The sequence below is a fragment of the Pygocentrus nattereri genome, chromosome 17 (genome assembly GCF_015220715.1).
Source record: "Pygocentrus nattereri isolate fPygNat1 chromosome 17, fPygNat1.pri, whole genome shotgun sequence".
Taxonomy (NCBI): domain Eukaryota; kingdom Metazoa; phylum Chordata; class Actinopteri; order Characiformes; family Serrasalmidae; genus Pygocentrus; species Pygocentrus nattereri.
Window position 1 is genome coordinate 21,522,652 of NC_051227.1, and position 72,089 is coordinate 21,594,740.

General features: G+C 37.9%; 1 long non-coding RNA gene across 2 annotated transcripts; it reads left to right on the forward strand.

Annotated features, from left to right (window-relative positions):
• The first annotated feature begins 8,176 nt into the window (after positions 1-8,176).
• On the forward strand, positions 8,177-59,217 carry LOC119265804. 2 transcript variants are annotated; one of them, XR_005131747.1, is made up of 4 exons: positions 8,177-8,270; positions 28,451-28,645; positions 43,013-43,079; positions 53,806-59,217. It is a non-coding gene; the product is annotated as an uncharacterized LOC119265804 (long non-coding RNA). The 2 variants fall into 2 exon arrangements; XR_005131746.1 differs by lacking the exon at positions 8,177-8,270 and having other exon boundaries at positions 27,678-28,645.
• Positions 59,218-72,089: the final 12,872 nt, after the last annotated feature.

The window sequence follows — 72,089 nt, forward strand, 5'->3', positions numbered from 1 at the left end:
TAAAACTCTGCCATGCAAAGTGAAAGCCATACATCAACAACACCCAGAAACACCGGCTTCTCTGGGCCCGAGCTCATCTGAGATGGACTGAAGCAACGTGGAAAAGTGTCCTGTGGTCTGACGAGTCCACATTTCAAATTGTTTTTGGAAATCATGGACGTCGTGTCCTCCGGGCCATAGAGGAAAAGGACTGTCCGGATTGGCACCATTAATGCTAAAAGGTACATACAGGTTTTGGAGCAACATATGCTGCCATCGAAGCAACGTCTTTTTCAGGGACGTCCCTGCTTATTTCAGCAAGACAATGCCAAGCCACATTCTGCACGTGTTACAACAGCATGGCTTCATAGTAAAAGAGTCGGGTACTAGACTGGCCTGCCTGCAGTCCAGACCTGTCTGCCATTTGAAAATATGTGGTGCATTATGAGGCGCAAAATACAACAACGGAGACCCCGGACTGTTGAGCAACTGAAGTTATACATCAAGCAAGAATGGGAAAGAATTCCACCTACAAAGCTTCAACAATTAGTGTCCACAGTTCCCAAACGCTTATTGAGTGTTGTTAAAAGGAAAGGTGATGTAACACAGTGGTAAACATGCCCCTGTCCCAACTTCTTTGGAACGTGTTACAGGCATCAAATTCAAAATGAGTGAATATTTGCAAAAAACAATAAAGTTTATCCGTTTGAACATTAAATGTCTTTGTAGTGTATTCAACTGAATATAGGTTGAAAAGGATCTGCAAATCATTGTATTCTGTTTTTATTTATGTTTTACACAACGTCCCAACTTCATTGGAATTGGGGTTGTATATAGATCAGTTATTTCTCAGGACTATATGGGTATATAGGAGATGATTACATAATTAGCATATGTAAAAGTACATACACCAGTTATTTCCCTGAGATATATGGTTAAATATGATAGAACTATATATCTGGCCTATTTAGAATTACATACACCAATCATTACTCAGGATCGTAAGGTTCTATAGGACAGAACTATATAACTGACCTATGTGAAAGTACATAGACATATTTTTGCAGGAATATACATTTGTATAAGACAGAACTATATGTAGCCAATGTGAATGTGTGTAGACAATCTAGTTTGCAAGACCATACAGTTATGTAGAACATAATTATATAACTGAGCTATGTACATAGATCAGTTATTTCTTAGGGCTGTATGGTTTTATAGGACAATGTCTTATAACTGGCTCATATAAAAGAACAAAGGCTAGTTATTTTTCAGGACTATACGGTTATATAGGACAGAACTATATGATTAATCTATGTAAAGTATATAGGCCACTTATTTCTTGGGTCAGTATGGTTATGTAGGACAGAACTGTATTACTAACCTATATAAAAAGAATAAAAAGCATTTATTTTGCAGGACTATGTTTATAGAGGACATTATTATATAACTAATCCATGTAAAAGTACATAGACCAGTTATATTTTGTGTGGTCCTCTGTAAAGTATACAAACCTGTTATTTCTCAAGGCTGTATGGTATAATCTATGAAGTGGTTTTGCTACAAATACTATACTTTCCTACTGGACGGTAATGAAATCAGTAACTCAGAATTCAGGTTAACCTTGTGAAAAAAGTTTATTTTATATGTTTATTTATTTTTCAGTCAGATTTTACAGCTTGACTCGTTACTTTACTGCTATTCAACTGTACTGTTTCTATTGCCTTTTGTATTTTGTTTTATAGTTTTAAGAAGACTAAAAGCAGATTTTCTTCACAGTCTGGCACTTTGAGAAATGCTTTGGTCTCCTTTCGTCTTTTTCCAAAGCCTGTCTCTGTTACTGATAACACAATGAAAACTTTGTGTGTGAATGTTTTGAGCTTGCTCACTGATCATTTTCTGTCTGATCAGTATGCCTGTGGCTTTCATAACAGTTCATTCAGTTCATTCACGCATATTCATTGCAGGGATGGAACTACTGAAATACTGCTGCAGAAACGGTCAGGTCTGAGACGGCAAATGTCAATGAATGACCACACTAAATCACCAGTGCAGTTACTAATACAAAAATAATCCTGCTTCATTAGCCCATGCACTACCATGTAAACTAAAGTGAACAGTTTTGTTGGCTTGTGCTCTGAAAAAAATGTCAGTTTTTCATGAGGGCCTCAAAGGGTGGAGCTAGAAGTTGTCCCACAGGCACTAATCATCTGTGCAGTGTTGGCTGTGGTCCAAATGGAGATCTAATGGAGCCTATTCTGGGCCCCAAGCACTGTGGCCCCCTTCCCTTGGGTCTGATTAGTCTCCTGAATAATTCTAGAAAAGGGCATAGCGAAGACAAGCTCAATGCTGCTAGAAATTCAAGAGCATTACAGCAGTATACCAAAAGGGTCTGTGTGGTCCGGTGCTCAAATTTCAACCTTCATCAACTGCTGAAACAAAATGGTTTTATCGAATACTGATTTTTTTGCACTGGTAACTTGACTTCTTGGTAACGACACTCAAATGCAGGAAAGTAATACCTCTGTTTTACAACCCCAATTCCAATGAAGTTGGGATGTTGTGTAAAACATAAATAAAAACAGAATACGATGATTTAAACTCCTTTTCAACCTATATTCAATTGAATACACTACAAAGACAAGATATTTAATGTTCATACTTTATTGTTTTTTGCAAATATTCACTCATTTTGAATTTGATGCCTGCAACACGTTCCAAAGAAGTTGGGACAGGGGCATGTTTACCACTGTTGTAACACGTGCAGAATGTGGCTTGGCATTGTCTTGCTGAAATAAGCAGGGATGTCCCTGAAAAAGACGCTGCTTGGATGGCAGCATATGTTGCTCCAAAACCTGTATGTACCTTTCAGCATTAATGGTGCCTTCACAGATGTGCAAGTTACCCATGCCATGGGCAATAACACACCCCCATACCATCAGAGATGCTGGCTTTTGAACTTTGTGTTGATAACAATCCAGACAGTCCTTTTCCTCTTTGGCCTGCAGGACACGACGTCCATGATTTCCAGAAACAATTTGAAATGTGGACTCGTCAGACCACAGGACACTTTTCCACTTTGTGTCAGTCCATCTCAGATGAGCTCAGGCCCAGAGAAGCCGGCGGCGTTTCTGGGTGTTGTTGATATCTGGCTTTCGCTTTGCATGGCAGAGTTTTAACTTGCACTTGTAGATGGAGCGATGAACTGTGTTCACTGACAATGGTTTTCTGAAGTGTTCCTGAGCCCATGTGGTTAATATCAGTTACAGAATTATGTCGATTTTTAATGCAGTGCCGCCTGAGGGATCGAAGGTCATGGGCATTCAATGTTGGTTTTCTGCCTTGCCGCTTACTTGCAGAGATTTCTCCAGATTCTCTGAATCTTTTGATGATGTTATGGACTGTAGATGATGAAATCCCTAAATTCTTTGCAGTTGCACATGGAGAAATGTTGTTCTTAAACTTCTGGACTATGTGCTCTCACAGGTGTTAACAAAGTGGTGAACCTCGCCCATCCTTGCTTGTGAACGACATGAGCCTTTCAGGGATGCTCCCTTTATACCCAATCATGACACTCACCTGTTTCCACAGGTGAACAGTTTAATTGGAATGTTCCAAACAGGTGTTTTTTGAGCATTCCTCAGCTTTCTCAGTCTTTTGTTGCCCCTGTCCCAACTTCTTTGGAACGTGTTGCAGGCATCAAATTCAAAATGAGTGAATATTTGCAAAAAACAATAAAGTTTATCTGTTTGAACATTGAATATCTTGTCTTTGTTGTGTATTCAATTGAATATAGGTTTAAAAGGATTTGCAAATTATCATATTCTGTTTTTATTTATGTTTTACATAACGTCCCAACTTCATTGGAATTGGGGTTGTACTTTTACATAGGTCCAATACAAAATTTTGTCCTAAATGACTGTATAGTCCTGAGAAATCTCGGGTTTATATGTCTTTACATATACATTTTTACATAATCCCAACTTCATTGGAATTGGGGTTGTAGTATAGCTGGGGGCTTATATTTTGTATAACAAGTCACTTTGTACGTCTTTCAGTGTGTGATGCTTATTCTGACGTCCACTGTGGTAAATGTGGATGATAGAAATCCTACGTTCGTAAGAAGATTTTGCAGCTGGCTGTCTCACTGAGCTTTGCTTTAAAGAATGTTCTTGTCTTGTGATTGTCTTAAGACAGCCCGTTAATAAGCAGAGGAAGCGTGTCTTGATCATATGAGCTTGAAGGTTCCACTAAAGTTGTGTTTTTGTATAAACTGTTCACTCAGTATGTGTGAAAGTAGTTTTTAAAAAATGGCTGAAAGTTCACAACTTGCCTGGAGGAGCTACATCTCATATTCCCTGTTACATTTGGCCACAGAAAGCGATCCTCATCTCTTTTGACATCCTAAACAGTCACTTAGGTCTGGCACCGAGCTGTATGATGTAAGTCAAACTCTCAGAAAAAAAAAGAGCGGAGGTTTACATCACCGACAATCGCGACAGCTGTCATCTGATTCTCATACACGCTGGGGTTTGTCTCCAGTTAATGGTGGAAGGACTGCTGGGAATCCATGGTGAGGTATACAGTTACAGTGTCCATTTCTAAACACGTTGCTGTGATTTTTGAGAGAAATTGTTTTGGGGAATAGGACTGATGGCAGGTACCTTTTCAGTTCTGTACTGTACGAATGAAGGAAAATGGTATGTTGTGAAGTGTAGCAGATACTTAAAATGAGGATTTTAACAGATATACAGTAAAGATGACTCTGCAGCTCAAGTGAAAGTGTTTCTTGCCTCACTATGTTTGTTTTCAGATAGCATACTGTAGTATTAAGAGCAGTTTCAGAAGGATTCAGTATAGGTTACTAGGAAAACAAATAGATTGATTCTAATTGAGTAGAATATTCATTCATTTATTCATTCATCTTCTAAGCCACTTATCCTCATGGATTGCAGGGGGTGCTGGAGCCTATCACAGCGGTCATTGGGCAGGAAACACCCTGGGCAGGTCACCTGTCCTACAGGGTTGACTAGAATAGACTTAGAAATTAAAGTGCCAAAAAGGATTCTTTGGGGTGGTGCCACTTTTTAGAAGAACCACTTTTCCTTCTGCAAAGGATCTTTCAGTTGATTTTTTTAAATCTGAAATACCTCCAATTAATGTAAAGGGTCTACACCAGTTCATTTTTCCCCATTTGTAAAAGCCAAAAACACTTATGAACCTTTACAGTTGATGTTTTCAAACACCACTTCTGTACATGTGATGTGTAATTGTGAAGAAAAAATTTCAAACTTTGATAAACTTCACAGAATATAAACGCTCTGTGCACTCTGTCATTGCCACAAAGGCTTTGAGTGAAGGCATGGAAGAACAAATGCTGGTGGCATGAAGAATCATGTTTGAAAAAGAGATGTGTGAGTGTGAAGAACCTTTTAAAAATTGAAACCATCCAAATAATATAACAGCTTTGTGCCAATTGAATGGTTCTTCCTAGAACCCTTACATTATTTGTAGGTTCTTTAAACTTTTAAAAGGCTTCACAGTCATATCATTTACTAAAAAACATTCTTTGAGAGGTTCTTTAGGGAACCAAAAGTGGTTGTTCTCTATGACTTATGTATGGCATTGCACAAAATGAAACCTTTTTTTTGACACCTTTTTTTAAAGAATGTAGACTTTTACATTCTATGGAGGTTCTCTAAACCTTAAAAATGTTCACATCAGCAAAACCCATTTACCAAGATGGTTCTTTAAAGATCATTGAATATTGATAGCTCTTCTAAAGAAGTGGTTCTTCTGTGATTTCTGTTCTTTCTGGCTGTTTGTATATGGATTTTTTTATGTTACTGTGGCTACACTTAAGTATTAATGTAGTTTCAAACAGACACATGCAGTGCTGTGCAGTCAGAGACTGTTCTTCATTTGTTTAATTTCCAGTCAAAACAGTCAGGAGATATTTTTGAGGAGATTAGACAGGGGAGTATCTAGCTTTTTTAGGGCCCTAAGCAGGATTTCTGGGGGGCCTTCAATTTTGCTAGCTGATGTTCTATAACATTTGATGGGGACTTGTAACAATAACTACCACAAATAAAGTTATGAAATAATTTTGGGAGAGGGAACACACCAAGAAATGAGACCCTTATACATTCTTCACCATATAAATTCAAACCTCTCCTTTCAGTTTTCCTTGACAAAAACTTTGCATCCCCCCTATACTCCCACTTTTCCATTACTGCTGTCTTTGCTGAACATTAAGGGAGTCCGGCTTCCTCGATCTCAGCAAGCTGCCCCAGAACTCCTGTCCAAGCTTCTCAGAATTTCTCCTCTGTCCACAGTTTTGGGTGTGGTCCAAACTCACAAACCTGTCTTAATAATCAAAATTTACAACCAAGTAATTGCGTGTTGCTGATGATTGAATGCTTCTTTGGGATTGTAATAACTTACCATTTGAATTAGAGATAAGATTCTCATTCAGGGGTCTGTCTCACAACAGTTTGCTTACCAAGCTAACTTTAAGCTTAGTTCAGTCTAACCCTGGTGGCAGTGGCGACAGTGTTGCTACTTTATTGGTATACATGTTTTACTTTCTACCTGTTTAGCTATGATTTCTTTTTCCTTCTTTGGCAACTCTTCCTCATGTTTCACGTAATTGGCTGTTCTTTATGAATATAAAACATTCTTCAGTATCTTCCTAAGTGTTGCCTTAAATGTGTTCTTGAGAAAGGTCCTAAGAAAGAGTCTACATCAGATTCATGGAGCATTCTTAAACTGCATAACTCTTTATGGCTTTGTGCTCTTCAGTGTGTGTAGATTCTGTTCTTGCCTAAGAACAAATCCCGAATAAGAAAATATTGATGAATGTCAGAATCTTTTTGAAAACTTCATAAGCAGGTTTTAAGAAGAAATTCATTCTTATTAACAGTTAATGAGTTGGTTAATGAGGCCCATTGTTTTCTTCTCATCTTCTCTGCTTTTTGGCTACAGATGTGTACAGTCTTTTGCAAGACATGAATAACCTGTTGCTTTTTTCCCCTAACTCAAACATCTTAGATAACATAATGGTACAATAATAACCCAGAAGTAGTTAGGAGGCTCAAAGCAGCTGCTTACAATGCTTATTAGGTTGAGCTAGTGCTTTCTTGAGGAAGAGGAAAGACAAAGGAAAATAAGTGAAGAGTTTCCAAAAGTGGAGTTTAAAAAGATCTAAAAAGATGAGTGGAAGGGACTCTTAACAACTGTGCAAGACCTGGTAGACCACAAAACCTGTTACCATCAAATAAACAGAACTTTCATCTTTGAGAGAGAGGAGCAAATTAAGCTCCACTTTTGCTTTAGATCTGAAAAAATCCAGTGTTTCTGTCCAATGTCTGAACTTAGGTCTGAAAAATATCCCTGCCCATTTCTTTGAAAAACTGTCATCACAGATATTATATTTAGTTGTTAAACCTTTTGTGTACGCTTCTCTTAAATATGTATATTTTCTTCTTAAAAAATAAATAACGTGTACTTCAAGGCTGCTTTGCCTGGAAATGAAACAAATGAAGGTCTCAGTACTGTATATTCAGAAACACAGAGAATGACGTACACACAGTTCTTACTAAACCTAAGTTGACAGTGGCTTGGAGCTTGTCTGGCTGGGCCTCCGAAAGCCTGGCCTTTGCATTCCAGCACTTGGACGAGGGGTAGCGGCTCTTATTGGAGCAGGAGGAAGTTTCTGCAGGGTGAGGATTATGCGCACTTTCCTTACGCCTCACCCCCCTCCCTCTGTCTCTTTTTCTCTCTTCTCTGCTGTGCTGCCTCCATAAACTACAACAGAGGAGCAAAGGAGTGCTGAAAAGCCTAAACCTGAAACTCAGGTGGACAGGCCTTCCACCATAGTTTTACAACCTTCGCTCTAGCCGGATCTTTTTCTTCTCTCTCTTCCCTCACTGCTGGCTCGCTCTTTCTGTTTTTTTCTCTCTCTTTTTTTTTGGCCCATATCATGTGGTAGAGGCTTAAGGAATCTCATTGGAGAAGAGGACGGGGAAGCAGTACAGCTGCACAGTGCTGAAGCCGGTGTTGAGCCTGACGGCTGCTTAAAGCGATTCCCCCTCGTGGATGAGGAGAAAGACAGTGGTGCTGGTGCGGTGGGGGTGTCTGCGCAAGTAGTTTGGGGTGGGGGGGGTTGTTAGGGGGGTTTGTTTCAATTCTGAACTTTCTTCACAGTCTACAGAACAGTTTGAAAAACTCTAAGCAGGACGAGCGAGAGTGCTTATTCTCCCTCGGCAGAGTTCAGCAGTCGCTCGGCTAAGGTAAGTGGAATCCTCTTCTCTGTTCACTCAGCTGCTTATCTTAAGTAAGGCAAGACAAAAAGGCCAGTGCATGTGTACAGGAACACACGCAGGACTAACAGATGTTCTATGAATCTTCTCCTTTGTTCTTTGGTGCTGTAATGTGGATTATTTGATTAATGAGCCCCTGCCTGGACTGTCTTTCTGCACTCTGTAAACAAACTCTCTCAAGCCTTATCTGCTGAACGGAGCCAGAGTCAGGGTGAAAAGACAGCTTTGTGCTACGGCTCCACACAAGTTAAGGTTCATGGCCTAGTATGACAGCTTAGGAGTTTGCTTCTTTTTTTTTTCGACTGAAAACACCGCTTTGTACCCATGACTTTTTTTCCTTATGCTTGATTTGTATGCGTTTAAATGTCATCAGATTATCAAGAGCTTTAGGAAAGTTTTCCTTTGATTGTGTGTGTAGTCAGTAGAAATGAATAACACTTAAAAAAACACGTTAAACCAAGCGTTGTTATACTTTCCTTAAAGCAGCGACCGCTTTAGAAAATTTGAAATGATTTATTAGTAACCTTCCAAATGTTTTCATGGTTTGATCTATAAAAATTATGGCAGTACATGTTAATAAATAATGCACATTATACATGTATAAGATATAATATGAATTGTCAGAATATCTACCTACATTGTGTCATTTGCTGCTACATATTGTTCATGAACGATTTCAGGCTTGATAAACAATAACAAAACTGTGTCTTATAAGCCTTATCAGTCAACCTTTTTTATAAAACATGTACAGTGAAGTTTTACAACAAACTGAATTAATAAAAGCTGTGGCTTCTTGTTTTTCGTGCAGTAAAAATAGTTTTTGGAATACGATAACTATAAACATTCCTGAAACTTTTCCAATAGTAACAATAAGCAAGAATTCTGTAAATCATGCCCCAACCTAGAATGCAGTTTGAAGGAAAGGAGGGAATGAAACAGGCTGGCCTGCTCTGGAGTGTTTAGCCTCGGATCCCGTGCTTTTGAATGTGAGGTCAAGTGTGGATCAGGCAAAGTTAAGTGGACTTCACTTGGGATTTGTGCAGATTAAAACTGTCATTCAAATTCTTATAATGATTATAATATTTGATTAAGTGTCATTACAGTCTAAATACATCAAACAGTTGTCTTGTGACCACGTCTGTTGCTCAAAATGGTGCTGTAGTTTATTGCAGTACACATTTAGACAGACTACTACTAATTTCTTTAAAATCGAATAGTAATAATAGTGATTAGCAAAGCAAATCACAGAAGCTGAAAGAAGAAAGGGTAAAGGGTATTTCAAAGTAAAGAGTATTTCATACTGATACTATATTGGAAAGCTACTGCTGACTTCCTTTGGCTGTCGATTGCAGTTAATATGTCAAGCCCAAAGAAAAGCATGGAAATTTGAAAGTTTGTCTAACCTCACTGGACAGTTGTTTGGGGAAATGACTTGACAAGAGCAAGCACTCTGTCAGTGTGCCTACGGTACTTCATTGATTTCCACAGGAAACATGCTCCGCGTTCTCCTATTATGTCCTTTCAGGCTGAGGGAATTTGTTTTTGTAAGCATACAAACAGAGTTACTCATTTCTATGTTATTTTATCGGTGTTACCAGTGATAACTGTAAGGAAAAGTGATACAATCTTGCCATTGTGAGGAATTGCCATCTGCTCTCTGTCCAGTTTCATTTTGACATTGCCGTTAAATCAGCTGGATGGATGTATGAAAAGTCAGAATGAAGTTTTCAGCTTATGCTGGCATGTAGTGGTGCAACTACATTGTTGAGAATATATAAATGATTAAATAATAGAGCTGTGATTAGAATATTAACTCTACAAAAACGACCTGCAGGAAGTCAATGCTGTTGTTGAGTGCACCTTTAAAAAAGAACCAATTGAATGCTCACATGGTTCTTTGCATGGTTGAGTGGTTCTTTGCCTGTTTTATATTGTTTAAAGAACCATTTCAAATCATTCTATACATCAAAAAAAGGGTTCCACTATTTTTACAAGGCAAATAATCTTTTGATACTATATAGAACCTTTTTTTCTGAGAGCCATCTTATTTCTTGTCATTGCCTGTGATTGCAACATAGTAGTATAATATTGTGAAATATATTACAGATATAATATGTATTGTAGATATATGAATACCACCTTAACTATCCTAATGCCATCGTGGTGAGTACTGAAGTGCAGAAAAAGAATCTCAAGTATTTTTCAGACCAAAAGGAGGCACCAAGAGTACAATGTCCAGTGTTAGACTAAGGAAAAAGGAACTCTGAAGAACTCTTCAGAGTTTTCACAGCCTTTCAAGACCAGTTTTTAAAAGCAATAAGAAGGGAGATAGCAAGAGAAAAGCTAATATTGCCTGTTGTTCTTGTTCATAGAGGGTTTTCAGCTGTGGGCGAAAGCCTAGTGTATAAAATAATGAGTTGTGTGCTCTCTGGTATTGATTAGTCTGACTCTGCATGAAGGCTATCAAATCCAAAAGTGTGGATTATGATATTATTGGGCTAGTTCACTATATATATATATATATATATATATATATATATATATATATATATATATATATATATATATATATAGTTCTTCTCTTTTTGGTTTAACCTCTTAAAATAACTGTTCTAGTAGTTTATAGTTGTCTGACTCTGCATGAAGGCTATGAAATCAAAAAGTGTGGTTTATGATATTAATGGGCAAGTTCACTAGTTCTTCTCTTTTTAGTTTAACCTTTTAAAATCATTATTCTAGTACTTTATAGTAGTTCTAGTAGTTTATAGATTCTTAGTTTATAGAAAGGTGTGTACTTTGAGGCCTTCACAATTTAAAGAGTTAAAATAACATTATAAACCTTAAAGGTCTGAAGCTTTACCAATTGTACAATGATAAAGCAGTCCACATATTGAAAAATTAAAATTAAACTAAAAACAAAAAAGGACAAAGTAAATATTAATGACTACAGTTAATTTACTAATCTTTCTAAGACATATTAAGACATTTCTAGCAACTATCAACCAATATTATTTTTCATGTGATCAAAATCACCGGTGTTTTTCTGTCAGAATACAACCGTCTATTATGACTTTGTTGAGTGTCAGAATAGCCTGTGTATTTGAGTCATTACTGCTAAAGTCTACAGTGATATAATGTTGTTAGGTCAGCATGAATAAGTTAGTACTTTGTATATGGTAAAAATTAGAACACTGCTCATGGCACTGGAGCCCTATTTAAGCACTGAAGGTTTACCTATTTATAATACTTACAGCTCAGTGAGACAGATGGGATGGGAGCTGAGCCCCACAGCACATAAAGAAAATAACAAAAATTCTATGTATATTGCATTACACATATTCTATGTATGTACATTTTAACAGCTTCTTAACCTCTACAAACTAATGTGGATGGCCCTCCAAAACATGTTTTAACTGATTTGGACTAACTAATTAAATACATTATTTGGCAAAGTGTTCCAAATTTCCAAAGCCAATTAAAGCGATATGAAGGGCAAATAGAAAGTAAAAGACCTGCAATCAAGTAAGGAAACTGTTGTTCCTGTTTCTCAGAAAAACAGCTGAGTAGCAACCAGATACTCAGTTGCGTGTAAAATAATGATTAATTTATAAATCAGTAAGTCATTTTCAAATAATAACGTTTTCATTTATCAAGTACTAATTTTATAATCAGTTACACTTCAAATGTAAATATTTCAATACTATACTGTAAAGAATGTCTCATCACCTCAACCTAAAAGATGCTTAATGTGGTAACAAGCAATTGAGCTGTTTTATTCAGTATAGTAATAAGTAATAAGTCATTTTTACAGTTAATTTCCATTTTTTTGTGTTTGAATTCTGCCATGTTGGTGACAACTGCTTTATGGTAGTGGATGGACATGGATGGACGGATGGATGGATATGACTGGTCACCTTGATGATGTTTGAGGTTTATCATTTTATTTTAAACCAAAAGTAAATCATCAAGAGAAGAATAAAGCCCAACACACATGTACCACTGCAGGTCTTGAGCAGTTACTTGTTAGAACCATTTGAGCTGGTGGACCATTTTAAGTGTGTGTATAAGCTATTAGCGAGAAAGGATCAATATCATACTAAGGTTCTGTGGCTTCTAACAATATCAGAACTTTTTGGGTGCCAAATAGAACTTTATACCAAAAATGAATCATCAAGAGAAGAATAGAGCCTAACAAACTACAGATCATGTACCACTACAGTTCTTTATGTTACTGGGAGTTTTTTTTTTGAGCTGTTATTTGTTTTCTTCTACTTGAATTTTCTTTAGAAAGGTACTTTTTCTTGAGTTATTATTTTACCTCAGTAACAATGATTTAAATTGAGTATTGGTTTAGGTTAAATACTCACCTTTTTCACTCATATGTGGAATAAATATAGCTTGTCATCACTGTTGGTGCAAACCCTTGTATCTCCATCTTTTTTTTTGCATAATTTGAAAACCACAGTTACCCTTTGCATTGTGTTAAAATTTCATGATGAATAGACCTAAAGGCAATGGTCCAAAATGAAAATATGAATAAACTTCCATTATGTTTTATAACTTATTGACGTTTTCCTTCTCTTGCAAAGCTACTGTTTTGGAGATGCTCCGACAGTGATGATATACAGGTGTTTTCTACTGTTTTAGTAATGTCCAGCACTCTCATGTGACCAGATCATCTGGTTTAAAGTGCCTGTAATGTGTCAGTGTACAGACTCAGTACCCGAGGTTTTGAAGCCCCAATGCGGGCTGTAAGAAGAGCCGTGCGTAATGACAACCACGCTGTCTTAAGCTGGCCCCAGCCATCAATACTGGGTTAAAAAAGAGGAAGAGAAAACACAGAGCTAGAGTTTCAGAGGAATACGTCTCCTCCAGGCCACCGCTGAAGCCCTACTGTAATCCTTGAATAGATCCTCCAAATGACAGAGCGCTGATGTCATGCTCTTCTTCTGTGTTTGGGTAGCTGGCAGCCGTGCCACCGCTGCAGAGCCAGTGCTCTCCGCTCAAGGCCAGCACTCTGCCGAACGGGGACAGATGTGCTTCTGATCTGCTGGATTTCCACTTAATTCATTTCATATTTGACATTACCACCATCCTAATCACAAATCCACACGGTTACATCAGCACAGATGGAAACCGGGCCTTTTTTTCTCTTTTCTTTTCTTCCTTTTCTCTTTTACAACGAGTATACATGTCAAGGAAACAAGTAAATATGGAGAGTCAGTTGTAACCAGTACTGACAGTGCCACCATAGAGGCCATATTTTCTTAATTTCACACTTTTTAAGGGTAACAGTGGCTTAACCCTTTAAACGCCAAAGGCATATTTATTCCCTAAGACTGACTAGATTCTAAACTCTAAACTCTACATAGTATCCAAAAAGGTTCCATGACTTGTAACAAGAGTTTAATCCTTTGGGTGCTATGTAGAACCATTTTATAGGACAGTATGCAACATGTTGGAAAAGAGCCATTTAGCCATTTAAAGAACATTTATGCTTTTAAATGGGTCTTTGAGTGTTCATGCTTCTCTATACATACTCATTGACTTCACTAAAAACCCTTGAAGAACCATTTTACGGGTATACATATACTCTTAGCAAAAAAGGTTCGATATCATGCTAAGGTTCTATGGCTTCTAACAAAAGCATAACCTTTGGGATGCTATTTGGAACCAGAACAGTTTTTTATCAATGAAAACTTTGAGACATTAAAATCATTTATGCTTTCATATGGTTCGTTGATTGTTTATGCTTCTACAGATAACCATTGACTTTACTAAAAAACCCTTGAAGAATCATTTGAAAGTTATACATATACTTTTAGCAAGAAGGTCCAGTATGGAGCTATGGTTCTGTGGCTTTTAACAACAGCAAAGCCTTTTGAGTGCCATATAGAACCAAAAAAAGTTCTTTATGAATGAAAACTTAGAGAAGAACCATTTATGCTTTCAGATGGTTTTAGAGTGTTTATGGTAGATAAACTTTGCTTTTACTAAAGAACTCTTAAAGAACCGTTTTGAGCATGTATGCTCTTACAATAATGTAAAGCTTTTTGGTGCCAAGTTAAACCATTTAAAAAATGTTTCTATAAAAATATTTACAACATAGTTTTCTATCTTAGAGAAGAACAATTTAAGTTTTCAAATGGTTCTATGAGTATTTATGGTTCTGTAGTTTTATATATAACCATATACTTTAACAAAAACCTTTGAGGAATAGTTTTAAGGGTGTATTAGTTTCATAACAGTTACCAAAAATAGTTAATAGTTGTAGTGAATAATGAGTCTTAGATCAACCATTAGACGTCACTACTATCAACTACTGGCTTGAGTTATTAGTTGTTTTACTGTGCTGTTCAAATGTAATAATATGCATAATTACATAGTAGTTACATATGAATTTAACTCACATACTAAATTACATTTATATTAAATTTACAGTCCAAATTGTAAAGTTTTCAGAAACATGGCAGACAAGAAAAGGATCCTTTTTCTTTTTGCAAAACTGTGAACGACAATAACGTTCCATCAAATTTGAATTTTAATAACCAAGAGTAAAAATTAATTATACTAAACTAACTGAAGTAGAGGCGTTTTCTGCTGTGTACCTTATAACTGCGCATAATGTTCATTATTTCAAGAACTTTACAGGAGACGTGTTTCTGTTTTTTTACAGGCAGTTCAGTTTTCAGACTAAGCTGAACACACAGATAGAGAAGACTGCTTTGTCCAGAGATGATAGCTGCAGGTTATTTTGCCGCTTTGCTCCCCACCCCATCCCCCCCATCACTGTCTGACTCAACATCCTGATCCTTATTCGACCTCTTTTCATTGGTCAGCATGCAGCTGTGACATCATTAGAAAGAGGGAAGTCCCTGTCTGTCACTCTATTGTTGTCAAACCTGATGACCCCTGCTGTCTGTGGCTGGTGTGTGTTTGGGGGCGGGGGGGGGTTTGGGGGGTGCTGGAGAAGAAGGCAGAAGCGAGGCCAAGGGAAAGTGTGTCAGGGTCACACGACACGTGTGTTTTGCCCGTCGCAATCAGCCTACTGACCTGCCCAGTCAGGAGGCAATTAGCGAATATCAGCCGAAGAGATTTCTTTGTTTCCTTTGGCCTGTATACATTCCTGTATATTGGCAAAGTGGTCACTTTTGTGTCCTTTTGACTGAGCGTTTTTGAATTGCTCCCTTGGCGGCAACTGACCTGCAGACAAATTTTTACTTGCTCAAAAGAGCCATTTAATAAAAAAAAAAATTTATTTCCCTCTAATAGACAAGTATTTTAACTGTGAGCATTTCTTTTTGTTGTAGATGCCGGACGTTGGTGGACTTGACATATATTTGAGTATTACATTTTTTAGGAATTTCAGATGGTTCTGTGGGTGTTCCTGTTTATATAGATAAACATTGCCTTTTCTACAGAACTCTTAAAGAACCATTTTAAGGGTGTACAGTTTTAAAAAAAAGTGTTCTATGAAGTACCACAAAAAGATTCTGTATCTTCTTACAATAGTGGAATGTTTTTAGGTGCAAAGTTAAACCATTTAAAAAAGTTTCTATCAAAAATGATTCATAGTTTTCCATCTTGGAGAAGAACAGTTTAACCCTACAAAGAATTATTTATGCTTTCAAATTTCTTTGAGTGTTTTTGTAGTTCTTGGTATAACTATTACTTTAACTAAAGAACCATAATTTTAGGGGAACGTAACAGGTGTATTAATTTTGTAATACTTACCAAATAATTTGTAGTTGTTACTAAATTAGTCTTATATTAACCCTTAGAAGTCATTACTATGAACTACTATTAAAATGTTATAATATATGTAATTACTAAATGATTATGTATTAATTAGCAATACATTCTAAATTACATTCACATTAGTTTTACAGTCCACATTGAAGAGCTTGAGTCTGCGCTTCTGACTGGCAGAAAATGTAAAGCATTTTCTTTCTGGCAAACTGCAGAGGAACATAACTTCTTATAAATTTTGAATCATAAAAAAAACTTTGGCAAAAACAAATGTAATATTGATTTGTTTAGAATCAGCTTTTTGGAAGGATGTTTCAGTAAGCTATAAGAGAGTTAATTATGCTAATTGAACTGAAGTAGAGGCATTCTCTGCTATGGACTTCATTTAATAACTAAGCGTAATGTTCATTCAAGTTTCTTTTAACAAATTGGCAAGATGGTCACTTTGCTGTCCTTTTAATAAGACAACTGAGCTTAAAGATGACTGAGTTTTTCGCTTGGCCATATATATATATATATAACCCCAATTCCAATGAAGTTGGAATTTATGTAAAACATAAATAAAAACAGAATATGATGATTTGCAAATCCTTTTAAACCTATATTTAATTGAATACACTACAAAGACAAGATTTAATGTTCAAACAGATAAACTTTATTGTTTTTTGCAAATATTTACTCATTTTGAATTTGATGCCTGCAACACGTTCCAAAGAAGTTGGGGCAGGGGCAACAAAAGACTGGGAAAGTTGAGGAATGCTCAAAAAACACCTGTTTGGAACATTCCACAGATGAACAGGTTAATTGGAAACAGGTGAGTGTCATGATTGGATATAAAGGGAGCATCCCTGAAAGGCTCAGTCGTTCACAAGCAAGGACCGGGCGAGGTTCACCACTTTGTGAACAACTGCATGAGCAAATAGTCCAACAGTTTAAGAACAATGTTTCTCAACATGCAACTGCAAGGAATTTAGGGATTTCATCATCTACAGTCCATAATATCATCAAAAGATTCAGAGAATCTGGAGAAATCTCTGCAAGTAAGCGGCAAGGCAGAAAAACAACATTGAATGCCCATGACCTTCGATCCCTCAGGCGGCACTGCATTAAAAACCGACATCATTCTGTAATGGATATTAACCACACGGGCTCAGGAACACTTCAGAAAACCACTGTCAGTGAACACAGTTCGTCGCTCCATCTACAAGTGCAAGTTAAAACTCTGCACATTCCACACGTGTTACAACAGCGTGGCTTCATGGTAAAAGAGTGCGGGTACTAGACTGGCCTGCCTGCAGTCCAGACCTGTTTCTCATTGAAAATGTGTGGCGCATTATGAAGCGCAAAATGCGACAACGGAGACCCCGGACTGTTGAACAACTGAAGTTGTACATCAAGCAAGAATGGGATAGAATTCCACCTACAAAGCTTCAACAATTAGTGTCCTCAGTTCCCAAACGCTTATTGAGTGTTGTTAAAAGGAAAGATGATGTAACACAGTGGTAAACATGCCCCTGTCCCAACTTCTTTGGAACGTGTTGCAGGCATCAAATTCAAAATGAGTGAATATTTGCAAAAAACAATAAAGTTTATCCGTTTGAACATTAAATATCTTGTCTTTGTAGTGTATTCAACTGAATATAGGTTGAAAAGGATTTGCAAAGCATCATATTCTGTTTTTATTTATGGTTTACACAACGTCCCAAATTCATTGGAATTGGGGTCATATTTACATATATATATATATATATATATATATATATATATATATATATATATATATATATATATATATACACAACGATATTCACACCCATCCAAATCATTGAATTCAGGTTTTCCAGTCACTTCCTTTTACACAGGTTTATAAAAACCAAGCACCTAGGCCTGCAGACTGCTTCTACAAACATTTGTGAAAGAATGGGTCTCTCTCAGGAGCTCAGTGAATTCCAGCATGGTACCGTGATAGGATGTTACCTGTGCAACAAGTCCAGTTGTGAAATTTCCTCCCTACTAAACATTCTACAGTCAACTGTCAACGGTATTATAACAAAGTGGAAGCGACTGGGAATGACAGCAACTCAGCCATGAAGTTGTAGGCCACATAAAATGACAGAATGGGGTCAGGGATGCTGAGGCGCATAGTGCAAAGAGGTCACCAACTTTCTGCAGAGTCAATCACTACAGACCTCCAAACTTCATGTGGCCCTCAGATTAGCTCAAGAACACTGTAGAGAACTTCATGGAATGGGTTTCCATGGCTGAGCAGCTGCATCCAAGCCTTACATCACCAAGTGCAATGCTAAGCGTCAAATGCAGTGGTGTAAAGCACCGCCACTGGACTCTAGAGCAGTGGAGACGTGTTCTCTGGAGTGACAAATCATGCTTCTCTCTCTGGCAATCCGATGGATGAGTCAGCATCAAGAGATTTTGGACAATTTCATGCTCCCAACTTTGTGGGAACAGTTTGGGAATGGCCCCTTCCTGTTCCAACATGACTATGCACCAGTGCACAAAGCAAGGAACTTGACTGGCTTGCACAGAGTCCTGACCTCAACCCAATGGAACACCTTTGGGATTAATTAGAGCGAAGACTGCGAGCCAGGCCTTCTTGTCCAACATCAGTGTGTATATATGTATATGTACACATACATTGATTTAAGTGGATGTTGTGAAAGGAGAAACAGGCAGTTGGGTTGTACAGGGATAAATTGCTGGCTAGCCAGTGGGGCCAAGATCCCAGAAGCCTCTGACAGCCAGGGGCCTCACTGGGAGCCTCAGACCACAAGGCCTGTAGGGGCTTGAGACAATCCAATGTAGATGCAAACATTACTAAATGAATCGCTACTGAATATGAACAAATGAATATAGTGAAAAAGGAACATTCTCTGTTCTCAGGCCCCCTGGGTTTATTTTAATCATTACTGAGTTATGGGATAACGTTGTTGCTATATAAATGGGTGTTAGCATTTACACTAAGGTGCATGCAGGACCTTCTGTTTTTTTTTTTGTTTTTTGCACAATTCAATTGGGCTTAAAAGACAAAGAGAAGAAATCAGGTTTGTTTTCAGGCATGTAAATCTATTACAATGTACACACACTCAATATTGGCTATTAATGGTTTTCAAAATAAAGTAGCACAGATGAACACAAAGTCATTTTTATGCCCTTTTTTAATGCAGTTTTAGTTCTGATGTATCATTGTTAAAGTTCAGGGGTTGCAGAGAAGTTTGTGCCCGTGGGCCATAAAGAGATACATCCCTGGTTTATGGAAAGGTTTATCATTAATAAAGACACTGGCAGGTCCTGTTGTGAGCTACAATAGTGTGGACAGAGGGATGAGTCCATCGCACAGCTCCTGTCCTCACTTTCCCCTGTCAGAGGGATTCCCTCTAATAGGGTGGCAGTTTTATTAACAATTCAGATGGAAATCAGGGGTGAGAGAGGAGCAGCTTCACACATAAACTTGTGAGTGAGTGAGTGAGTGAGTGAGTGAGTGAGTGAGTGAGTGAGTGAGTGAGTGAGTGAGTGAGTGAGTGAGTGAGTGAGTGTGAGAGAGAGAGAGAGAGAGAGAGAGAGAGAGAGACCCTGCTGTGGTTTAAGACACTGCCTGCAAGAGCCCGGAGCACCAGACATTCAAATGAAAAGCAAGCACATTCTTATGCTGCACAAAAAGACCACGAGGGAGAGAGAGAGAGAGAGAGGGGGGAGACATAAAGGGCAGACAGATCTAGAAAAAAAGAGATAGAAAGAAGTCAGTGAGAGAAACAAAGTGGAAGAGTTAAAAGAGAGACAGACAGAAAATGATAAAGGGGAGAGAGCGATAAAGCAGAGACAGAGAGAGAGAGAGAGATAAAGGGGAGACATAGAGAGATAAAGGGGAAACAACAGACAGACAGAGATAAAAAAGAGACAGAAAAAAGATAGAGAGAGATAAGGGGGAGACAGACAGAGAAAGAGAGAGAGAGGAGACAGAAAAAAGATTAAGGGGGGACAGACAGAGATAAAAGGAAGACAGATAAATAAAAGGGAGACAGAGAGATAAAGGGGAATGGACAGAGAGAGAGAGATAAAAGGAAGACAGAGGAAAGTAAAAGGGAACCAGACAAAGCGATAAAGGGGAGACAGAGATGAACTGGAGACAGACAGAGAAAGAGAGAGAGAGAGAGGAGACAGAAAAAAGATTAAGGGGGGACAGACAGAGATAAAAGACAGATAAATAAAAGGGAGACAGAGATAAATGGGAATGGACAGAGAGAGAGAGAGATAAAAGGAAGACAGAGGAAAGTTAAAGGGAACCAGACAAAGTGATAAAGGGGAGACAGAGATGAACTGGAGACAGACAGACAGACAGAGCGAGAGAGAAAGAGAGAGAGAGAGGAGACAAAAAAGATTAAGGGGGGACAGACAGAGATAAAGGAAGACAGATAAATAAAAGGGAGACAGAGAGATAAAGGGGAATGGACACAGAGAGAGATAAAAGGAAGACAGAGGAAAGTAAAAGGGGAACCAGTCAAAGTGATAAAGGGGAGACAGAGATGAACTGGAGACAGACAGACAGACAGAGCGAGAGAGAAAGAGAGAGGAGACAAAAAAGATTAAGGGGGGACAGACAGAGATAAAAGGAAGACAGATAAATAAAAGGGAGACAGAGAGATAAAGGGGAATGGACACAGAGAGAGATAAAAGGAAGACAGAGGAAAGTAAAAGGGAACCAGACAAAGCGATAAAGGGGAGACAGAGATGAACTGGAGACAGACAGACAGAGAGAGAGAGAGAGAGAGAGAGAGAGAGGAGACAAAAAAGATTAAGGGGGGACAGACAGAGATAAAATGAAGACAGATAAATAAAAGGAAGACAGAGAAAAGTAAAAGGGAACCAGACAAAGAGATAAAGGGGAGACGGAGAGGGGAAGAGAGAGATAAAAGGAAGACAGAGAAAAAGAAAAGAGAGACAGAGAGATAAAGGGGAGACAGACAGAGAGATGAAGGGGAGATGGACAGCAAAAAGAGAGACAAAAACGAGGAGACAGACAGAGAGGGGAAGTAAAGGCACGAGAGAAAGGGGGCAGACAGAAAAAAGATAAAGGGAAGACATAGAGAGAAATGACAGGGAGACAGAAAATATGAGATAAAGGTGATGGAGATAGCGAGGGATAAAGGGAAAAGAGGCAAAAAGAGGAGAATGAAATACAGAGTAAAATAGAGGAGAGATGTTAATGGAAAGAGAGAGAAAATGGGAATTAAAAATAATGTGAAGACTAAACTCCATCAGTTTCTCCTAACATGAATCCGAATTTTGCTTCTGCTTTTAGAATCAGATTTTGAATATAAATTCACATTTAGTGATCCAGATATCAGTTCAGACATCTTTTCATAGTGACTTCAGCAGCCATGAACGTTTCACTGTTACACTAATCTGCTCCTCTGGGTCACAGCTGCACTGACATACTGCAGGAGTCCAAGCTGAAAGGAATGATATAAACTAAATTTATTCAAATGTGGGCAGAATTTTCACATGAATAACATGATAGGATAATATGTGTCTTATGAATAATATATTACACATCACAGTACATCACATCAGCACAGTTGCTGCTAAACATAAGTAAACTTAAGTTGATGTAATATAAATTATGTGTGTAGAAATGATCACATTTGAATAATACATCACAGTGTTCAGTCTTTGTGTGCATGGATGTGGAGGAGACAGTGAATAGTTCCTCATTTGTTTACTTGTTTGTGTCACATTTCCCATCTTGTCATGTAAATGGAGGGCATTTAGCCGCTTTTAAGGTCATTAAACATACAATTGTGTTTTGTTAGCTCAGCTAACGCAGTGAAAGCGTCCTATTGTGACTCTGGTGTGATCTGAGCTGAAGGGAACAGTCAGTTGAATTGTTTGTTGGTTTAAGGACTTTCTACGCTGCATAGCCTGTCATATGATATGTTTGTCAATTTTCACTGTACTGTAAAGAACAGAGGTATAAGATTAAAGCAATAAGCTAAGGGAGGCTATGGGTTACTGCAGTTTTATCAAGGGAAGGGTGCCCAAAACTCCCTTCCCTGTGATAAAAGTAATTTCAAGTGGCTTATTGTTTTTATAAACAGCAGCAAACATGAAATATAATAAAATACACAATTGTTCAGAAAATAATTTGTTATTATTAATAATCATCAACATAAAAAAGAAATGTAGTTCCTTTAGAGTATGGTATATTGTTGCCACGCAACCAAGTACTAAATTAGGAGAACATGGTGTTGCCTATCACTGTATACTGCTGTCATTTCATGATTTTTTTTAACTTTTTGTCATATAACAATGAACACATGATAACACAGTACTGTTTAATGCAAAAAGCTTTGCTTTATAAGTACCTTTTGGTCACCAAATTACCACCGTGAGTCTTATTCAGTAATCAGTCCAGCTGTTCTCATGCTGGGGCTGAATATCAAATGGCTCCCCGCTCCCTACATAGTGCATTACGTTGTAATTTAAATACTGGATCCTGCAGCCCAACAGTGCAAAATATAGCAAAGAAAGAGTCATTTGGGACTTATAGCCAGATGTTAGATAAAGTCAGATAGACAGAGAGAGATAAAGGGAAGACCGACAGAGAGAAAAGGATAAAGAGGAGACAGACAAAGAGAGAAAAAGGGAGACATAAAGAGAGCTGAAGGGGAGACAGACAGAGATGAGGGAGAGACAGAGAGAGAGATGAGGGAGGGACAGACAGACAGAAAGATAAAGGGGAGACAGAGAGAGAGATGAGGGAGAAACAGAGGGATAAAGGGGAGACAGACAGATAGCGGAGGGAGGGGCAGACAGACAGACAAAGGGAGATATGAGGGAGGGACAGACAGAAAGAGAGAGATAAAAGGGAGTGAGACAGAGAGATGAGGGAGAGATAGAGAGAGAGAAAGAGATGACGGAGGGACAGAGATAAAGGGGAGACAGGGAGAGATAGAGAGACAGAGAGAGAGGAGGGGGAGACAGACTGACAGAGAGATAAAGGGGAGGCAGACAGAGAGAGAGTCAGAGAGAGATGAGGGAGAGACAGACAGATAAAGGGGAGACAGACAGAGACACGCAGAGAGATATGAGGGAGAGACAGACAGAGGCACACAGAGAGAGAGAGATGAAAGACAACAGAGAGAGATGAGGGGGAGACAGACTGACAGAGAGAGATAAAGGGGAGACAGACAGAGAGAGAAATATGAGGGAGAGACAGAGAGAGATAAAGGAGTAACAGACAGGGAGGGAGAGACAGAGAGAGATGAGGGAGAGACAGACTGACAGAGAGATATAAAGGGGAGACAAAGAGAGAGATGAGGGAGAGACAGAGACAGAGAGATATAGGGGCAACAGACAGAGAGAGTGTTGAGGGAGAGACAGACAGAGAGATGATGGAGAGACAGAGACACGGAGAGAGATGAGGGAGAGGCGGAGATAAAGGGGTGACAGACAGAGATGAGGGAGAGACCGACAGAGAGAAAGAGATGAGGAAGAGTCAGACAGACAGGGAGAGAGATGATGGAGAGACAGAGACACAGGGAGAGAGATGAGGGAGAAACGGAGATAAAGGGGTGACAGACAAAGATGAGGGAGAGACCGACAGAGAGAAAGAGATGAGGAAGAGTCAGACAGACAGGGAGAGAGATGATGGAGAGACAGAGACACAGGGAGAGAGATGAGGGAGAGACAGACAGTATCATGATTGGCTCTTCCCACTCCATGTGCTTTTTGTTTTGATCTTCCATGTGTGTTTGTTTTGATCCAGCCCCCTTGTTTAGACTCCACCCCTGATTGTCTCCACCTGTGTTTCCACCTCTCCCTCATTTACCCTGTGTATTTAAGCCTTGTGTTTGCCCCTTGTGTTTGCTGGTCTTTGTCTGAATTGTTATCTGCTGTGGTGTTTGTACTGTTCTAGTTGTACTGTTTGTATGTTGGATTCTGGTTTGTCTGTCATGTCTGCCTCTCGATCAGTCCATGTTGGCTCTATGACCCTGGACCGTCTTGACTATGACCCTGGATTTGACCATAGTAATTCTCATTTATCTCTGCATATGCGTCCGCCTCCTCGCTCCCCGTTGCAGACAGAGAGAAATAGTTGAGGTAGAGAGACAGAGAGACACAGCGAGAGAGATGAGGGAGAGACAGAGATAAAGGGGCGACAGACAGAGAGAGATGAGGGAGAGAGACTGACAGAGGAAGACAGGAAGAGTGAGGCAGAAAAAATATTGGTCATAGGTGGTCAGTTCATTGCAGTTCAGCAGCTTTTTTTGTTTGATGTGCAAATGTTCTTTTTTGTCTCTTTCCTCTTCTCAGTGAGACTTCTTAACAGCTACACATCCTTTCAGACCCATAGCACTGAGTAGTCCTCTCACAGTGGAAGGATGGACAGAAACACCATTGGATTTTTTCTGATCTGAATCAATAGTGGAGCTTGATTTTCTCCTCTCTCTCAAAGACGGAAGCTTGCAGGGCTGTTCAGGAGGTCTTAGCAGTTTTGGTGGTCTACAAGGTCAGATGTTTGGAGTCCTGTTTTCTCTGAATCATTTAATCAGTTTTTAAAGGGTGGTCTCTGAAAATTGCACAATACTGTATATTGACTAAATTTAACATTACTTTGGCCAAGAAGTCATATTGGTGTTTGAAAATATTCTGAGTGTTTATAGTTTTTGTGTTAAGACAGTTGTTAGCTGGTCGCTCATGTCTGTGTGGTTGAGAGAGTATATGAGACACAGACAAGGAGAGAGAGAAAAGTATGGGCAAGAGAGCCTCAGAGAAAGAGGTGATCTATTGTTGTGCTGCTGTGACAGTGGCTGTGCAGGCTGACAGACTGCGTTATCATTCCTCAGGCCGGTCTCTGTCTGGCCCCTGCAGCACAGCCTGATGCGCTGATGGCCCCATAAATAATGCATAGGGTGGACTCAACCGTCGGCCCCCAAGAAAATCACAACTGCTCCTGGCTTTACTGTCTACTGTGAGTCACACATTTGGACAAAGCTTGAGAACATATTTGACTCCTGTCAGAGAGTCAGAAACACTGCAACAGCTTTAAAAAGTTTATGTCCATTACATCACAGAGTGCATTTCTAGCCTGTGCGGTCAAAGTCATTAGCTGGGTCACGTTGTCTGCTGTCTTCACGCTGACGCATTATAGTTGTCTGTGCTACAGTCTCGATTTGTCTGATAATACATCATCCCTGTCAGAAGAATATAACCTTATAATATTATAAGAGAAGGAAAATGTTCTTAACATCTGCTAATGAAATGTGATTTATTCTAAGTAAAAGTGGACCATTTCTGTCTGTCCATTTATTGTGAAATGTTCAGAAGGGCAGTGGGTATAATCAGATGATATAAAGACAAAAACAATTTTTTTTTGTTCTATCGTTTGATAACAGCAGCTGTGATTTGCATTGAAAATTTCATGACTAAAGGATCAATAGAAGTGCTTTAAAAATACTTGGAATAAAATCTTGTTACATTAGCTTACATTTTATCTCCTATAAAATGACCAATTTTGAGATGTACATTTTTGCTTCTTTTTTCAGACTGTGACAAAATGCAAATAATGAATTTATGACTGTGCATTGTGAATGCTATTGAACATATTCTCATAAAGAATTAATACACATTAAGACACATTAAATTCATGGATTTGTGTTGAACATTTTGAAGTAAAGGTTCTTTTAAGTATGATCATGTATATGTAAAAGTTTGAACGCCTCTGGTAAATATGAATGATTTTCTAAGTGAAAATGAGTAAACACATCTTCTAATATGACCCTTTCCTGAGTTTAACCTATTCGAAAAAAATTAAACATAAAATGTAAAATGTGCCATTGCACAGGCCTCATATTTTAATGTTATTTTTTATCCACTTATAAAATCAACAAAATGTGCTATTTGACCCGGGGCGGATTTCACAAAGCAGGATTTCCCTGTTTAGCTAGAAGCCTGAAGTTAAACCTGTCCAATAGGACAAGAGTGGAGGGACATTCTCATTGGATTGTCCTCATTTTAGGATTAGTAACACCCCTACTTTTCTAACGCCTTTGTGTTGTCTGATTGCCTTTTTCATATCATTGCTTAAGCATTCACTAAGGCAAACATAAAGGCCTAGATATGTACAGGCTGCATAGAAACAGTAGAAATATTTATAATATAATTGTGACATGCACAGAACCTTTTAACAAAATGTCCTGTGCATTTGAATGCTGTATTTGTCAGTCAGGAGAAAGTCAGACAGATGGTGACTGGCTGGTGTATCCAGGCTACACACAAACACTGCACTCGCATGTCTGTCTGCTCTCGTCTCTGATGCTTCGTTTTCCTCTGTGACTGTCTGGACCAATCAGACGTCTCCCTCAAAAAATGCCCACAAGCTACCTAAATCTGGAAGGTCAGTTTAGGGCATCGAAGGGACTGTAGAATAAGAGGGCTAGCATGGAAATTAAAATATTTAGACTTAAAATATTCAGAGGAGAGGTTCCACTGGACAATAGAGAGCTGGAGTCATGTGCAAAAGTTTGAACACCCCTGCTCAAATGACCTTTTGCTTGATTTTACAATTGAAAGTATGTTAGGACATTCTCTACAGAGAATACACTTAAATATGACATTTCCAGCAAATTTTAGTGCATAAATTTTATTTATTTACTTACTTTTGCACATGCCACATTGTATGTTTCTTTGTTTTCCCTCAATCTGGTAAATTAAACAGTTAAACAATTGTGCACTGAAATGTGACTGTAGAGTATTTTAACTTACTTTTACTCATAAAATCAATAAAACATACAATTTGACTTTACAGGAGAAGGAAAAAACACACTTTACTTTATGTCCATGTAACCAGACATTTAAGTATGTGTGTGTGTGTGTGTGTGTGTATATATATATATATATATATATATATTTACACTTATACACTATGTAACAAATGCATGTGAATGTTCAGATTGAGAGGCTATTGCATATATAAAGAAAATATTTGTGTATGGGTTTATTATGCGGGTTATAGTGGTAATATTTGCAACAAAAATGTGGTATTAAAAAAATCCCACGTGCGATCAATCAGCAATGATATACACAAGTGAAATATGTTCATGCACTGAACCTTCATGTATTAATTCTCTATTATTTTTCTACAAGAGTATCAATTGATATAATCCATGCTGTGTGACTGTTTTGTATCAAACTCAAGATTTCAATCAGAAATCACTTGGAATTTTCTTATTATATGGGAAGGAATTACAAGCCGTTAATCCCTGTTTTAACAGAAGTAGTAATCCCTGACTACAATTAGTCCATAATCCAGGCAGCAAATTAGTCCAGCTATCTTCTAGCACGGTCACTTTCTGTTCTTTACTCTGCTAAATTTTGCATGGCAACAGTGTAGAGGGAAAAAAAACACACACACCAAGCCAATGGGGATATTTCCACTGAGCTTCAAGAATGAAAGCCACTTTTAGGATCGTGCACATGGTATCATCTTACTTACAACATTACAGCTTTACAAATACTGTCAATTAATAAAAATACGAAGGAATGACAACAGACCAAGAATACACTTACTGTAATAATGATACAGATTTATTAAATCACTAAATTCATGCTAAATTTGCAATTTGCTTGCAACATTTGTTAGGCAAAGATGACATTTGTATAATGTACATGTAATATGTATAGTAAATATAAATTGCAGATTACAGTATACTTACAGTATAATTACAGAATAATTACAGAAAGAGCAGAGAATGCAGTAAATCTGAAAAATACAACAAAATACTCACCTCATGAAAGAGCATTAGGTGACCACACAATGTAAACAAACATAACTATACCTAATTTTAACAAAATAAGCCTAAGTGCCATCATAGAATTGTCTGAAACATATGTCCAGTAATTTTGATTTAATCACTTTAAATTTCCTTCAGCAGTTCATCCAAACTGAAAAGAGAGAAAATGTTACATTATGCAAAAAATGCATTAGAATGGAAGATATATGACATTAAATCATGTCAGTCGATCTTGAAGATAAACTCAATGTTGCAGCTCTGTAGAAATTCAGCATGCTTATCCAGATGCACCATCAGCGACCAGAAGGAAGAGCGTGAGGGAAAGGTAGTGAGGATGAGCGAGAAAGGGAGACAGGGAGAATGAGACAGAAAGAGCGAGAGAGTAGCAGTTAAGTAAAAGAGAGAGAGAGAGAGTTGGCCCACAACCCAGAGCTTGATTAAAAAAAATGCTTGCTAAGCTATCCATTTCACACATGCACCGGCAGGAGGTTCGATATATTCACCCGATCAATGAAGTGAACAGGCACAATGGCCAAATTGGACGAGGCCGCTTTTTTCCTCAAATCCTCATCTCTGATGTCCCCCTCCCTGCAGTCTGTGCTGGTGCTGTGCTCCGAGAGCATGGGGTTACCCCCAGGGCTGCTACGCTCCGTGGACCGGCTGAGCAGGTCTAGTCCACTGAGTGACCCCCCGCATCGGCCCCTTTGAGGGAAAGGCAAGTTCGGTCAGCAGGAAGAAAGTGAGGCGTGGCCCCTTTTCAGTGAGGGAGCGACCCGCGGCCGCCCAGAGGTAAGCAGGGCAGGGAGAGCGGGCAGCTGCTGCCATGGTTACTAGCCAAGTATGAGGGTTCTGCTATTGAGGGGGCTTCTTTCTCATGCTCTCAGCCGGGCAGTGTCACACACTCTGAGGGAAGGCAGTGTAGAGGATTTCATTTCGAGAAGCAGGGCTCATGGTGGAGGACAAACAGTGGGACAGACAGGAGGAGTGTGTCACATGACTGTGTCACTGACCTTAGTCATTTATATATTATTTCACCTTTTTTTCCAAATTTCTTGTTTTTTATTTTGTACAGTTTTTGAAAATCACAGCTGACTTTTACACTCTGTGAAAATGGAGCAATAGAAATGATCCAAAATGCTACGGAATTAAATCTAAATGAACTTATATTAAAAGAAAATACTATTAATGTCTTCTGCTGTAAAGCTACTTTTTTGGAGATACAACATTTTGTTCTGATATATTTATATAGGACAGAAATGACTAAGGTAAGTTGCATGGCCAGGCAATATGCTTCTGCTCTCTGTCCCACCAGTTCACCATTTCTTAATGTAGCATATATTATATATTTGGCTTTTTTTGCATCTTTGTTCTTGCGAGTGTTTTGTGGTTTGTAATGAGCTAAAAATCTGATGTCCAGAGATTCTTTAGACATAAGATTCTTTAAAGGTGAAGTGTTAGGGATGATGGTGCATAGTATTTCCTTTGTATCTCATTTTTGTATCTTGGTCTGTGTAATTTATTTTTTGTCTTTTATTCAAATCATTCAAATATATACACATTATTTTCCTGACTGTTAAACAAATTACATTTTGTACTTGCATTTATATCTCATTTATATTATTCTAAAAGCATTTTAAACTTTACAATAAAAACAGCACATTTTGCGTTTTTATAGGTATATTACCATACTTTTGTCTGTATACTATACTACTGAAATTATATATATATATACATATATATATATATATATATATATATATATATATATATATATAGATGTATACAAAACCTTGTATTTTTCAGTGTTTGACATAATTTGAAAATGCTTGATGGTCTTTACACTGTGTGCAAATAAACAAACAGCCCAAAATTACTTTGGAAAAAAGTCTGGTTCCACTCACTTACATTGAAAGTAAAGTATGTTTTTATTTAACCTATAAAATAGTAATATAAAGTATGTATCCACACACGCAGACACACACGCACACACACACACACACACGTACGCACACACACACACACACACACACACACACACACACACACACACACACATATAATAATAAAATATAAAAAGCACCTTGTAATGACCACAATATTTCTTTTAATGGCTTTTGGCCACAGTGTTTATTGAAGGACTATGGACGGTGCCCTTGTTAAAGCTTTTGCAGATTATACTGATTCTTAATTAACCAAAGCAGTTATTAGTTATTATTAGCATAATATTAGTTTACAGCCAAGACCAAGACTGGGAGAGACTGAGGACATAAAATGTGATCTGTGCAAAAGTTATGGCATATTTTATATTTACTGTTTTATTTGTCCACAATTGTACATAAAAAGTTTCAGAATAATGTTATATTTCAGTGTGTTCTCTGTAGAGGATCTTTTAACTCATTTTTATTTATAAAATCAATAAAATGTGTAACTTGCCCAGGGTGCCAAACACAAATAAGAGAAAGAATAAAACTTTGTACCTACAAAATGCTTTTCAAAAGAAAGAAAAAAGTTCTTTTAATTCATACTAATGAAGTAAGATTCATTTCAAGTTACTCAAGTTACTTTATATATATATATATATATATATATATATATATATATATATATATATATATATATATATATATATATATATATATATATAGAGAGAGAGAGAGAGAGAGAGAGACTTTCAAACAATGACCAGCTATGAAAAATGCAATAGATTTCAAAGGAAATAAAGAAGGTATGAGCTTTTGATCTGATATCAATGATATGTAAAAAGGTAAAAAGCATAAAAGCATAGATAGAAGAAAACCAGTGACATGTGTGTCACAGTGACATGAACTGCAAGCAGTTAAAATATGTATATATATTTAAAGTTTAACTAAAGTATGGCATAATTAAGAGTCTGCTTCTGAATACAGTGCAGAAATTGTGAACTGTGAGTGATCTTGTACAGTGCTGGTGGATCTTGTCCCAGTGGGTTCACTATAAGAATGTTGGCTGCAGCTGACACTTGCTCCTCCAGACAGACACTAAGATCCAGACAGATGGCTAGGCAGGGCAAAGGGGCAGAGCGTGACCACGGCACTGATGGAGCGTGGGAAACTCTTTGGCTCAGTTCACTTGCTCCTATATATGCACGAACAAGACACTGAGACAAAAAAAGCAGATTAAAATAATTAACACTGAGTAAATGTAGTAATTTTTTGCTTAACATGTAGCTCCAGTTTTTGGTTTTTGGTCCAGAGTTTGACCTCTGGGGTTTCTGAATGAGCTGGAGCGGCTGCTAGGGGGCTGAGTGGATATAGATGCAGGCTTTCATTTTACAGGTCTTGCATTTGTTTTTGTAATGTTCCACATTGTCACCTTCACCACATACTGTTTTTTTCTCTACCAAATAGTAATAAAACAGTAATAGACAGGCTGCAAGTGATGAATGTGTTTATTTGGAGTTTTCTAGGAACAGGTGCCAGAGCATGTAGCATATGTAAGAACACGGACAAATGGCGGACAATACCAAAACACAGAATTATGATAAGATGGAGGAGGATGTAAAATAAGAAAAATAATAAATAAATAAGATAACCTTAGACTGTCAGTGTGTCTTTTAATAAGCACATAAAGCAGAAACAGGTACAGGTAATGGTAAGGAGGCGGGACCAGAGAAAAGCCAAAGATGCTGTCGACCAATCAGAGGCTGAATACTTGATGTGGAGTTTTTAAGGTGGAGACTAAACTTACAATGCTGAAAATATTAAGGAGACAACATGATGGTTATTTGCACATAACAATGATGATGATGATGATGATTATTATTATATAAACATAAACAATGCAAATGCAAAACTTATTAGTAGAACTTATTATAACTACTATTATTATTATTAAGGTCTCATTTATGCAGTGTAAAAGATGTGATGCTGTAATAATAATAATAATAATAATAATAATAATAACAGACAAAACAAAAGCATACAGGCAATGATGATAATGATGGTGATTATTATTACTACCATTATTATTAATGTTATTGTTGTTTTGTTTTTTATCATTGTCATTACTAATAAATATTATTTTAAAAGTTATAATCAATTAAATTAATATTTATGTTTGAAATATAATATATTTAAAACTATTATTATTATTATTATTATTATTGTTGAATCAGTAAAATTTATTGTGATTTAGAGGCGAGAGCTGATATTATGACTTCGTAAGTGTGTAAAGGAGAACGGGGAATCATTGACCTGGAACATTCGCTCCAGAAGAATACAGAAAGTGAGAAAAGGGTGAGGGGAAGTTGGGAAGTGCTATTGGTGTCCTAACTCCTTTACGTCTATTGTTCCGAACAAAGGCCAATAACAATAAACCCTGGGGTAGATGGCACTCCACAGAATAGCCACTTTGGTGGGATTTAATGGGTTAATGCAGCACAAAAGGAGCTGAGGCCATGTAATACAGCAGGAGGCCAACACTGGAAACACCAGGCGAGCATTCCAGACTCAGCTCAGTCACTCAGTCAGCCTTACAACTCGATCCCACGTACTTTCCCTATATGTATTTATATGTGTTTAGTGATGGTGATGTGGTCTGATGAATTTACTGTATATCTTCACTCTCCATTTAAAGATACACTTTGCAGTGTAAAAGAAGATAGAGCATGTGGATCCTTTACACATGGGTAAAGGAAACCATTTAAATAATGCTGAGATAACATCCAGTACTGAGCTGGTCAGAGACCACCTTCATTCATTTGATTTCCAGTCAGTGCTGCCATTATGTACCACATAGCTTTATACTTTTTAATTATGTCAATTGAATGAATCAAACAACTGCGGTTTTGCCATTTGTTTCACTGCTTCCCTAAGGGAATTAGACATTCTCTCCGGTTTACCTTTCATTAAACTGAGTTCGTAGAATTCCCAGCGATGAAGCTATTTTCCCTCAAGCTATTTTGATGATGGAGTGTTATCAAAAGGAATATGACTGGAGATCTTCTCTCTTGGTAGCAGCTTTGCTCCAAAGAGATCAGTTAAATACATTTCTGAATTAAAGCTTTTATTATTAAAGTGTCCTTTTACAGTGTCTGTAATAGAAAATGAGCTTGAGCTGTAATAGAGAGTCGTTTTCATTATGATTATTATTCATTTTAGCTGTAGGTAAAGTCTGTTGATTTTTTTTTTATGTGAAAATAAGTTAACGCGTCATCTACAGAGAACACACCAATGCACGTTTTAGTGCACAATTACTGTTTATTAGCTGAATTTAACATATTGGGAAAAAAGAAAGAAAATGTGTTGAGGGTGCGTTCACTTATTTTCTCTTACAAAAATCAGCAAAACATGTTATTTGACCAAACCTTTGCATGATAATCTATATGGTTTCCAATTAGAGTACAAATTTAATACTGATTACTAAAATCCAATATTCAATGCATGACAAAGTATCTCTGTGCTTATTTTCTTTAAGTTGTTCATTCTTTCATTTGTTCATTCATTCATTTACTTAGTTGCAACTATTTGAGTAAGCATTGCGTTTGTACCCGCAATTCTGGCACAAAGGTTGTGTTTTTAGTGACCATAGATATGTGTAATGTGCTCTGTTGGCACTGCATCATATCCCACTGGTTCTTTTGTGATGTCTATAGCTATTTATGAATAGTGCCGTCCTCCTGAGCGGAGCTGGCATTAGACCACAGAAAATGAGCACAGCTGAAAAGTAAGTATCAGTTTCATGCTGCTCTTTGTTTTGATTCCACCCCTGAGGAATCCTTCCCCTCACTTGACCTCCGCTTTTCTTGTGATGCATTTCGGCAGGGTTTCCATTAGCCTCCTCCTTCAGGGCTAAAGCAGCTCATTTAGCCTTGCAGTTTGTGGTGGACGTGCTGTTGCGCTGCTCACTGTTTCCATTTTCCATGCTGTCCTACCCATCTTCATTAGTTTAATGTGCCTATCACCTATGGTCAAAACAAAAAAGCAGCAGACGTCCAACACGATTTGACACAGATTCAGGCTGGTGCCTGTTCTTACATCCTCAGAGCTAGCTGCACCACATATTTGCCCATTTCAGTGAACATTATGTGGGGCTTTTAAGCACTGATGCATTCAGACCCATTACTAAAGGCATTATTCTCTTCACACGCTTGGTGACAGGACAGAATGCTACATGGTACAACATGCAGAGTGAGAAGGATGTAAACTAGGCCTAAGATTCAGTGAAGAACAGGGTCTTGTTCTGATTCCCACTGAGATGGAGGTTAATTGTGGTAATTTGGAAAGAAAACATCTTAGTGGAATGGCCATTTTTATTCTCTCACATTTTAAAGAAAAACACTGATGCATGGTTAGAAATTGAGATGTTTCGCCCATGTATTTGTTCTGAGCCAGGTGTGGAAACAGTGGGACAAAACATAAGGCTGTATAATATATTTATACTTTTAAAACAGCACTTTTATTGTTTTTTTTTTACATATTTTAAAGAATTAAATAAAAGTCAGAAACCACCTTCAAATGTCCAAATGGCTGTGATGTTTTCCATTTTTTAATGATGTTTCTGCCTAGAATACACACAAGATAATTCACGTGCATCAACGTCAAAGATAAAATGAGTTAAAATAAATGATTAAAACATATTAGAAGACACAAAGAAAATTGGACTCCTAGCAACCATGCAAGACCTGGTAAACCAACAAAACTGTCTCCATCAACTAAACAATACTCAAAGCTTTTCTAGATCTGATCTGGAAAAAATCCACAGGTGTTTCTGTGCATCCACTGTGACAGGACAACTCAACACTATGAGTCTGAAAGGATGTGTAGCTGTCAATAAGCTGTTATACTGAGATAAAGAAACAGACAAAAAAGAACATGTGCACAAGAACTCCAAACTGGAATCTAAATTGATGAGTCTAAATTTGTTCTTGGGATTAATTGGATTGTGAGAAGCAGAAAATGCAACCAACCTCTAAGACCGATCTTTGACAGAGTGAACAATATTCCTGCAAATGCTTTTAACTAATTATAAAACTAAATGCAGTAAATACTAAATGTTTTAATATACTAAATACTGAAAGCTCAGAATTTAAAATGATATATAGTTGTTGGGGTCCCTATAATTTTTAATATATATTGTTTGGTTTTTCTAACACTAAAATTTGAAAATCTTGTACTCAGTGGGTCTTTTCACTGGAACCGGATTGAAATAGATTTAAGTTAGTTTCAATAACTTGCTTTGGTCAGAATACCGAATTAAAAAAAAGAAGTAAAACCCTCACCTGCTGTACCTTTTTTTTTACAATGCAAAGCATCTCTTTAAATGGAGAGTGAAGATACAGAGCACAATTATCAGACCTGCACTAGGGCTTAGCATTTTAACATTTATCTCTATTCACTGTTGTTTATGTGTAGAATGTGTCACGTTTCATCAGAGCATTGCAACTGCCTCATCATATTAATATTAAACGGATGGAATCTCAACTTTCTTTTTGGTAAGTAGCCATTAACACTGTGCATAGTTGATCAGCATGCTGCTCAAAAACAAGGAAGGTAATTAAGCTAAAATGCAGTCTGAATTCATGCTTCATGCGAGGTGCTTTTGAAAGGCCAATCAAGCAAATGCTTTCACAGGCCTTTTGAGATGCTATAAGCATCGATCCTGGCAAAGTGCCTTATTTAGTCACTTGGAGGGTTATGTTTATTTTCAAGCCTTCAAGATCATTTGGAAATTCATAATGTCTACAGGAGTTTGATGCAGGCTAGTGCTCAGTGGAGGAATTATTTATGATTGTTAGAGAAATGATGGGTAGTAAGTAGGTCCATTTTGTCAGTTACATGTACATAAGTACCATCATAAGTAACATATTGTTGAATTTGTACTTTCCTGAGTATTTTCAAATAATAATAATTTTACTTCTAAGCAAATTTGTAAGGAATCTGCTTTCATATTTAGCCATTCGTATGGACTTATTAGTTAATTTTGTGTGCGCGTGTGTGTGCGTGTATGTGTGTGTGTGTGTGTGCATTTAAAGGGGAATTCCACCACTTTTTCAAAATTGCATAGTTCAATTGTGGCTTGACATTATTTGTTTAAATTGTTCATTATAAACATGTATCTGGACCAAAGGCAATAAGATAATTGGTTGAATTTTTCCTCACTCACTGTTATATGCAAGACCTTTTAGATTGTAATGTAATGTGGATAAAAAAAGTAGTGATAAATTTGGACAAATCCCTTGCCCTGGTCCTGCTTCACAATACCCTGCATGGAACTACACTACAATTAAAATTCCCCTTTAATTTCATCATGTTATGTAGGTAACAGTCTCTGTAGGTCTTTGAAATTGCTCACACATTTGGCTTTGGATTTTTTTTGTTTTATTTAAGACCAAAAGAATCCTGAAAAGTTAAGAATACGGCAGTTCTAAGTTACTGCTTCAGTAGTTCTTTGAGCTGAACATTTTGTCCTTAGTCTTTATTTTGATGAACTAACTTTACTTTTACTTGAGTATTGAGTTAGGCTGCTCTACCGACACTTAAAAATAAGGATGCCCAACAGGGTCATTTGGAGCACTTTTGGATCCTTACATAACCTTTCAGTGAATATTTCTGCAAAGAACCATTCTTGTAAATGAGACCACAAAGGTTCTATACCCGTTAAAGGCCATTGCTAGAACCATGAATCCAAGCCAAGAGCCAGATATGATCCACACTATGTTCACGCTGTGTTGCTATTTCTACTCATGGACATTTGACAAATTTTCACAATGAAATTCTATCTGATTTTATCCTCCTTCTTTGTGATGTCAGGCTCAGTGACTTAGACCAAGCATGTCTGATCTAGAAAGATAGAGTCTGCTGATACACAGATGAGATCTGCTGTTCCACGGCATGACGTGGAAGCTGAGTACTCCTGAAAAGCTGTATTTTGAATCACTCCCAGCTGAATTTACACACCATTTATGTTAGCACTGCGCAAAAGTCAGGGATCAGCCATGGTTTATTCAATTTCAGACAAGAACATCCCTTAAGTACAGGTTATTCATTTTTCAGGAGAAATTTCAGAAGTGATTAGATATAAGATAATCCATTTGCACAGTGTAGAAAAACAAGTCAAAGGAAAATAAATTCTAATGAGCGAGGAGGCAGACGCATGTGCTGAGTAAAGGAAGATTTATTTTGGGCAAATCCAGGATCGTAGTCGTAACAGTCCAGGCTCATACAGCCAACACAGAGAGATTGCGGGACAGACATGACGAAACCACAAAACAGACAAACAGTACAAACATACAATCAAACAAGTCAAACAAAGACCAGCGAAAACAAAGGGCAAACACAGGGCTTGAATACGAAGATAAGGGTCAGGTGAAAACAATCAGGGGTGGAGTCACAAAACAAGGGGGCAAGACTAGGGATACCAAAACAAAGAAGCATGTGGACTATCAAAAGATAAACAAAAAGCACATGGGGGAATGGGAGGAGCCAAGCGTGACATAAATAATAATTAGAGTTCATATATGATTTAAAGTTATAAAAAAAATTGGACTGCAAACAAACATGGGAGGCCTGGTAGACCACCAAAACTGCCAACAGATAAACAGATACACAGCACTTAACAGATACACTTACACAACAGATAAACAGCACTTAAAGCTTTTTCTCTTTGGGAAAAAGGAGAAAATCAAGCTCCACTCTTGATTCAAATAGACAAAAAAGAAGAACATTCAGAAATCAAACAAAGAAGCTACTGGTGTTCTCAGAACAACGGACTGACCACCCCAGAGTCCAGACCTCAACATCACTGAATGTGTTTGGTGATTACTTGCATCAGGTGAAGCATGAAATGCAATCAATTTCTAAGACTGAACTTTTGGAAGAGTAAAAAAATATCCCTGCAGATTTCTTTGAAAAAACTGAAATCAAGCCTCCCCAAAAATAATGGAAAAATAAAGGCAAAGGGTGGACACATATTAAATGATGATATTTATATTGTGTTTAGTTGTTGGAGCCTTCCTGACACTGAAAACTTACAGGCCGTTTGAATGGAAAAGCCATTAATGAAAAGGTGGTCTCTGACTTTTGCACAGTACTGTATGAGAAAGCATAAAGTACACAATAACAATAAGAATAATACGCAATAAGAAAATGTGAATATTCTTTTAGACTTCCTTGAATCTTTCAGACTTGCCCATTTTGGACAGTCGACTCTGGGTGTGCAAAAATGTATTTGAGCTGTGTGTGAGGCCTAATGCAGGTTGCATGTTTGCTGTGCCCATTCTTGCTCTCCCCTAAATGGACCCCCACTTTTTCCCTTCATTGCTTCTACCCACAGCTTCACATCCAGCAGCTGCCGCCAACAAGTCCCACTAAAATAGTGGCTGTGTTTAGTCTGGCACCGTGCAGCAAGATTGATTGGCAGCTGGGTCAAACAAAGTCATTTTTTTGGCTCCTCTCCCAGGCAAATTTCTGCCTTGCATTGGGTTAGTGGTATCAGGTCCCTTTCCAGAGGGGCTGACCAAAGAGCTCTCCTTATTCACCTCAGGTTCCTTGCTCTCAATCCATCCAAACATCCATCAGCTTGATGAAGGCTTAAACACGGCACAAAAGGATACAAATGAGTGAGTGGCAGCCAGAGGAAAAGATTCAGCTATTGTTCTTAATGATGAAGGGTGGAACACGGACCGCTCCGTGCGGCCCCTTTTGTTTCTGTACAGTGCTAAAGCCCGGTAATTTCACATTTGGCCATTTATCAGGCAGCAGAGGGACCTACTCACTGACAGGTTTACATCTGGAAAAGTGCACTGTGGTAATGTAGGCCTGTTTACACCAAATTACACTTTAGACGCCTTTGAGACTGACAGCCGTATGCAGGTGCTTTGCCCTGTTGAAATGGGTCTTGGACTTGAATTTCTTGACTTCAATTTTGCAATGTGTTCTAAGTTAGCATAGGCTGACGTCATGGCTAATGTGTTGCTTTTTCAAGTCCTGTCTTGGTCATCATGTATCCTGTCTAAATGTTATTTTTGTTGGCAGTATTATTACCTCAGTGCATAGTGCTTGTAAATTGTTTTGCTGCTGAAGATGGGTGAAAAAGTGGTATATCAACCTACAAATCTGTAAACAAAACCTAATTATCAACCAGGTTCACTGCCTGGTAGGAAACTTTGCTAGCAGATAAATAGTTTCACTGTTGGGTGCAAAAATGGTATATCAGCAATCAAACCAGTAAACAAAGTAATTGTAATTATGTTCACTGCCTCGTAACACACTGTACTTTGCTAAACAGACGGTAAACAGGCTCACTGCTCAAAACAGTTGAAAAATAAAGCTATACCAACAAGCAAATCAGTAAACTAAACATAATTATGCACTAAAATGACTGTCTGGTAGATAACCATTATGATTCTAAGAGTTTTCATGTTTTCTCATTCCCTCTGAGACAACAAGTGAATAAATTGCATTTAGACAAAAATGAAAAAAAAGAAGAAACGAGACTTGAAACAGTCAACATGAACCCATTAACACACTTGTCGATCTAGGATTAGGTCTGCATGGGCCCATTTTTCATGAAAGAGATCCAAAGCATTGGTCTAGTCAAAGCCATAAGCCTGGGAGATTTTGGAGAAGAGTGCGATGCATCTGCCAGAGTTCTATTTTTTTGTCTGTGCAACTTTAATAGGATTCAGGCCCTGCTGAGGCTTATTTTCACTCTGTAAAATGCGGTGGAGTGTGCGAGTCATGAGTCCTGTCATATGTTTGAGTAATTGCTATGAACCGAGTGACTCCACGATGCATGTAACGCTGCCTTGTGGCCAAATAGCACGTGAGCAGACCCACTCAGCTGCTGCTTGCACTTTCTCATTTAAGATAAATGGCGCCATTGACTTCAGTCTACGTGTGTGCAAATAGCCAGTGTGTGGGCCAACACATCCGCACATTGTTTCCCCAGATAAACGCCTCCTTAGGTTCCTACTTTTCCATACCATTATTGCACTTTATGACGCTTAATTAAGTTTCTATTCTCATATGATGTATGAGGGACATTAGGCACTCTGTCTGTCGGAATCCTGCACATGTGGAAACTTCAGAAAAGAACACTGGGTATCACATTGATTAGGGGTTTACATCATAGGTAGACATTGCATACATCATATTGCATTGGCCTGACTAGGGATACATGCAAAACATCAATTGCATGAACAGTACTGCGCAATTACAATTAAAAAGCTGTTTATCTGGACATTATCTGGACGGTGTTTAATTGCTCATAAACATGAACACTACATAAATAAAATAATAATAACAGAACAAGTATTGATTTTATGTAATGTGTTTATATCCAAGCTTCTTGAGAAAGTAATATTTGTGGCTATCATCCAATACCAGGGTATGGCTAATCAGTCATTCATTATGTTAGATCAAATATTCTGGTGATGGAATTAAACAAACTATGTCATGACTGAGGATGTCCAGGAGAAATCTAGAACCAAATTTATTCTTAAAACTTTTCTGTATTTGTGATTTTTATTTATTCTAATGATATACGCAATATATATTGCAAAGATAACAATATGCTTAGGTGCCTAAAATGTTTACAGGGTACTATGTTAGCATACTGGTATACATCCAGCATGCTTAAATGTGCCAAAAGGGTTCTTTGGAGTGCTGCCATAAAATAATAAGTTTTGTTTGGCTAATAAATTGTTCAAAAGGTTTGTTAAGGAAATAGTTTTGTAAATGACTTGTGAATCTGAAGAATTTTTTTTAAAGTTACAGTATGTTAGTTTTGTTTCTTTGAATTTTGACAAAAAAAATGTACACAGTGCAGCTTTAAAATTGCATAATATAAAGCTTTTGTACTAGCTGAAAGTTTATTTCCTAAAACTGTGCATCTAACCAAGAACTATTTAGGAATAATTACTTAAAAAAATGTTTTGCAGTGAATACTTGAACACCAGCAGGCCAATCAGTTAATCATCCTGGAATAAAGATTTTTATAAACATTATCCTTCAACAGGTCACACTTCACATCTTCGCCTACAGCATGACAAGTCAGATTGACCAAGTGAAAAAAGTGTCCAGGAATGACTCAGTTTGTTGGACAAATGAGCAAAATTCTATCACGTAGGACAGAACCTAGTATTATTTTTTAATGCCAAACATTATAGGCTAATCCAAATGTTAGCTACCGTATATTCACCAACAACCTTACATAAATCTCTGTGCTAAAGAAAACAAATCTGCTAGTGTGGCTGCTAACAGCATTTGATTTTCTCAGCTCCAGTGCGTGAAATCAAGTGCTACCATAAATCAGCCTACCAGTACCTTATTTCCATATAATTTACATAAATCACACCCTAATTTATGCAGTTGTTTGGCCAATAAACAAACAGCATTCAGTGGCTTATAATGGACTGCTCCCCCTACTGACCAAACTTTGTTTGTTAATATTATGCTGACTTGAGGAAAAAATGTGAAATTAACAGAATGGCTTTTTAAACACATTTTTAATATAGGAGGAATGATTTGATTGTGTAGATTGATTAATTTCCTAAAAAAACATTTAAGTGTTGTATTATGGCTGAATCTGTGATGCTTCTGCTCTAGCTGTGTTTGTATTGTATATTTTTTGGGTTATGCCAGTAGTAAAAAACAAAAGCACAGTGTTACATAGAAGACTTGTTGCATTTGTTTATACTAATATGTATGTACAACAAGTACACACACTTTTGTACTGGATTGCCATGTGCACAAATTATTAGTATTATTGTTACTGTCTGTTTTTATTATCACTGATTTTATGTATAAAGTATATTAAACAATAGTTTTGATTAGTTACCTGTAAATCAAGCATTTTGTCATGTTGTTAAATTATTGTGCTTGAATTTACATACATGTCTGCCAGATGTGAGTTTGATTGTACAGATAATCCTAAAATGAAATTGATGAGTAACACAACTGTCTGCTGACTATGCAATTTATGGGTCATTGCATCCAGTTGGTTTTAATTTACTGGTCTTGTAGAGTTTTTGCTGGTCAAATTCATGTATTTGCTGGTGAACTGATACTCTGATTCCTATAAGAATTTAAACAACCATCTAAGAGTTGGCCCTGTCATTGGTTTAATAATTGAGTCCAAGACAGCACAGCTGTGCTTACTTTCTCTGAGTGAGTAGGATGGTCCTCTCTCTCCCCCATCTCTCAGGGCATTGCTAGTCATCTGTTAACTGACAACACTATTGGCAGTTAGCGCTCTTCTCCAAGTGTGTTGAGCTGTCCAATGACGTTGTGTTAGCAGCAGTTTGATATGGTTTGAGATGTGGAAGACGTGGTGCCACTTCACGTGCCTTGGAGGAAGCATGTGTTACCCTTCACCCTCCCAACTTGGTAGCATTTTGTGATAGTCAGAGCCTCGTTGGCTCGCTAGCAGGCTGAAGTGCCCACAGTTAAATTGGATAAAAAGTTTTTTTTTCTCTTAAAAGCTTATTCAGTGAGTTTGAAATGCAATATGAGTCAATGGGGATTTCCCACCATTCATTAATTCATTTTCAAGTTTAAACTTGGTCCAGAGGCAACCAATAATTTGCAGCTTACTCTAAAACATGTTTCTGTAAGTGAATTAGCAGTAAAAGCACCACTCACACAGCAGATTTGCTCTCACTCCTTAAACAGCATCGCTGTTTTCTGTCTACTGCTCATCTGAAGATGGCAGACTTCTCGATTTGTTATGATGACATTTTGTAATGGAGATCATGTGAATCTCTGTGATTGATGTGGGAGACATGAAAGTATACAAACAGAAGGTTGGCAATCATAGTATGGTAGATGTTTATCATAGAATCTGTTAGTCTACTTTATGCTTATAGTTTTCCTTGAGAAGCCTGAGGATATACAGCTTTATTAAATGACCTGTATATTACATCTTTCTTATTTTTTTTCCTGAGACCCAAGATTTTGTGTTTCATATTACAAAAAGATAATAATTCAAATATGTGACCATTTTTCAGCCTGTCCTGTTTTTGTTTATGTGAAATTAACACAGATATAGATACAGTATGTAGCAAATTAACAATAGGCTAATACTAAACAGAGTATATATGTTTAGTAGCTTACTTTTGTGATATTTAAACAGCATCAACATACAGTCACGACAACATTATCTTCTTTCACTTTTCAGGTAAAAAGGAAGGTTTGATGATGATCACTTAAAAGAAAATGAGGAAATGAGGACACTTGCCCTCAAGGTAAGTGCTGAGCTCTTCAAGTTATTCAGCTAATGTTTCAGTTAATAAATTAATAGACTGTCTCATCAAAAGAACCCCTGTATAATCTATGCTGCTCATATGTTACTAAAATCTCTTAATAAGCTTATGATAAAGAGAAATTTGATATGCTATACATAGGGAGCTCGTATAGCACACAGCTAGTCCATGTTCTGCTAGTCTGTTTGGGCATGCTTCATTTCTTTCAGCAACATTGCTCCTGGCTAATAAATGCAGAATCACTATGGAGCCACTTGTCATTAACCCGTAGATCCGATCTTGTGGTAAAGTCAACAGCACAAGCTCGTCTCTATGGGTCTCTGTCTCTGTGGTAGACCAGCTCTTAGCTTTATATCTGTTTATTTCTATGTATGTCTTCAAATGCATCATAAGGTCCTAAAAATGGTGATATAGAAGAGTGTCATACAATCAGTGTACACTATATTGCCAAGAATATTCACTCGCCCATCCAAATCATTGAACTCAGGTTTTCCAGTGACTTCCATGGCCACAGGTATATAAGACCAAGCAACTAGACCTACAGACTGCTTCTACAAACATTTGTGAAAGAACGGGTCGGTCTCAGGAGCTCAGTGAATTCCAGCATGGTATCTTGATAGGATGAAGTCCAGTCGTGAGATTTCCTCACTACTACATATTCCACAGTCAACTGTCATTGCTTATAATAGCAAAGTGGAAGCAATTGGGAATGACAGCAACTCAGCCACGAAGTGTTAGGCCACGTAAAATGACAGAGTGGGGTCAGTGAATGCTGAGGCGCATAGCGCGCAGAGGTCATCAACTTTCTGCAGAGTCAATCACTACAGACCTCCAAACTTCATGTGGCCTTCAGATTAGGTCAAAAACACTGTAGAGAGCTTCATGGAATGAGTTTCCATAGCCGAGCAGCTGCATCCAAGCCTTACATCACCAACCACAATGCAAAGTGTCCAATGCAGTGGTATAAAGCTTCTCCATCTGGCAGTCTGGATTTGGCGGTTGCCAGGAGAACTTTGTCTGGCTGCACTGTGCCAAGTATAAAGTTTGGTGGAGGGGGGATTATGGTGTGGGGTTGTCTTTCAGGAGTTGGGCTCGGCCCCTTAGTTCCAGTTAAAGGAACTCTTAAAGCTTCAGCATCAAGAGATTTTGGATTTCATGCTCCCAACTTTGCTGGAACAGTTCGGGGACGGCCCCTTCCTGTTCCAACATAACTGTGCAACAGTGCTCAAAGCAAGGTCCATAAAGACATGGATGAGTGAATTTGGTGTGGAAGAACTTGACTGGCCTACACAGAGTCCTGACCTCAACCCAATAGAACACCTTTGGGATGAATTATAGCAAAGACTGTGAGCCATGCCTCCTCGTCCAACATCAGTGTTCAATCTCGTAGATGCGCTTCTGGGAGAAAGTAAAAAATTCCCATAAACACACTCCTAAACCTTGAGGAAAGCCTTCCCAGAAGCTGTAATAGCTGCAAAGGGTGGGCCGACATCATATTAAATCCTATGGATTAAGAATGGGATGTTACTCAAGTTCATATATGTGTGAAGGCAGACAAGCGAATACTTTTGGCAATATAGTGTATAAAAATGGTTAGACATAGAGTTGTAACCTTAAGCATTGTAAGCTTTATGTTATTTTCTTTGTTTTATTTTATTTATTATTATTATCATTATTATTGACTCATTCATTATGAGTATGATCATGAGGAACTGTGTGCATCCGGGTTGAGGTAGTAGGTTGTATGGTTTAGAATTACATCCTGGGAGTTAACTGTACAACCTTCTAGCTTTCCTTGGAGCTCACTAAAGTCATCGAACAGGAGAAATTGCCTGCAATTGTTTATGTATTGTGCACAATGTTTAGCTTGAGCTTAAACAAAATATGCATGATTAACTTTTAATGCATGTGTACATGTACGTCTGCACAAAACTAAAGCAGAAGAAGTTACACCTTCCTCTGCTTTTGATAAAGTTGTGGCTCATACTATGTAATATATACTACAAACCCAGTTCCAAAAAAGTTATCACTGTATGTAAAATGGCAATAAAATTTGAAAGCAGTGGTTAGTAAACACACAAAAATGCAATAATTGATGTTTTACCTTTTAAACATACTTCTTTTTATAAATATGTGCTCATTCCAAATATGATGCCTGCAACATGTTTCAAAAAGACTGAGACGGGAGCATGTTTACCACTGTGTTACATCACCTCTCTTTTTAAAAGCACTTTGTAATGTAATCAAACTGATCCCGTATTAAAAGTGGATACAACTCTTGAACTGCACTACCATATGGTGCTTTCATTGTGTTATATGTTGCTTTTTATAATGTGGCACATGTTTTCAACTAGGATACAGGCAAGCCAATTAGCACCCACACTCTCTGATTACGCAGACAGGGCACATGCATAATGTCATGTTGTAGTAAGCATGGACATGTCTGAAAAAGACGGTGTCTAAAAGGCAGCATATGTAGCTCCAAAATTTGCATGTTTCAGTGCTATTGCCTCTGTCACTGATGTTCAAGTTACTTGTGCCATTGACACTAATACCCCCCTGACCATAACAGACCCTGATTTTTAAACTTTACAGTGGGAAACGTCTGGATGGTCATTGACTTCTTTGGCCTACTTCCATAAACAATCTGAAATGTGGCCCATAAAAGTCAGCAGAGTTTCAGGACATTGATGCATAGGCCTTCAGCTGTGCATAGTACAGTCTTAACTTGCATTTGTGGATGCATTGATGAACAGTGTTTTTTATCAACAGTTTGTCAAAGTATTCCTGAGCCCATGTGGTGATATCCATCAAAGAAACATGTTGGTTTTTAATGCAGGGCTGTCTGAAGGGTTGGAGGTCTTAGCCATTTAGTTATGATTTTCGGTCTTGCTTTTTAAGCACAGAGATTTTTCCAGATTTCCTGAATCTTGTAATAACATTATGCGCTCTACAGATCGAAATACCTAATATCCACTCCTTGAGGAATGTTGTCCTTAAACAGTTTGCTATTTGCTGATGTATTTTTGTCTTGTTCTCGATGAGGCTCTCGATGCTCCCAAGTATGATTACATCACCACTTTACATTTTAACAGTGTTTGTAATCTTGAATTGCCCCTGTCCTAACTTTTATTTTAAACATGTTGCTATTTCAGAATGAACAACAATAAAACACATTGTTCATAGGGAAAAAAGCAATACATACCCTGTCTTTATAATGCTTTTCTTTAAGTGCGAGTCAAGATGGATATAGAAATTGCTGCTTTCTCTTTTTCTTTGCATTTCACCTACTGTCACAACTAATTTAGAACTGGGTTGTAGTACCTAGTAATTTTTTAAGATAACTTTTGATTTCCCACTTCTTAAATGCAACTTTGGAAAAAAATATCATAGTGTCAACAGTGGAAATCTTTTCACCTAGACTATGATTAATTCCTTCACTAATGCATGAAGTCCAGTATTCAAAGAAGTTTGAGTAATGATTGTCAGTAATGACAAAGAGCATTGTTCTTAAGCTAGTTTAAGTGTTTTCCTTTGTGCAAGGCTGAATTTAGTTGAGTTTTTTTATTGTCATATTCATTGTCTTTTGCTTTACAGTGAAGTTGTTCTTTCACTGTATGTTAGCAGAGATGTTAGCAGAGATTGCTAGTAACTAGTTCCATTTACTCAGTCATGTATACAAGCCAAATTTTTATGGTTTTGTAAAATGAAATTTTTTAATGAAAATGCTTTTACCTATGCTTAAGTACATTAGTGAGGAAAGGATCCTACTTTTAACTAAGTTACATTTTAGTCATTAAAGCTCCTCTTACTTTGGAGCTTTAGCATTTTATTCTAGACCAAGTGTGCATGAAAAAGAGTAGAACAGAACTTAAAAAACTGTTTAGCAGTAATAATTGATATGCGTAATGACAAATACATAAATTATTAAACATAAAAAAGCATGCTACAATACAGTAAAATAAAGTTTCCTCATTAAAACAAAATCTTCACTGCATATTTACATTTACATTTACAGCATTTGGCAGATGCTCTTATCCAGAGCGACTTACAAGAAGCACTTTGTCTATCTAGAGAAAGTATCTTTGCTAGTTACCAATACGTTAGGGAGAGTCAGTCCTGAGCTCAGGTACTGCTAGAAACAAAGTCACTGTAGATACCCAGAGAAAAAGGAACAGAGTTGAACACAGAACTCTGTGATGTACAATGCAATTCAATACGATACAATACAGTAAACTACAATAGACAGTACAATACAATAAAATATAATATATAAGTGCAGCACAAAATATTGCAAAAATACCTAATTCAATGCTCATTTAAGTGCTTTTTAAAGAGATGATTGTAAAGTGGTACCTGGGGAACGGAGATTGTAAAGTGGTACCAGGGGAAAGTGTAGCAAGGCAGCATAGGGTGGTTGTCTGTAGAATGAGATTAGAAACAAAGAAGAGGAAGAGAGTGAAGACAGAGCCAAAGATTAGATGGTGGAAGCTGAAGGAGGAGGATGGTTGCAGGCAGTTCAGGGAAAAATTGCAACAGGCCCTTGGGGGCAGTGAGGAGCTACCTGAGGACTGGGAAACTACAGCTAAGGTGGTGAGAGAAAGTGGCAAAATGTGTTGGGTGTTTCGTCTGGTCAGAGGAAAGAAGACAAGGAAAGTTGATGGTGGAATGAGGAAGTCCAGCAGAAGAAGAAGGCAGCTAAGAAAAAGTGGGATAACCAGAGAGATGAAGGAAGTAGGCAGGAGTACTGGGAGGCTAGTCGCATAGCGAAAAGAATGGTGGCAAAGGCAAAGGCTCAGGCCTATGATGAGCTGTATGAGAGGCTAGACAGTAAAGAAGGAGTAAAGGACTTGTATCGTTTAGCTAAACAGAGAGATAGAGCTGGAAATGATGTACAGCAGGTTACGCTGATAAAGGATAGAGAGGGAAATGTAGGTTTTGTAGGCAAGAATTAGGGTTTTAAATCTGATGCGTGCAGCTACAGGAAGCCAGAGAAGGGAGCACAGCAGTAGGGTGACGTGGCTGAACTTGGGCAGATTGAAGACGAGCTGTGCTGTGGCGTTCTGGATGAGGCTTGATGGCCTGCATGGGAAGACCAGCCAAGAGCGAGTTGCAGTAGTCAAGCCTTGAGATGACGAGACTGCACTAGCACCTGGGCGGCCTCATGGGTGAGGATTGGTCAGATCCTACGGAGGCTGTACAGGAGATATCTTCATGACCGAGTTAGGTGTGAGTCAAGAACAATAATTGTCCATCCATATTCTTTATGATGTGCACAGAATTTATGATAGCCAATATTTTTCATATCAATTTGTCTTTCATTTTAAACTGACAGCTGACCTGCACTCACAGTTTTGACTCTCCTCTTGCCACCTGAAAATCACATCACATCACAAAGTCTTCATCTTACCAGTAGAGGGTTGAAGAGAGTGATCAATAGGTGACCTTGTTATCCTAAAGCTGCTATTTAGACTCAGACGTGTCACAGAGCTAGCTTTCACTTTATGGTCAGTAAATAAGCATAATGTGTGTGTGGTGCTCTGAGGTGTCATCGATTTGTCTGGAGCTGCTCCTTTCGCTGCTGTGTCAGAGACCTTCACAGATCAATGCAGATTTGACCTTTAACCTCTGCAAGAAATCGATAGCATTGACTTGAAGGCTTCTGGGCTGCATTGATAGAATGGCTTGGTGTTTATTGTGACAAGACTGGATAGTTATTAATGTTTGCACACATTACACATAAGGCTCATTTTAAAAATGTGAATATATGGATTTTCTTTAGTAGCAAGTACATGTTTTTGTACCCAGTTATTGGCAATAAAAGGCATGGGCATATAAATGCACTGAATTCAGTGAGTCAGTAGAGTTTCAAGTTGTCAGTAGAGAGCTGGTTTCAACTGTTTTACAACATTTCTGTTTAATTAAATCATTAAGATTTAAACAGATTCTTCTAGGATGGTCTGATGTGAATTGTACATTCTGGGGAAACATACAGAGTCAGTATTGCTCACAGTGGTGGTGATAGGAACCAGATGTCTGAAGAGTTTAATGCCTCGTACCAGACAGTAATTACATGAAATGGTTATGACCATTGCATCTGATTTTGGCTTTATCTCTATTTTACTTTTATTAATAATTAAATATGAAAGCTCAGAAGGCTTGCAGGTTCACTGATGATACTGAAAATAAAACATATTTGCGTTGATGACATCATAACCCCTGGTTCCTATCACGTCTATAAAATGAACCATTTCACTTCAAACCACTTTAAATGGCTTTGTTCACATCGTAATTATGGAATTGTGTTGACATTTTGAGAAATCAGTGGAATTTCCTTTGAGAAAAAAAAGAGTGGTTATCAGCTTCTGGATGTCCAAAAACTAACTGATGTCTTGTAAGTTCAAAAGATGTCTCAAGATTGGAATATCAGTAGGATCAAAGATGTTCTGTAGAAGCTGAAATATGCTCTATATACTGCACTGCTAATGTGTAAAGGTGAGAGCAGAGGTCAGCAGTGCCCCAGACTCTGAGACCAAAGCAGTAATAGAGTTGACTGATTACAGGCACTAGTTTAAAGCTTTCATTGATTTCATTTGCTTTAATATTCCCTTGGTCCTATGGAGACTCCAGTGTCTGCAGTCTGGGGTAGGGGGAGAATGGACTTGGACTTGAATTATGTGCTGTTGGGGAAATTACACACTGACATTTAGTCCACTACACGCCACTGAGCAACCCTGGATGCTGCAAGGACATTCAGCATATGATACTGGCAAATAATTGAATCACTGGATGCGCTGCACCATAACTGGGTACATAAGCTCAGTTGTGTGGCACTGCAGAGAGCGAGAGGGTTATAAATGATATTGAATGCTAAGAAAAAGCCAACACAATTACACTTGCAACACATGAGAGTAGTTCTTACTTTCTACTGTTTCTAACTGTGGCAGGTTTGCTGGGTTTCAGTTAATTAGAGGCAGTCTCTCCTGAGCCGCACGGTGATAGATGAGATTGATCGTCGATGTGATTCAGGAGGGTCTTTGTTAGACTCCGACCACTAGCTCGAGCCCAGACTTCCTCGGAAACTGAAGGTTATCAAACAGATGCTCTTCTTCTTGGCTTTTTAACCGCCAGACATTCGCCAATGTCTGAGAAGCAGCCCCAGTCTCGCCGACGCTCCGCAACCTCCAGACACTGCAGGACAGGGTGACGGATGGCTCGTGCGAGCCAATGGCAGCAAGCGTAGGGGTGGGAACTACCTGCTCACTCCACCCGCCACCCCCCCACCCCCATCTTCAGACCAGTCTGCGTCTGATTCAGCAACCAGCTCCTGTGTTCACCTCCAAACCTGATTTTTCCCTGAAAGATGGATGGCAGTGGCGAAGGCATCTCATTCGGCCAGCAAAGCCAGAGGTAAATTGGGAACGGCTAATAATAATCTGCTCATTCCATAGAAAGTCACCTCTTTCCTCCCCCTACTCAGCCTCAGGGGAGGGCAGGGGGCTGCAAGCTTGGGGTGGGGGGGGGGGGGGGGGGGGGTTCATAGGGTAGGGGGAGGAGCTGGAGAGGTGATGAGAATAACATCACTTTTGTTTTGGCTGGGGCGATTGCCTAGATTGCCATCGCAGATGGGAAAGATTTCAGTAACCATATTAAGCGAATTAAGTTATGGTGGTGGAATAGCTTGGGGGAGGGGGTACCGTTATAGTCTCGGCAGCTGTTTAACGCATCTGTATGTACTACGCGTCTGATAGGACTTCTTGGCTGTAGCACCTCCGAAGTGTTACAGTGGCCACTCATAGAATTAGGCACCAGAGGTTGCGCAAGGGTGTTCTGGGGTACGGGTTGGTTCAGGCAACAGAACGGGTTCCAACGTTACAGTTTGACAAAGTACTGTGGTTGAAAGTATATATTAATCTGCTATGTGTTTACACACCATTGTTTGATGTACATCTCAACAGAGCAAGGTTAGTGTGTCCTGGATGTGCTATATCTGTATACATGTGGATGATGGTCATCACCTTGAGCTTTTGGCGGATGTAAGCAGGGTTAGAGGGCAGGGCAAGTCACAGGCAGACTCTCATGACCCTGCAGCATGCAGCGAGGACAAAGAGGAAGGACTGAGCGTCTGGCTCAGAGTGAGACAGTGAAGGGGGGGTGGGGGGGTGTTTCCTCTACTCACAAAGACCAGCGACTGCAGAGAGACATTCGTCCATCGCAGTCCGATCCGAAAAGGGGAAACAAAAGTCTGGCAAGTCTGGCAACAGCTTTCCACTGTTCCGTTCTCATTTTTACCAATCTCATCTCACTATGTATTCTTCCATTACTCATGTGTAAATCTCTGGAGAATCACGTCTCTATGTACAGTGGTAGAGCCTTTTTCCTGGGACTAGCGCTAAGCTCCTCATGTGCAGGGATAAGCGACAGATTCTGCAGCATGAAAGTCTGGAAGAGAGAGGATATTTGTCTCCTCTCTTTCCCTTCTTTTCTCTTTACACAGGGCGAGAGCAACAGTCACAAACAAAGGCAAACAGTCCATAACCTGCTCAGGCTGCTGCAGACAAGCTCTCCTGGTTCTGCAGACAGTAGATGGTAGGAAAAGGGAACATCTAGTCCCAGTGATGGTGGGAGAAGAGAGAAGGGCGCCGGCTGCCCTCCTCCTGTTCCCTGAGACCCTAACTCGTGAGCTCTGCTTACAAAATCACGGGTCAGGAGCTTGGGACCCGGGTGGAGAGCTTAAGCAACACTGACCACAAGCCATCCTTCAGAAGCACAAGGTGCATAGTCATTAGTTATCATTTACTGATCAGCTGTTTGTCTGCGTACAGGCAATCTTTAAAATTAAAGGCACCAAAAAGGGTTCTTTGGAGCAATGCCAGAAGAACCACTTTTGGTTCCCTAAAGAACCTTGCAATAAAGTCTAAAGAACATTTTGAAAATGAGATATGCAAATGTGAGGAACATTTAAAGTGTAAAGAATCTCCTCATGATGTAACCTCTATGTTTTAGCAATATCTAGTAATTCCCTTAAATCCAAGGTAAAGGTCCTCAATTTTTTTTTCTGGAACCATATAGCTGAGCAGAGAACCATTTAGGGGCCTTTATTTTCAGGGATTTTTGTTACCTCAGTATTTCACTGATGCAAAAAATTTAAAGGTCAATAAATGTTTTTTTTCCTATAACTGTATGGCCAAACCAGTAATTATTTACGACCTTTATTTTTAAACATTTCTTGCACTTCAACATCTCATAGATCCAAGTAATGGAAAGGTTCTATAATTAAGGGTTTTTCTTGGAACTGTATGGCCAAGGAACCATTTAGGGACCTTTATTTTTAATAATTTCTCAAATGGAACATACATATATCAATATATAGGTCTAAAAGACTGTATCTCAGCAATCTTATTAAATTTTATATTGAACACCTCCATATATAGACAATGGTCTTTTTATTTATTTACTTCTTCATTTTTTTTTGTTTGTTTCCTTGTTTGTTTGCTTGTATGCAGCACATTTTCTGTGGCAGAATGCAGAGTGAATAAGAACTCACACAAGAACAAGCATTCTAGTCATAACATATCAGCTTATTGAGATACTCTGGTAGACTGAATGCAATCAATTGGACATGTTCCTGGAAGACATATATATATAGACTAGGTCATTTTTGTAACCTGAGCTGTATTTTGTGGCTCTTTCACAAGCATAGCTAATGCATTATGGAGTATATCAAAAGAAGAATTTACAATATGAATGTAATACATTTGATTTGCATGCTGCCAGGCATATGGTTTACATTACACCATGTTGGCAAGAACAGATGGAGAATGTAGAAGGGAAGTTAAATGCTGTTTGCAATAGTTTTGGGAAGAATCTGAGAGTGTAGGTCCATTAATTAAAAGCAGCTTGGCCCTTTTGTTATGGAATTATCATGGGGTCAAGTGGTTCAGCATAAATTCGACACTGAAGGTGGAAAAATCCCATAAAAAAATCTGTATCCTATCTATCTATCTATCTATCTATCTATCTATCTATCTATCTATCTATCTATCTATCTATCTATCTATCTATCTATCTATGAAAGTACTTAAAATAAAGAAGACTAAGAATAAGAAACTGTATAACTACTCTTTTTTTATTAGTTTTTTTTTTACATCATGTACTATAGACCCCCCCGCGACCCTGACGGAGAAGCGGCTTAGAAAATGGATGGATGGATGGATGGATGGTACTATAGACCTAACCAATAAATATTTTACATTGTACAACTATTTAGACCTTATACTGCCACTACTATCAAAACAGAGGGCTTGCACTGACACTTTTGCAGCATATGTTTTATGTCTTAAATAATTAACAGGTCATAAGTATTTAATGCATTAAGACAAAATCCAAACACATATAAATGCATAAAACAAGTATGAAATGGCACAGCTGCTTCTATTTGTGTTCTTCCTTTGCTGAAAAGGGATTTTGCAAATCAAGACAGATTTAATCTAATATGGCCTGTGAATGAGCTCAGCAGATGCATTTGGTTAAATCATGGCCCTCGGATCTTCTCCTCACTCTTCTCCAATGCTCCCATCAAAAGTTCTCTAGAATAAAGGGGGGACACCTAAAATTGCTACCTCAACAAAATAGATTTTTCACCGTCTCATTATGCATTGCAATGTGACTTTATTTATTTATTAAACTTCACCCTAAGCTCTGTCAGTTTCCAGGTAATGGGAGGCTGTTCCGCGAGGCCCCCAGCAACAGTGGAGTGATAGCCATCCACCATGAATACAAAACAGGCAGGCAGGGCACGATGAGGCTGGAAGTGCTCAGCTCAGCAGGGCATGCATGCTTACTGAGTGCCAGCCACCGTCTGTCTGCCTCTGCACTGACCCAGCTGAACGCACTGGCAGAGAGAGAACTTGCACAACCAAACAGCCTTCATGCTCTCCGCTTCCAACATAATTGTGTCGTTGTTAGCTGCATGGCTCTGTCACTGTGCAGCCTGGCGAACACTGAAAATTGTATAAAGTAGTACTTCCCAACCTTCATACTTAATAACCCTGTCCCATAACTTTCAATGTTTTCTCTGCTCTGACTTCCTGAATTAAACTGAGAGTGAACTTGTTTACTGCTCGATTCGTTGGATCAGGTGTGTTGGAGCAAATGGCGGGTGTACTCTACGACTTTGCTTAATGGATGAACACTAGCGTACTGTAATCATGTTAAGATGGATCTAATGATACATGAATGTGGTATAAATGTATAATTTTGCCTTCAAAAGGGTTGACCATACACTTGCTGCCCACTTTATTAGAAACCCCTGCCTTGTACACTGCAAAAAGTCAGCTCAATTTTAAGTCAACATTCTGCATGTTTTTGCATTTTTTCTTGACTTAGTTTAGTCAAAAGTTCTCTTTTAAAAAAGGACAGCATCTTAGGTTAGGTTAAAAAATGGCTTAAGTTGAGCTTACTCAAAAAAAGTAAGCATGATTGCCTCTTTATGAGCTGAAATTTATTTGTTTGTTTGTTTACTCTGTTCCTCCTCAGTAAAATAATTGCTAATTCCCTGCTATGCACAGGTTATGACTCCCCTTATTACACAGCATCCCCAGCTTTTTGGGGGCTATGCAAATCAAATTTACCTATTTTTTTTACAGTATAGCTCCACTTTCTTAGCTATAGCCTGTTGATGCCTAGTTTGTGTTAGTCTTGCTCTTGCACTTCATCAATTGTTAGTTTCTGACCATAGAGATGCTTATGGATGGATAAAGTGTAGGTTGTATAGGGTACAGAATGGATTTCCCTCAACCCAGCAGTGACAGTGATGTTTATAAAAACACTTATACCACAGGCAACAAGCGGTACCATGCCACTGCCACATTTGTGTCACTACTGCAAGTAATATCTGCTCAAGAGAGGTGCTATGTTCAGACACTGACCAATAATAAGGGCTGAAGAGTGAGGAATAAATCGGACAGCAATAGCTGGGCTTCAGAAGGTAATTGTACACCTATATAGTGGATCTTTGGTAAGTGGACCAGTACATAGAAGCACAAGGTAGGTGTTTTGAATAAAATGGTTGGTGATAATGAGAACTGAATTCAGTATGAGTACAATGCTGGTATAACTCCCAGTGCAACTGTCACAAACCCACTAGTGCATCCTGGCCTTAATGCAGTGTGTCATGAAATTTTATGTCTGCCTGAGAACTGGAAATGCAGAAGTAGCTTAGATACTGTTTCTGTTCAAAGATGGTAGGTGTTTGAAAATCACTACAATTAAATTACCACCCACAGTGTAAATTGGAGACCAGCATATCTGCACTCTGCCTACTGGTGCTCAGTTTTAAGACTGTAGATGTTTTTATATTGGTTATTTTGATGTGTACTATAATTGCAGAAATAAAAAGTATATAGTATCCATGTGCAACCCTTCACCAATGGGTTACTTCTGTAGAGTTATAGAAGATCCATACACCATTAGTCCATGGTGTAGATAAAATATAAAACCAAATAAAATATAAAATAATGAAAGCAGATTAATTCTAAAGTTAATTTGGTCATAGCGATTTTCTCCCAAGTACCATGTAAGTCATATAGACAGAAGAAAATGAGTAAAAAATGGTAAGGTAAATGATCAGGACACAGTAAAACCATAAGAATCATCACATTTCTTTGACAGCCCAGATTTAGTTTTATTTAGAGGTAATAAACCAATACATACTATATAAAACTCAGAATACCCAGAAATAATTACAGTACTTTAGAGATCGTACCTCCCACTTAATCACTTCTTACCTAGAACTTGTTGGGAATTGCAGTGCAATTTAGTTATACTGCCTTGGAGCTTACCTTCATGTTACCCAAAATAATTACCAAGTACCGTGTACCTCACACTTATCCAGTTAATACCTAGAATTTAAGGGACTGTAAAAGAACACATGCCTTGGTGAAGTTAATTACTGACTAAAAACCTATACATGGGACTGGTAACCTTTGAAGATCATTTAGTTCTTTCTCATCTTAACCATCCTAAAGGGCTTAATGGTTGCATGATTACAGATGCAGAGAAGATTTGGGAGAAATGCACTCTGCATAAAAGGTTGCTATCAGGAATAATTTTAGGTAGGAATAGCAGTGCTCAATTTGTGACTGAAGAAGCAGAAGCAGAAATGGAGAGTAATTTCTTTAGTGCGGTGCTGGCACCAGACCCAATTGAAGTGATTATTTAAATGTGTTGTCATACCAAGGTGAGGTGAAGGGAAGCCTTTCACCGGCAAAGTAACTGGACAGATAATGCTAGCAAAAAGATTTGTACTGAAGAGAACATCTATTGTCTCCATTTCCTAATTGAGAGTGCAGTGTCAAATAAGGACAAAGCTGTGCGCTCGCTGGCAGTCTCTCTCTCTCTCTCTCTTGCTCTCTCGCTCTCTCTCTTTCTCTCTCTTTCTCTCTTTCTCTCGCTCTCTCGCGCTCTCTCTCTCTGTCTGTCTCTCTCTCTCTCTCTTCTGCTCTCTGTCTCATGCACGTACACTTGGAGAGAAGGTGAGTTTGCTGATGCCTGGATTTTCAGACACCGCAGCATGGCTTCAGACAGCCACCAGAAAATTCAGCTCTACATTTATCCCCCCACTCTGTCTTTATGTCTCTGATAGAATGTAAAAGCTCCATCTAACTAATGTGGACTGAAAGCTTAAGCACATTGCAAACCCAGAAATTAACCAATATAAGACAGGCTTGCCTCATCTCTTGAGCTTTTGGAAATGCTTAATGTTACACTGCTTGTAATGGAATCTGATGCTTTAAAGGAGTAGTTCAGTCCAGAATGCATGATACTTACATTATTCCAGTCAATGGTTAGTAGCTTCCATTGCCTGCTAGTCATGCTGTCCTCACAGTCTGCATGTACAGATGTTCAGTTCAGAATGCTAATGGTGTCAATAGTGAATGAAAGTGAACAGTAACTGAATACTATGATACAAATTACTTTATGCTAATTGATGGTTACCAAGTTAAATTCCCAGTTAGCCATGCTGTCCTCACTAAAGGAACAGTTCAGTCAAAAATGCTAAAATTGTTAACAGTGAATGAAAGTAATCAAACATAATTTTGCATGATACAAATAACTGTCTGCCCTGCGATGGACTGGCGACCTGTCCAGGGTGTATCCTGCCTTTCGCCCGAAGACTGCTGGGATAGGCTCCAGCATCCCCCCGCGACCCTGACGGAGAAGCGGCTTAGAAAATGGATGGATGGATGGACAAATAACAATGTTAATTGGTGGCGATGTTAGCATATTTGGCATGAAGTTTTCATAACTGCCCATGTATAATCTCTAAGAAAGATGTTCTCATCCTTTTCATGTCCATAAAGACCTGGTTTGGTTTTTAAACAGAAATTGCCCATTTTTACCAAACTGAGAGAAGTTATGGATATTTTCATAGAGTCTTTGCAGTTGGCATGTATTTTAGATCAGTATAGTCCTACACTACAGTGAAAAGGTATGTTGTTTTATTGCTGCTTTTGGAACCAAAACTTGGATCGCCAAAATTGGAACTTTACAGGAGAAAGAAAAATAAATTCTTAATTTTAAATGGAAGTTAATATAAGTAGATTAATTTTCAGGTAATTTTGGAGCATCCTGAATTTTGTTACAAAAGGCAGCTGACATTTTCAAATACTGAAAAAGATAAGAGGTTTTGTTCCAACAGCAACGATATGCCATAACTTATACAATGTAGATTTCATTGTTATAATACACTATACATCTAAAGTAACTTTTGCCCATTTTATTTAAGATTTCAAGTCTTTTGGGAACAACAAGAAGTTATTAGATGAGAAATAATATGCTGAAATGATCTATCTACAATTGTTTAATAATATGAGGCTTTCTTATCCTTTTTAGAACCTATAGCCTTGCTCATAATTCTGGTTATCATGGTTATAGTCACATCCTTAGCACCCCCTACTGAACTGCTTAAGTGGGGGTTGCCATGACAACAGTGGCAAAGAAGTTTGTGCCTTGTTAAACAGGCAATAGATTCTCAACTTCAGACTCTTTCTGCTGGGTTGGACATCAATGTAGATGATTTGGACTCTTTATCATCCAATCACTGAAAAGGTAATATAGTGAATTTACTATGATTCAAATGTTTCCACATGAATTAAACATATACATTTTGTCTTTCAGTTGTTGTGCTTTTGGTGGTAATTGTGTGAATGTATGTTTTAGTCAGAATTACATTTAAAGTAAGCCCATGCATTTCTTTCTACACTGTATCTACACTGATAACACTAAAAGTGAATGCATTGTCCCGAACATAAATTTATGTTTCAGAGTTTTCTCAGGGCAAAATATATGTCGTTTGCCTTTACATACTCGACCACAGGGCCATATTTTTACCCAACATATTTTCCTTTAGTGCTGACTACATTTGCCACTAATCAGAGGGGGAAGCCTCACTGCATGGCTCATATACACAAACCCCTGCGTTCCCTCAGCTGTAATTATAGGGGTAATTTAATGGAATGTTTGCCATCAATTTTATCTGTTTGCAAAATTCTGTTAAGTGCTCTGTTCCAGCACTCATATGCACATGTACCCTTTATTTAAGGATGAAATGTTGGTTCACCACGGACGAGTTGAGTGCCAACCTCTAAGCTTCTTATAACATAGTGGGTATGTGGTTTGAGTTTGAACTGATGTAGCCCAGGGTAAGGGCCATTCTAGGCGATGTATGTGAACGGCCATTGCTTAAACGGTGCAGTGTGTTTCATTTGCAGGCCGTCTTTGGTGTGTGCTCGGTGTGTGTGTAAGTGAAGCTCCTCATGCAGCACGTCCCCCTACAGATGAGCTGAGAGGTCACTGAGTTCTTGTCTGCCACAGAGCCTGCCAAATACAACCAGACACTCTCTATTAGATGCATACTAAGGAGAAAGAGGCCAGTTGCAGCGAACAAATCTCAGAGGGACGAAAGCAATACTGTCCTTATTGGATACAGGCACAATCCATGTGCACATGCACACAATTTTTAAACCGAAGTGATTGATTTATATGTATTTCAGTTGTCTAACTTGAGTCTATGTGATTTTAATACATGAGAAATAAAGATACAGAATGAATAACAATACCAGTGATTCTTGGTCCTGTTTGTGCTTGATATGTACATGTATGCTTTCTTTAACACTGGCAAATCAGACTGATATTGACTTAAATAAAAGACAGAAAACAGAATTGAATTCTAACAGTGTAAGTATTCTAACTGTGGTTTTATGTCGCAATATACCATGGGAAGCTGTGCATTACTGCAGTTAAGGGAGTTGTTAGGTGCAGTCAGTCATTGGAATCATGATAAAATAATTGCAATGCACAACAACTCATTGCTTTCATGAAACAATAACAAAATAATAATAATAATAGCAATAACATGAAATTGACAAATGTTCAATAAGTAATTTTTTTATCAGTTGTAATCAGTAAACAATAATAAACAGAAAACATGCTTTGCATGTATTTCAATGAGCTTACCCAAGTCATTGTTACCTCATTATGTCAGAAATAAATATTAATATTTTATTTGGGCTGAGAATCTATATCATCAATGTTTGGACCAAAGCTTGTCTCCAAAATATCAATTTTATAAATGTTCTCAACTTTGAAAGGTAGTTAATATAAAAAGATCCGATATGTATTACTAATATTTTTGGAGCATTCTTATTGGTTTATTCATTATGATTTTTTTCACATCTTAAAGGCAGATTGGCATTTGAAAAGTTCTGCATAATAATAATAATAATAATAATGATAATACATTTCATAGCTTTTATAAAACAGTGACAAAATGTTATATGACAAAATGGGCAAATGATCAGCAACTATTGTAATTGTGATGTTATTCCCGATGACCTCAAGTGTTGCAGGGCTTTCATACAACAGCAGAATAAATCTGCAGAATAAAGCTAAAAAACTAAAGCAAAGAAGCTTGAATATTGTTTCAAATGTGCTTAATTCCCTTAAAATCTCAGGCAGATTATATGCTAATGTTTATTATTCAGTAACTACAGGGACTTCAATGCATACTGGCTGAGCTGTTCTTACATTATAGGAGTGTGTAATAAAACTTTGGCCCTGCCGGTGGCCAATTTAAGGGATTTATATCAGCATTACCTTCCACCAAAAATGTAGTAATCTTTTGTGTTGTGGACAGAGCCATAAAACGGTTGCAATATCATGTCCAGCTCACATTCCATAATACTTGCCAGATTAACCTGATTGTCATTTTGTTCGAGCCAGTCTATAAAACATTTCACAGCCCATCTTGTATGCTGAACTGCATTCTGTTTCTTTCTGGCTAATTCCAGTTTGTTTAGTTATTCTGCTGTCACAGCTGCTTAGGGGCAAAAGTTGGTGTGGATTTTGATGTATTGCTGTCATACTCTTCTTCAGAATCTGACCAAACAGGCTTCAGGTCAAATATTATCTTATAAAAATTACCTAATGTATTCATCTTCTGCTTTTGCATGTGCTAAAGAAAAAAAAAACAGTAAAGGTTATCTGCACCATCAAACAAGCTTAGTGGAATAATACAGTTATTGTATAAACTGCAGTGTGTTTCTCAACCAATCAGATTGCAGCAACAGAATATGCTATATTACACAACCATTATTATAGATTTATATATGTTAAATATATACTGTATATTTCTACACCTGTATCATTCCACTCAGCTCTGGTTGCTAATTTATAACTAATTTACTCTAAGATGCTGTAACTACTTATTTGGGGGAAGGAAATTAGAACAGTACTTTCGAAATATAGTTTGGAGTTTCTTTGCTTTACATTTTAATCATACATATATATATACAAGTAGCAGAACATCCAAGATTATATGATGATTTATTACTTAATAGTCAGCTTCCCAGACCCATATTAAGGCTAAACATAGATTAAATAAGATTTTTAGTGCTAAAACACCATTGGCATTGCATGACTAGATGAAATCTATATCCTCAAAGGTCAGATAGTGCACTCTACCTAACTCTAACTGTCAGTTGGACTATTCTCCATCATTGGCAGTGTGAGTGTAGGGCTGTAATGATAGGAGCAGACAGCACGAGGCAAGCGCAGCCTCTCTGTGTCCTCCTGGGTATAATCATCCATCTCTCTGTCATAGTCTTCAGTACTCTCCGCCAGTGAGGGAAGCCAGGGGACGAGAGCTGAATGGTAATAGGCTGAGTGGGGTCGCTGTGCTATAGGGGGGAGGGAGGGGAGCCAGACAGCGCTCCAGACAGCAGGACAAAAGCTGTATACGCATCTACACACACTACCTGCTATCCACACACACCCTGTTGTTTTATACCTTTTCAGGATGTGAGTTTGCATACACATCCCATATATATTATACACCTATATGCAATACATTTACATTTACATTTATGGCATTTGGCTGACGCTCTTATCCAGAGCGACTTACAATTTGATCATTTTTACACAGGTAGGCCAAGGTGGTGTTAGGAGTCTTGCCCAAGGACCCTTATTGGTATAGTGTAGGGTGCTTGCCCTGGTCGGGGATTGAACCCCCGTCTACAGCGTAGAAGGCAAAGGCAATACTAATATACCCCAATATTTATAGTACTGGGCAAAAGCCTGGAACCACCCTTCACTTATTTCACTTGTAGTTTAAAACTATCTTTAAGTACAAGTTATTTGTTGTGTGTTCAGACATAAAATTAGCATTTTGCTTATGGGAACAGAAGGTCACAGTAAACACGTGAATAACAGGAGTTATAATTGTTAACTAAATTATAAATTATAGCTAACAATAAATTATAGCTAAAATGATTAAAAGATGAAAATGGGATTCCTACCAACCGTGCAAGACCTGGTAGGCCATCAAATTTGTTGCCATCAGATAAACAGTACTCAAAATTTTCATCTTTGAGAGAGAGGAGAACATCAAGCTCCTCTTTTGCTTCTGCTCTGAATAAATAAAAGAGCAGAACAATGGACTGGCCAGCCCAGAGTCCAGGCCTAAACATTACTGAATGTGTTTGGAATTATTTGGATCAGTAGAAGCAGAAAATGCAACCATCTTCTAAGACTTTTGAGGTGTTGAAAGATATTTCTGCAGATTTCTTGCAGGTGGTCCTGGAGGAATGTTGTTTTGTTTCATTGCGGACATGTATATTGCTGAAATGACAATAAAGCCATGACTTGACTTAACTTGAAAAACTGAAACAAGTTCTCCGAAAGCATGGAAGATTTAAGGATGGGCACACTAAATACTGAAGAATTATATGTAGTTCTCTGTTAAATATATGCTTTCTAAGCTTAACCATAAACCTAATCCTAATCTTCACCCCAGGAATCAAAAAGATATAGATTTGTCCTTCCAGTTAAATGAAAAAAAGCACTTTACAAAGTCCTGATATTGTAGATTAGCCCCACTTTTCTCAGTTTTTCCTACAGTTATTCCTAAAATGTCCTAAAATGTCCAAAAACTGGTACACATATACACACACACACACACACACTGACCTTCTCTTCACAATACCACCTTTATTGTTCATTCATCGAGAGCATGAGAAGAATGCAGCTCTCCGTTTCTAAACAATAACTTTTCCGCAGCATGAAGCATAGCTTATTACGGCATTGTGAGAACAGTCATGGAGAATAAACTGGGTATTAAAATGCAAAACTGGGGTCAAAACTTACTGACAGCTGAGGAACTCTTTGTTATCTTTTCATAAACCATCTCTCTCATCTCTTAATATCTCCATTCCCCCTCTTTTTCTATCAGTCTGCTCTAATAGCGTACGTCAGATTTGCGTCAGATGCAAATATCTGAGAAGATAGTAGATTGTGGGCAGATACAGAGTTATATCTGCAGCCCCAAGACAGTGAAGTCAAAGCTCTTGTAAAGACCCCTATTTTTCTGGAAATCGCCCTCATACACACGGCTCATTGTCTTCTGCCACGCTCCATAGAGCAGGGAGACGAAGAGATTCATGCAGTTTTTGGTCCAAAGATACACTCTATCTCCAAAATCCTCTCAACAGTGTGGCTTTCTGCCTCTTTTTCTTCGTAGCTGTGAGCAATCATTCAACCCCTGCAACCTTCAGATTGTTCAATATCCTCAAGCCAAAATGGACAAGATACAAAGGACTATTTCTACTCGGTTCTAACAAGCAAAATATTTGCTCAAATGTCGCATTGAAATGAGCGTAGCGGCCCATGTCTGAGGACACTCTGGATGTTCTGAAGCTCTGGGCCTCAGTGCTGGAGGGATGCCCAAGTCTTTCCCTTCGCTAGCCCCTTGTCTAATTGCACATTCCACTGAGAGTGCTCCTCTGAAACGGCCTGTTACCCCTCACTGCAAGGTGTGCCGTCCAACCGCACAAAAAAATACAGCAAAGTCTGAGAAAAGTGGATTTGTTGTTAATAGTTTGAAACCTAACGTCATTCTTAACATCTTAAATCTCTTGATCTCATTTCATTTTGTCTTTTATATTTCATTTTGATTTTATATTATTATCATTTTCTTATGTCATCGAAGGTCTTTTTGTATACATGTACACCTTTATATTTACTATATTGCTCACTCTCTGCATATAGTTCTTTACGGTTTCTTTAGTGGTTACATATACATACCTCAGTCAAATGATATGTGACGTTTATTTACTGAGTGAAAATAATGTACCACATAAAATTGCACAAATTGCAGTGCACAACTTTTTATTTGCTTACTTTAACATACTGAAAAACCTACAACCTAAAATATTATATATATATATATATATATATATATATATACACTGTGGAACTGTGGAACTGCAACCACATGAACAACCACCTAAATGTATAAATTGTTACTTGCATGGTTATATACTTATATACATCTCTACAACAGAAATCCTGTTCCAAGTGATTCTTTAAAGATCTGTATATCACCAAAAAGGGTTCCACTATTGTCACAAATCATAGAACCTTTGTCTGGTACTAAAAGGTATATAGAACTCATTTTCCTAGGAGAGTGCAGCATCAATGTGACTTAATAATAAAATAGATTATTAATTAAATAACAAAAGAATTAGTGATTATTATTGTTGTTAAAAATAAAGGTGCCAGTAAAGAACCCTTATTTTGAAGGGAGTTATACTGAAGCAGAGGTCAGTTGGTTATTCTTAAACACAAGAGAAACAAACACACATTGAGTGAGTGCTAAATGTCTCTGAACAGTGTCTGAACTGAAGTGACCTGTTGAAAGCACAGCGCTGAGCACCAAACCTGCTCCATAAAGACCACTTTGATTTGCGAGCAGTAAACACCCCGACTCCTTCCTCTCATCAAAACCTGCTGACGCTCTACCTGTTACTGCCAGCCCAGTATTCCACACACAAAGCACTGCATTCTCCCCCCGTCTCCTAGTAAAAATAGCACAGGCCAAAGACGCAAGCAGTGTTCATGAATGTTCGACTCAAGCTTCAGCACACTGCATGCTCAGAAGTACATTCGCCTGTAATTACTGGGGTGGAAAATGATGTACATTTACAAATAGAAGGATGTAGCACAAATGGTCGAGAAAATAAAAAAAAAACCTCTTCACCTATTACTGAATATGTAAATATGTAAAGTGCAGTCTGTAAATAAGTGAACACTGTCAGAGTTGTTATTTGGCCTTGCACTCATATGCTTTGTTTAATGAATCTATAACTATGAGGATAAAGTACTGAATGTTCACTTTAATTTGAGGTGTTCTCCTTAAAGCGGCACATTTACACTGTCCATCAAAGGTTTTTGGACATTTTGCCTCAGAATTACTTCCAATAAACTATTTCAATCACATATTAGTACATTAGTTCAGCATCATGAACTCAAACTATGTGCTATTTCAGAAAAAAATCCTAGAAAAGATTTTGTCATTTTTATTGTCAGTCACAATTATGACTGGTAGGAACTACAGAATCCATTTTCTATCACTTGGTCTGTTACACAGTTACATATAATGCTGCTTATAATCGTTTTTCTTTGTTGTATCACTTTCAAAAATTAATCAATACAGGTAGGATTATGAACGCTAAATATGAGTCACTCTGCTATCCCGTCATCACAATTGTAACTGTTCACAACTGTGAGCATAATGAAACTGAGTCAGTTCAGTTTTATTCGGTTATCAATAATAGTGCCTTTAAAGAGCAATTTTAGCTCTTTTATAATGTTTGCATTGTTTCCTGTTGTAGAGGTTGGGTGCTGACATTTTTAGATGCATGCTTGAAGTAAATACCTCACTTATATATACATTTTTGAATGAAATCAAGACAACCTACCGTAACACGCCAATGATTGCATACCCTCATCAAATTACATATATTGTTGATTTTCTAAGTGGAACTAAGTTCACTAAGTTCAACACTTCTGCACATTTTAATGCACAATTACTGTTTATTTGTTGAATGTAACATATTGTGGAAACAAAAACATAAAATATGGCCTGTTCAAACACGATGGGACAGTTTGCACTTTATTTGCTTCCAATATATTAAACTCAAATAAACAAAGAATTTGTGAATAAAAGGAGTCTTTCATGGCTTCACAAACTCAGAATGGAAACACAATTGTTACCAGGTGGGTTGAAACTTTTTTGTCAATATAAACAGCTGTTTGCTAATACATCGGTATGTTGGCAGGAGCAGCTTCATGTTCATCAAAGTGTCCTCTTTGGTAGGACGAGCAGGTTTCAATTAGGATTTTTTTAAACACATATTGAATGTCTTTTGGTCCAAAGGTGCAAACATGCCCATTTGCAATAAAAGAACTTTTAAAAAGCTAGTTGAACAGCGTTTGTCTACATGCTGGTAAGGGTTTCCGATCTGCTGAGTAGTCTTTCTTCATGATTAAAAGCATTTTTTCAGTCATCCACTGCTGTGGTCTTCTGTGGTTTGCCAGGTTATTTGTTATTGCTAAGCTCACCAGCACGTTCTTGCTTCTTAACCAAACATTGATTTTGACTCACCTTATGTTTTGGCTGTCTCTCTTTATTTCTTCCAAGCTCATTTTGGCCTGATTTACTGGCAATGGCACTTCTTTAGTTCGTATATTGGGAAAATACAGTTGAGAGACAGCTTGATGTAAACATCAGATCTAGAATCAACCCTAGATCTTGTCTTAGCTATCTTGAGAACTGAATTAATTTACTAAATGATTAAATAAGGTGCCATAAAGCATAAAACTGTCTGTGATGTTCTTATATGCTCCACCTAATGAAAATGAAATTAAACATCTTTCTTTTAATCTTATAGTCATAGTGTCATTTCAAATCCAGTGTGCTGGAGTACAGAGCCAAAACAACAAAAACTGTGTCACACTCCAATTACTTACAGACTGCACTGTAAATCAGGATGGAAATTTTGGTCAATATTGCAGAAAAGATTTTGTATAATATACAGATCAGCGTGTCCAACTGGAACAATAAATCTGTCATAGTCTACATTTACTCATGCTTCCTCCTTCAGCAGGGACTAACTTCAGATTTGATATAACAACAGTGAGCCCTCCTTAGGAACACCTAAAAAGTGTTATGGAACACCTATTAGCCACACTGATGGGATGTGTCCTGTAGGTGGAGACAAACAGGACCACAGGACCACTGGACAACAATAAGATCATACAAGGTGAGTAGATGTGTTCAGTACTCATATTCTGTTTCAGTCATATTTCTTATACTGTTTCTGCACTTTAGAAATGTAAATACACACACACAAACACACACACACACACACACACATACATATATATTTTCTTTTATCTCTGTGGTCATCTCAAAGAAATTGTGCAGGCTGAGAAAATCTGCCCGCATCATGGAGGCTTGTGACAGCATAAAAAATAAAATAAAATAAAATGGTGTCCGGGTTCGATTCCCCAGCCGGGCAGCCATGGTCGTCTGTGTAGAGTTTGCATGTTATCCCCGTGTCTGCGTGGGTTTCCTCCGGGTTCTCTGGTTTCTTTCCACAGGCCAAAGACATGCAGTTAGGCCGATTGGACGTGCTAAATTGCCCCTGGGTGTGAGTATGTGTGATTGTGTATGTCTGTCTCTCTGCCCTGCGATGGTCTGGCGACCTGTCCAGGGTGTAACCTGCCTTCTACCTGATGACCACTGTGATATGCTCCAGCACCCCCCGCGACCCTGAGGGAGAAATGGCTTTGGAAATGTGTGTGTATAATAATAATAATAATAATAATAATAATAATAATAATAATAATAATAATAATATATAATATATCTTCTGTCTAAAGAAAAACACATATAATGGTAATATTATTCCAAGCAACATTCAAATGCAAAATAAAAGGTAGTTACTGAGCTCAAGTGATGCATAGGAGTAATATGCTGCACCCATAAATCTATATTTATGGCATTAAGCAGGTGCTCTTCTCCACAGTGACTTACAAAAGCACTTCATCAGAAGAAAACTTATCCTTAGCTACTAAAATGAGCCTAATACAAATGCATTCCTTCATAGCAGCTACTGTTGCTTGGGTGGACCAAATTTACAGAACGTTGGTAAAAATACAATGAATGCACCCAATAATGCAAAATTAGAATGAGTTACCGAATTCAAATATTTATTTTGTGAAGGTTGTTTTTGTGAAAGGTTGCACTGGTAGTGTAGATTTTTTAACATAGTGGAAATTTCATTGTCAACCAAACTGCTTGGTTTCTATTAGCTACAACTTCATCATCATCATCATCATCATCATCATCATCAGTATTTATATAGTGCTTCTCCTATGCTCTAAGATGATTTCCAATCAGAAAGTAACAAAATTCATAATTTTACATTTACATTTACAGCATTTAGCAGACGCTCTTATCCAGAGCAACTTACAAGAAGTGCTTTCAAAAGTTCAGAAGTTGTGTCAATCTAGAGAAAGTATCTTTGCTAAAAAAAGACAGTCCTGAGCTCAATGCATTCAATGCAATACAATAACCAACAATACAATACAATAAACTACAATACACAGTGAAGTACAATAAAAATAAGTGCAGCTTATAATCATCAACATATAACACAGAACATACACACACGCGCACACACACACGCACACACACACACACACACACACACACACACACACACACACACACACACACACTCACACACACACACACACACACACACACACACACACACACACACACACACACACCTCCATGGTTCCCACAGCTAGCGGGGATTTCACTGACCACAGTATAGAATCACTTAGCTAGCCCAGAAAGAGTCCTTAGCTGCGGGCGAAGTCTCACACCACAAATACGATGCATCACACAGGAGACCAGCTTCAGAAGCCTTGAAGGGCGAAAATGTCCTTAGCCACGATAGAGCATCTTCCTGCAGCTGAACATCATCAGTCCAGACAGCATCACCCAAATGGCTGGCCGAGGCAGCAACAGAGCTGTACAAGCACAGTCTGCGGTGTCACGTTGATCAGGTCCCCTTGCTTAGTTTTGATTTTACTAACATTCTGTAAATGTTGCCCAACCTAGCAACAGTTGCTATAAAAGAACAAGTCAATTCAGAAAAACTGCAATTTTTGCTTCCTAAAGAATGAGTATTCTTGAGCTCCTAGATTGCCTGACAAGTGTAGCCCCCTTAGTTAGGAGACGGTAAATTCGATCCTCGGTAATGCCACGTCCATCCATAGCCAGGAGTCCAGGATAGCAAAATTGGTGTTGCTTTCTCTGGGCAGGTAGGATGGCCCTCCTTATCCTCTCAACACTCACTCTCATGTAACTACATTAGCAGTTAGTGGCCTCCTCCAAGCATGTTGAACTGTCCAATGATGTTGTGTTAGTGGCAAATTGAAAGTATATGGTGGTGCTTCATGAAGGACACGCTAGCCTTCATCCTCACAGCTTGGTAGAATAGTTTGGCTAGTGTCGGGGAAGATATAATGGGTCAATATAATGGGTCGGACTTCATTATTTTTTTTTAAGGTAATCAAGTGTTCATGTGAGCCATGTTATTCTGTATTACATTTAAGTAGATTTTGACCGCTATTTGTATAATAAACTACTCCAAAATGCAGTTGACATGATACCCCATATGACCGAAAAACCAAAAACAAACCTGCCATCATGGCTGCACAGTCGGGAGAATGAGTTACAACCCATTCACTGTGTGGCTCAACATAATGCATGAATATTTGTTTGTGTGCGTCCAACACTCAACTCCAAAAAGGCTCTTTACCAAGCAAACTGAGAAGTATTTACTGATCAGCACAAACTTCTGCCCGTGGTCTAATTTTCATTCTTTTCTGACCACAGTGCACTTTGAATCAGTTCCTAAGGGTACAGCAGAGGTCCAGCTATAATACAAACGATATTCAGCTTCTACTGAAAATGCCAAACATAAAAAAATATTCATTAAACCATTATTTGAACTGTTACTATCTACATTTTGCCTTTAAACTACATTAGGCCCAATCACCACCACACAAAATGTCAAATGTGGGGGGGAAACTGATTTAGCTTACACTTTAAAATTACAGATGCATGCTCAGACTTTTCATAAATCTGCTATGCAGATTTCACTTTCACTTTCATAAATTTATTACAGTCTTCTCACAAATGGTGAAAGAGAAAAGGTATAGATCCCTTCCAGCTATCATGATGTTTAACAAATATAGTTTTATATACAAGAGGTTCTTTTCCAAAATGCATTACAGACTTTCAGGAATTTCATTTTTTCGTGATATATGCTGTTGCGAGTGGCCTTTACACATACACAAAATATCAGCGCTATATAATAAAATGCTATGCTACATTAATGCTGTATTAATACTACATTAAATACTAAACTGTGTTTTCCATTAAATGTCAGCTGCTTTTCTTTTTTAAAACTTGTCACAGTCAAAATTTTTACAGATGAATACAGAGTATTTTGCAGTGAACCTGTCCATAAATCGAAAGTATGAAAATGCATGATTTCAATTTCAGTTATCCTTATCATTTATGTTGAAGGACAAAATCATAAAATGTAACTTATAAGGAGCATTTACCACTGTGAGAAAATTGTATTCGATAGAAATAATATGCATTATTTTGTGTTCACCATGACTCAGTTAGCAGCTATACCTTTTTATAAGTTTGCAAGCCCTATTTTATGCACTCTATCCCTTTCAAAGTTGAGGTGTCACTGCCATCTAGTGGGCAAATGACAACAAAACAGCTTTACCTTAATGACAAACCCATCCATCCATCCATCCATCCATCCATCCATCCATCCATCCATCCATCCATCCATCAATTTTCTAAGCCGCTTCTCCGTCAGGGTCACGGGGGGGTGCTGAAGCCTAACAAACCCATTAAATAAAATTAAAATATACACCATTCAGGCTCAACACCATTATCAAATCTTCACACTTACATTTAATGTAATAAACAAATCTTTGGACTTTGTGTCTGATTATTTGTCACAACTCTACCATCTTTTTCTCTGTCTTTCTTCTGTATGTCATGTTAGTTGTTCATTTCATGAAAAGGGTTCAGCTGCTGGGATTTTAATGGATGAGACTGAAAACAACCATTACAAACTGCTTTGTACTTGTAGTGATGCTGAGTGTTAGACCTCTAGATGAGAACCATATTAGCTTATACAGTTATTAAGATTGGGCACTAGGGTCAAATCACATTTCTGAGTGAAAATAAGTGAACACATCTTTGCTGAAACAAACTTCTGTATGTTTTAACGCATCATTACTGTTTATTTCCTGAAGTTATCTTATTCTGAAAATGTGGCCTGTGTGTTTTTTGCATCAATGTTTTATATTTATTAATATGTTAAACTCAGCAAATAATCGGTGTCAACAGGGCTATTTCTAAAAAATCTGGGCCTCAAAGTGACATCCTGCTTTGGAGCCTACATATCCCACCCACCCAAATCATATATATATTTTTTTTTCTATGCAGAAATAAAGAAGATAAAATGACTTAAAACTTGTTAACTTAATTTTGATTCAATTTCAATTCATTAAAAAAATCTAAGCTAAACATAATAAAACAATATGTACTTATATTCAGGGGAGATTTGGACTAAATAAATCAAATAAATTCAGTATTATTGGTTTCTTGGTTGTTTGGAAGCAAAGTCATGATATTCATTTTTCTGCCAAAAGTAAAGAATATGCTTTGCAAAGAAGTAAAGCAGATATATATGTTTTATGACTGTAAATCTACATACAAACAATTAAATCATTGCAATTCATTTTCACTTCATTTCAAATCTAGAGTTTAAAAGGCAATGGTAGCACCATCTAGTGACTGAAACAGATTAGAAACAGGAAGATGAGGTTCCTTTCGTCTTTTAGTGCTGTTTACAGATCACAGTGTTATTTCAAAACATATATGAGGAAATGAATTATATCAACGAGAATCCTGTTGTGTTTTGTATGATGTGAATGTTGGTGTTAAATCTACAGTACACATCAGTAAATTTTCTGCTAAAATGTAAAATTGATTCTGTCTGTTTACACCTATTTTCATTGCTATAGCCTATAATACAATATTCTAAATTTAACCTTATACAATACTAGAATTCTTAAATTTCCATCATTAAAGCTGTTCTGAGGTTCACAGAGCTCAAATCTTTAAATAAATCCCAACTAGTGAAACAGTTTGGCTACAACACCTTGCATTTGTATGGTAATTTTCATTATAGGTCAGGGCATAATGCACACAGGGACTCAAACAATATTAGTATGTAGTTTCATACTGATATGGAAAGAAGAACAGTACATTTTCTAGAAGAGCTTATTTAAATCATACAAATTACATACAAAAGAGTGAGTGCAGCAGTCAATAAATTCTCATGTTGCTACATTCTTTTGCAAGGCTGGGGCTGTAATTAGTTCTGACGATTTAGTCTCTCCTTGAGTGCTTGTAGCTTGATAATGTGGATGAAGAGCAGTGAGATATTGCTATTAAAGCAGATATGTGCCTTATGA